This window comes from Electrona antarctica, assembly GCF_951216825.1.
Source record: "Electrona antarctica genome assembly, chromosome: 21".
Classification (NCBI taxonomy): Eukaryota; Metazoa; Chordata; class Actinopteri; order Myctophiformes; family Myctophidae; genus Electrona; species Electrona antarctica.
The window spans coordinates 29,636,690-29,708,778 of record NC_136802.1 but is presented as its reverse complement, the minus strand read 5'-3'; the positions used below and the strand labels follow the sequence as shown (position 1 = coordinate 29,708,778).

General features: G+C 43.8%; 3 protein-coding genes across 4 annotated transcripts in view; all 3 read left to right on the top strand.

Moving 5' to 3' along the window:
- The window catches only part of paip2b (poly(A) binding protein interacting protein 2B), a 14,812-nt gene extending 5,548 nt beyond the window's left edge, over nt 1-9,264 (top strand). For both annotated transcript variants that reach the window (XM_079490995.1, XM_079490994.1), the window contains exons 2-4: nt 2,854-3,020; nt 4,373-4,555; nt 7,033-9,264. In XM_079490995.1, the coding sequence (XP_079347121.1) occupies nt 2,865-3,020; nt 4,373-4,555; nt 7,033-7,089 (396 nt within the window). In that variant the 5' untranslated portion in view covers nt 2,854-2,864 and the 3' untranslated portion in view covers nt 7,090-9,264. The remainder of the gene's footprint in view (nt 1-2,853; nt 3,021-4,372; nt 4,556-7,032) is intronic.
- An 11,827-nt stretch (nt 9,265-21,091) lies between these two features.
- Nucleotides 21,092-45,906, top strand: LOC306914629 (RING finger protein 17-like). Its single transcript, XM_079491761.1, has 38 exons — nt 21,092-21,312; nt 21,496-21,620; nt 21,947-22,044; nt 23,065-23,146; nt 23,310-23,399; nt 24,592-24,695; nt 24,885-25,050; nt 25,662-25,738; nt 25,933-25,995; nt 26,543-26,865; nt 27,279-27,314; nt 27,457-27,567; nt 27,673-27,831; nt 28,161-28,332; nt 28,448-28,592; nt 29,235-29,422; nt 30,214-30,346; nt 30,549-30,708; nt 31,816-31,937; nt 33,690-33,807; nt 34,625-34,742; nt 35,087-35,356; nt 35,644-35,791; nt 36,270-36,382; nt 37,012-37,102; nt 37,345-37,466; nt 38,012-38,660; nt 39,316-39,427; nt 40,358-40,521; nt 40,722-40,841; nt 40,968-41,048; nt 42,516-42,638; nt 42,856-42,918; nt 43,834-43,944; nt 44,205-44,322; nt 44,456-44,591; nt 44,753-44,939; nt 45,189-45,906. Exons 1-38 carry the CDS (start codon nt 21,252-21,254, stop codon nt 45,285-45,287), a joined length of 5,358 nt encoding a protein of 1,785 aa, XP_079347887.1. The 5' UTR covers nt 21,092-21,251; the 3' UTR covers nt 45,288-45,906.
- Nucleotides 45,907-52,403: 6,497 nt separating this feature from the next.
- On the top strand, nt 52,404-66,637 carry LOC306914323 (RING finger protein 17-like; the record flags this gene model as incomplete). The annotated part of the gene is made up of 20 exons (XM_079491320.1): nt 52,404-52,415; nt 52,469-52,572; nt 54,027-54,302; nt 54,680-54,970; nt 55,701-56,006; nt 57,048-57,195; nt 58,105-58,217; nt 58,901-58,991; nt 59,657-59,857; nt 60,130-60,241; nt 60,600-60,763; nt 61,213-61,332; nt 61,467-61,547; nt 62,895-63,017; nt 63,909-63,980; nt 64,311-64,418; nt 64,564-64,681; nt 64,803-64,938; nt 65,349-65,535; nt 65,744-66,637. 20 exons carry the CDS (start codon nt 52,404-52,406, stop codon nt 65,882-65,884), a joined length of 2,904 nt encoding a protein of 967 aa, XP_079347446.1. The 3' UTR covers nt 65,885-66,637.
- Between the last annotated feature and the right edge of the window lie 5,452 nt (nt 66,638-72,089).

The window sequence follows — 72,089 nt, the reverse complement described above, 5'->3', positions numbered from 1 at the left end:
TGACTCCAGCTCAGATGCAGCTCTGGCTTGTCACGGTCAATGTATTGGGTTTTTGAAACTTGGATCAACATGCGACTCCATAACCAAGCAGGTCAAGCATCAGTGGTGAGATCCTGATGCTTGGCAGAGGTAAAAGTTAATGGTTGGATTAATTGCTTTTGTGTGTTAAGTTATTTCAGTGGAAGATGTGACTTTAAAGTACAGGCTTTCCATAATTAGGCATATTACAGTACTTTAGGACATACTTAACGTTACAAATGTGTCCTGTAGCCACTTTCAACCTTGTGTCGACTCTTTATCGGACATCTTTATTATAGACGAAAGTACGAAACATGTCAAACAATGTCAACAATAGTGAAATAGTGAAAATATCTACAAGCTCAGTATATAGTGCTTAAAGTGGAATGAAACCCTAGTCAGATTTGTGTAGGTTCTTCCAATTCAGGTTAAAACATGGCAGGCTTGTAAGAAATTGCAGCTGAGAAAATTAAAGGGTGTGTTAAATTTAGATGTGCCCATGGGTGTGCATGTACAAGGAAAGCATACAGTACAGTATTTACATGCCTAAATCTATCACACCCATTTAGTATTAATTTGATTGGCTGCAGCTGTGTTACTTGCATTCACGGCGTACTATAAGGTCGGCCGTATGCAGCCTGCCATGTTTTACCCTGCTGTAGTTTTTAATGTGAAGTGGAAAACGGGCTACAAAATCAGCCTAAGGTTTCATCCCCTGGCGTTACCCCTTTAGACCTGTTATACCTTTCTATATCAGGGACAGCATCTGACATTTTTGATGTTGCTATAAATGCAATGATGGCGACAAAATGCCTCGCTGTCTGCTATCGGGACCTGAGAAATGGCCATTTCCTTGTCCAAACATGTCGAATGTGGAACCTAACGTGTTGGTGATATGGTGATGAGTTTCTGCTGAGATAGTTCAAGCTGTGTTTGAGCCTTGTGCAATGCAAGTCTTTTTTTTTCTTCCAGCTGAAGGGGAATGTAGTTGGCCTCTTATTCTACACAAGTGTCTCTTGTACTTTTTAATATAAAGAATATTGATACATTTTTGTCTATTTAGTTTATTTGAAACACTGATTAAATTAGATTTTATTCCTACCGTATTTCTTATTAACAGAATACTAATGTCCTAATGAATCAACTCCATATCTGAATACCAGTGGCAATATTTTATTTGAGATAAATGCCTACTTTATTTGAGATAAAAGCACTGCAGCTCATCTGTTATCTATGGTCATGTTCTCTTTCAATGGCTTACATTCAAGCGCTTCCCTCAGGGCTTGTACTATGTGAGCTCCACCGTGTGGTCTATTGGGAAGTATCCTATTATGTTTTGAACACAAGTGCAGCTAGGCTATAAATTATCACTGCTTGCCACTGCATTCGGAATACAGCCATGGAATGGCCTTGTTGGACAGTCGAAATGTGTCCTTCTAGACAGCAGGGGCTTTCAACCTTTTTGCCTGGGGACCCCTGGAAATGGGTTGGCCATGTCTCGCGACTCGATGAATCCGACACACTGTCTGCAATGATGATTGATTGCTATGAACACATACTGACCTCGGTCTCTGCAGAAGCATCTTCCATAAAATCTCCCCCGTCTCTGATATTTCAAAAGCAAAGATTAAAGCTTCAATCTGTGATTTCTTCAACTGGTTTGTGCATGTAGAACGGCAAGAACATGGGTCTAGAATTATAATACATCTACATATTGAGTTAATTGTTTACCGTGCGGAGGATTCCTTAAACACGGTTTCACAAATCATAGACTGGGACGGCCAAAGAAACGCTTTCTTTATTTTCATAGAAAAATAATGTTGTTGACGTTATTTTGATTATTATCTTATGGTGAGTTTTTGGTATCGGTAAATCTCTAGTGAGAGCTAGTCTGTGGAAGCTGTACGTAACCATGAGAGCATGGCATGCACCTATAGAACTATACATGTACTATAAAGGCAGATTGTGGTGAAAAAGTATCGCTCTGAATCAGCTTTGTCACATGATTCACATCGCAGGTTTACAGAAGTAAAAGTGGGCGAAAACGGAAAGTTTTGAAGAAAAGATGGGGGAGGGGCAAGGGGGAAGAGAGATCGATGAAGGAAACAAAATGTCTATACATTTGTCACTGCAGCATGTATATGTCCAGGCCTGAGGGAAGATGTAGGTGTGTGAGCATAGCAGCATGTACGTGCTATACTATGGGTGTAACGAAGACTCACTTCTATTCTTGGATATTTAGTCTCCATATATGGGGATATTCGACTAGGACGTCGGGCTATATGACATACCCGACTAGCACGTTGGGTTATATGACATGTGTCGATGTGGTAGAACCCATATATGGCTAGATCTTATTGGCTCAGTCATCCTGACAAAGTATAATCGGATAATATATAAAAGAGCTCTGCTCAAGGGAGAAGTATAAGCATCCTGGTTTAAGTTCTAGTTGGACACCACTGCGGCGCCGCGGGTTCTAACCTAAGCAACCAGCATCAGAGCTATGAGCTATTTTATAATGGGCATTATTTATCCACAAGGTAAACCAACACTGGTATAAACAACGGATACGTCCATGAGGTAGAGCAAAAACATAAATAAAACTGCATATGATTATGTGGGTAAGCGGCGTGACGTCATTTCTCAACAATGCATTGTTCCCCAAGTCAGCCACAGGTCTACTAGTCACCTAAAACTAAAGAGTATGAATAGGCCTTTAGAAGGCCTTTTTTCAAATGTAAAATGTTTCTGTTGAGTTAGTAGCTAATGGAGGTAAAATTCCTTTGTGGTGACCTTTTTATCTAATTGTGACATTCATGTAATTGTTTCTGTCAGAGCCGGCTGAGATGAGCGGTCCCGAGGTGGCCAAGACACCGGGAGGCGGAGCACCGGGTAAGGAGGGAAAGGAGCCTGTGGCCAATGGACACGCAGGAGAGGGTGGAGAGGCCAACCCATTTGCCGATTACATGTGGATGGAGAACGAGGAAGAGTACAACAGACAGGTGCGTGAGTATGTTTAGAAGGATAATAATGCATGCCGTCAGGTACGCAATAGGCACACCTGTTTATGCACTCTGAATCACGCTAATGTACATGGACGCAGAAACTCATTGCATGCATGCAATACATACATCACTCGTGTATACAAATTGGCAAAGAGATGGAGCACACACTCTAGGGTGGCTTTCAGGTGTGGAATTTGTATTTTGATTCATGGTTTGCGGAATTGTCTTCGTTTTTGAACGTGAATGCTTCTCAGTTTAACCCAAAGATAGTTAAGCATCATTCCGGCTTATTTGTGAGTGATTGTGGTGTCCGTGGCTACTAGTCTATTAAATGGCACTGCCCTTGCTAATCCATATGGGGAAAACTAAAATAAACGTAGGTAATTTTTGTTTTGTTTTTTTTCCACCACAGTTTTGTCTCATCAATGCGGATCCTCCTGGGTTATTTTTTTAAATTCCAAAACGGTTTTGTCATCAATCCGGATACTCCTACTTCCTGAAGTGCTCATGGTTCTTTATTGTCCTGCATCTGTAAAGCATAAATCAGGCTGAAGGTTTGTAATGTGCTGACTGCCTTCAGCGTAAAATATCTTCCCTAACATAAACGCCAGTATGCGATGGCCTTCACTGGCGCACCAGTCCATTCAGCCAAATTGAACCATGGCTTTCCTATTTGGATATCGCGCAATAAATACATTGATTTCCTGAAAAACACAACCATTTTGTGGAATCAAAATGTTTTTTTTCCCCCACATGCATTTTTGGAAGGTAACTTAAATGTTTTGTGATCATCCTATGCATGTTCACAAATTGCCCATCTCTTCTGCGGCATTTAAAACTACAAAAAGTGCCCCTATGGGCACATGTCTCCACTAGGATAGGAGCATTTTTGGGGAAATGTCAAGTGGCATTCCTTCCGCCGCCTAGTGGGAATATGCGTGCACAGTTTCACCGCAATCGGAAACTTTAAAAGCCAATCTTGGCCAATCAGAATGGAATATGAGAGATCAAACAGACCCGTCTTGTTCACATGGCTATAGTGATGGTGTATACGTGCGTGGTGTATGGATAAAGTGTGAGTAAAATCCACAACGGCCCGTTGCTATACTATATACAGGTACTTTGATAATTGTTGCATCCAGCCTTGCCTCCATCTCTCCGGTATTACTAATTTTCCTCTCTTGAGGTCTACCATTACGATGATAATGGCATATGTGAATAGTTTCAAAGCTATTTTAATTAATGCCTCTCCTCAAGAGGAGTGGTCCTCTTGCCTTCCTTTTCCTCCGTCTATGCCATCTCTCCGGTCTCTGTCCTGTCTATAAATATATTTTGTCTGTCTCTCTCAGGTGGAGGAGGAGCTGTTGGAGCAGGAGTTCTTGGAGCGTTGCTTCCAGGAGATGCTCGAGGAGGAGGACCAGGATTGGTTCATCCCGTCCCGTGACCTCAACAACCAGGGGGTGGGCCAACTCCAGCAACAGCTCAACGGCCTGTCTGTCAATGATCACCACGGCAACCTGGAGGAAGTGGCGGTGAGGACACGCGCACACTCTTTTTGACTAGGGATGCTCCGATCAGATTTCTTTGGGGACCGATCACCGATTATTTTTCTCATGATTGGCCGATACCAATCTTGTTGCGTAATGGGAAAATTTGAATATTTCCAAAATTATCATATGTCAAAACCCACGTCAAAACTGTTCCTGTGTGGGGTGCCCGCTGGCCTTGTGGTCCAGGCACATGCCACATATAGGCTCCGGGCCTGACAGTGAGTTGCGTGTACGAGTCCCGTTCATGACGACCTTTGCTGCATATCGCCCCTCATCTCTCTCTCCCTCTTTCCTGTCAATCTCCACTTGTATCTATCAATAAGCAGAAAAGCCATAAACTAATCTTTAAAAAAACAAAACTGTTCCCGTGTGTGTGGGGAGGAAGGGGAGAATGTTTAGGCCTGTCACAAAGATGCAAAATGATACTATATATCTGATTGACTTTTATACCACTTAAATTGTATAAGATCAGTTTCTCCAGATAGGGTAAATTTCCGATCACAGAGAGAAAATAAGCAAGTCATTTGGAGTGAGTCATTTGGAGAGCATCTCTACTTTTGACCACTTTCAACCTGGCGTCACTACTTTGGGCATTTAGGTTCAAATCCCCTAAATGTGATGCAACGCGTTGTGAACTTGTAGATTGGCTATTTTTTTTTATTATGTCCTAACTAATGCTGTCAATAATAACGCGTTAACGGCGTTAATTAATTGCGTTAATTAATTGCGTTAAAATATTTAACGCAATTAACGCATGCGCAGTGTTCCCCCTAACCTTAGAGTATAAGCCCCTAACGTGCGCCCGTGTGCGCGGCTCAGGAACGTCCAGTGCATAACAAATCTGTCACTGTGTAGCGCACAGTCATGATTGAACAACACTAGAGAGATACACTGTAGCTTGTGTATTGTTGTTGGGTTCAATGGGTTGCCAAGTGGTTTGATTCTGTAACTCTGTTGCGTTACTTTGTCTGCCTACAGTGCCTAGCAAAGCCCCTTTGGATCATCATTAGGCTACACACAGTCTCACACACACACACACACACACACACACACACACACACACCTCCTCCAGTCTTCTTCCTCCGCACGCATGCACACACGCACACTACTAGTGCTGTGTACTGTGTGTAGCTATCAGGCTCAGACGCAGCGCGCTGCAAGAATCCCTCACAACATTTTATAGTACCGTCGGGTCCGTCGCAACTTGTGGACAGTTTGAAAATGCGGGTCCTACGTGCATTAAGCCATTAACGTTGGTCCGCCTGGTTTCGTTTGTCCAATGCGATTACGTGAATCAGCATGGCTGCGCCTGCAGTATAGGCTATTACCAAAACAAACACATGGTACTTTTGTGTCGCGCATGGAAAGCAACTGAAAACGACCATGGATATAAAGACAGTTCTCCTGTGCTACTGTGCACAGCGCAGATAATGCACAACTCCAGGTACGAACCAAAACACTGACTGAAGCTGATCATTCACAACTAACTCCAGAGTCCTGCAGTCCCGCAATGTAAGAGAGACAATTAAATCTCGTCTCTCACTATAGTCCACTTCTCTACAATGCCATTCTAGCCTTAAAACCTACATTTATATGTTATTCAATATTTTACTTTAGCGCAAAATATAGGCTTTTCTAAATCAAGCCCTGTTTCAAAAATGGTTATGTGCCATGTTATTGTATTTTGTGAATTAACTATAGTCTACAGTTTAACCCATTGATTCTCAGCCATTTTAATTTCAAGGACCCCCAAATTAAATTGATAGAAAGTAGCCTAGGCCATTTCATTATGATTTTTATCTCTGGACTGGGACCCCAGTCTCCATCCATCCATCTTCAACCGCTTATCCGTGGTCGGGTCGCGGGGCAACAGCTCCACCAGAGTGTTCCAGACTTCCCTCTCCAGAGCAACATTAGTGACTTCCTCATGGGGGACCCCAGTCTACATGGCCAAAAGCCAGTGTTAATTTAACTCAAAGTGTAGGCTAGGCCTACAAATGCTCACATCATATATAAATGCATTAGAAAACAAAAAACATTAAAAAACTAATTTATATCCGCTTTCTGTCATTTATATTAACATTTCCACAACAATATACAGGAAAATATGGCATATTTTGGACATAGTTCGAATGGTGATTAATCATGATTAAATTAATTTTGAAGCTGTGATTAATCTGATTAAAATTTTTAATCATTTGACAGCCCTAGTCCTAACCTGTTTTGCCATAGTATTTTATTCATTTTGATCATTGTACCGGTCATTGTCTGCTATTTCCGTAATAGGCTTTGTAATCTGCCATGTTCAAGTTTTGTTTTCAAGGGCAAACAGAAATGTCCTTTTTTATTTATACTGTATGTTCAATTTAATCATTCATCAACATCTTTTGTATGAAAATTACCGTAATCGTGATCGTGACAGTCCTACTCACTGTCTCTTGTTTTTTCTTCTTTCACAGAGGAAGAGCATTTTGAATCCTGAAGCGAAGGAGTTTGTCCCGGGAAAGAAATACTAGGAGACCCCCTCACCCCCATCGGAGCCTCCACACACATCTACATGCGCACGCACACACAGCAACTGCAGTTCTCAGAGACTCTGCGGCCTCAACCGCATATACACTTTACACATGCAACACACACACACACGTGTTAAGCCAATGTCGTGCTGGCGGGCCCAGTTGGGGGGTGGGGGGATTTCTTTATTTTCTGTCTGTCTCTCTCTCTCTTTGGTTCTTTTTGCTTTTTATTTCCTGGTTGTTTCTTGTAAACTGAAGGGGGAGGCGGGAGGGCAGGTTGGTCATAGTACAGGGGTGGTAGGGTGGGTAAGCCTGCTTTACACTTTGCCGTGCGACTGTGCTGTCTGCCGAAAATGACGAGAATCCGTTATTTTTTTGCAAGCGCCGCGGCCGTGCGGCGGCGTGTAAATAAGCCTAAACTCAGCAATTCATTTCACGTCACACTGACGTCCACAGAGTACGGCGGCGCACAAACCGACGTCCCCTCGAACACAGGCAGCTACAAAGGAGCGATGCCGAGACACGTTTCTATCCTATTTTTGGTCTAAAAAAAGAAATAAGCTAAGATGTTTTATTTGTGCAGCACTTCATTGCAGAGTGACGTCAAATAGAATTCAACTCTCATTGGAGGATACTTTATAAAATGACAGTGACGTTGGAAAGTGGCTCATTTGTATTTTATTTTTTTTGTCCCCAAGGGGACTGTTTGTGCCGCTGATACTCTGTAGAAGTCACCGTGCTTCTCTGCTCAGTCAGACCTGTTTAGCGTTTCCTCCCATGAGGTCATAATTAAGTTCTGTGACATCGGAAATATCACCTTATTCATTTTCTGTGTATCGAGACACGCAGGTTCTTATTTTGTACATAGCGTGGCCTGATTCCAATCCAAATAGAAGCTCTCCACAAGTTATTGATTTGCGTAGTGATCTTGAAAAGATCTGGACACATTATTACCATGGGTATTAAGTGGTTATTCCTAATTGATGAGGAAATTCCATGGTTTGTATTTTGTTGTTCAGCTTGTAACAGGATGTGCATGATATTTAGATTCTCAGACTCGGGACAAAGTGTAGTGTGGGTATGGGGAAATCATGGAATGGTTTTAACTAAGATAGTGTAAATGAAATAAGGCTTTTTTTTCCCTAATTCCAGTCTTAGAATCTGACTTTTTATTTCACAACATATTCCCCCATTTCCACTGGGATTTATGGGGCGAATGAATGAGTGTGGCAACAGAGTATTTGGTTTGGAACAGACCCATCTTGTCTCTTTCTGTCATAGTGACATTGTCCTGCATCAGATCATGTGTCCCTATCCAAATCAGGTTCTCCAATAGCCTCTTCTGTTTTTTGTTTTGTTTTTTTTGCTTTCTTTATCTTTCTTCTGAATTGCTTTTTTTGTTTTTTTGAGAGGACGATGTGTTTTGTGTCTCTACTGGGTTGCCATAGCCTGTGGTGTCCATTCAGTCCAGTACAGTCATGGTCGATAACACACAACCATGACAGTATTGCCTCCAAAAGGTTTCTTCTTTGTCCAGAAGCCGTAGATTGATCTTTTTTAGAAAATTCACTGAAATCTCTTCTGAAGTGACTTTGCCTCAAGCAAATCATCTCTGTCCCATTCTGAACCAATGGGACAAAGGATGTGTTGGTGTACTGTTGCTTTTTGGGACATTTTCAGCTCGCAACGGTGTCTCATTCTGAAAACTGCAGACCTACAGTACAAAGCTCACAACATGTCGAATCCGTGACACGTTGTCATCTCGTAGGTCTGCAATTTTCAACACGCGATACTGTCGTGCGACAGTATGAATCAGACTTCAGGCTTAAAGAAGCAGCCATTTTCACCATTCAGGCTTCACCTCTGTATTAAAGTGTTCGCTTTAGCACTAGAGAAGCTTGAGATTCAGATCTGCTTTCTGTGTATGAAGGGGACACATTAATGTGGGGGCTGGGCGTTTGGACCACAGCTGATGAAAGGCACCCTGGTTAAGCCAATAGGAATGTCCGCCAGGTGGATTGTGCAACATGAAATCATTTTTGGTGATTTTTGCTTGAGTTAGATGACGACGGTCATTTAAAAAAAGAGGTCCAGAAGACACAAAAATATCAAATTTCCATTCAAAGAAAAATGGATGAAAAAAAAGATGAATAAAGATATTAAAGGCAAAAAGAATTGTATTGCATTCTGTTTTACATATCGGGCATCACTGAAGTATTAAATTACAGCATTGCTGTTTCTGATAACTGATGATTTTACTTGTTGCTTAGCCCTGAGACAAATGTTTGAGAAATGCTGCCCTAGGTTCTGTCCATACTGCCATCCATAGAAGCCTTTATGATTCATGTCTATGTACCTTCACTCTCCAGCCAACCTCTTTTCAATACAAATTAGTGCTGGGAATTTCTTCCTTAGAACTGTTTCAATGATCTCATCTGGACCAGGTCTCTCCACTCTGGGTAAAACTCCCTATAACTTGCCAACGGTTAGACAGATGTTTGAGGTGCTTACAGTAGTACATTAATCTGCACTTATGGAAAGGCCCTCTGGTGTGTTTGGCCATCTGGAGTTGAGGGAGACGAAGAAGAAGACAATTCAAAGGGACTGAATATGGTTATGGTGCTGTATTTTTATTGCTCATGTCCTATCCAAATTGGCTTAAGAGGTCAATAATGATGGACTCCATGCATACCTGCCAAAACACAACAATGGATACATTTCTTTCAGGCATGGTTGGACAATTCTAAGACTACTCGTAAGGGATTTCACTTCAGAACCTTGACTATGATGTTTGACAGTGAGACCAGGGAACAGGTTGAATAGTCTGGAAAGGTGGAGGCAGGCTTGCTTGCTTGAAAATTGTATTCTCGGTTTGTAGAGTGGGTACAGTTCAAAAGAAAGTACAGGTCAATACAGAGACTGCTACTGAGGATATAACCAAGGACAGTATAAGAAGGATGAGACGCGAAGACCGTACGGGCGACGCCATGTTGCTTTGGAAGGAAAGAAACATGCGCAGTTGTGCATGTCCAACTTCCTGGTCTCAACTGCGCATGTTTCTTTCCTTCCAAAGCAACATGGCGTCGCCCGTACGGTCTTCGCGTCTCATCCTTCTTAGACTGTCCTTGGATATAACCAGGAAACGTGCTAAGACTTGTTTACATCAGGGTCCTCCATTTTCAATTCATCAGAACATTTCAAGATGTACAAATGTACACTTCTATGAAAAATAGGAAATCATGTATGCACTAAAGAGAAGAGTTAGTCAGGAATAAGAATGTGTGGCTGAAAGAGAGGACAGTAGAACAATGGGATACAAGGAGTAGGGGAGAGTTGAAGGTGCTCATATACATTGGGTGAACTATCCAACGTAATGGGGACTGGGGAAGATAGTTGAACAAGAGAGTGAAGGCAAGGAGGAACAGATGAAGGAAAGTGTCAGGAGTGATTTGTGACAAGTAGGCCTACCAGCAAGAGTGAGAGGGAAGATGAGACTAGTGAGACCAGCCACGTGTGGCACTGATGAAAAGACAGGAGGGTAGCTGGAGGTGGCAGAATTGAGGATGCTACCATTCCCAATAGGAGTGACGAGGAATGACAAGATACAAATATAATACATTATTTAGTGATTCAGCCCAAGATCATTTGGGGATACAACAAGAGAGGTGGTTTGGAGGACATTGCAGAGATGGAATGGGCCATGCCGGGGTACATTGGGAGAAGGATGCTGAAGATGGAGCTGCCACTGCCAGAGAAGAGGAAGGCCAAATAGGTTTATGGATGCAGCGGTGACTGTGAAAGAAAACATGCAGGTGGCTGATCTGCATAATGACATATCGTATTTATCTCAATTTGCATTTACACTTCAATTTGTGTTTTGTGTTTTTATCAAATAGGCCTATATAAAAGTACCGGTATGTGACTATGTGTAGGACATTTTAAAAGAAGGGAAGAACCACAATGGTAACACTTCACTGAAATCAAATGTTTCTTATGGCCACGAGAGGGCGCGGTTTGACCAAATAAGTTCTGAACCGTCAACTTGCCACATCACCAGCTAAACACACATGTAAGAGGGGAGCAGAGATAAATATATACATTCACAATGCTACAGTCAGGCTCGTTGGTCTAGCGGTATGATTCTCGCTTAGGGTGCGAGAGGTCCCGGGTTCAACTCCCGGACGAGCCCTACTTTTAATAAATTGCCCACATAAATGCTCCTTAGTCCTTATAAAGGAAACGTTATAAATAGCTCTGAGAAAATGTTACTTGACAGGCACTAAGCAGAGGCACAAACGCTCCCAATCCCTGAAATATTTTGAGTTTGAACAGATTTTACAGATTAAATTGTTTGCATTAGCCTGCCCGGCTGCCCTATTCCATTTCCTTCTTTAGACAGCAAAGAAGATGAAATTAAACCATATAAGAATTAAGCAAAAATGTTTTTAATAAAGATTTTTGCCTGTTCCAACAAATTTCAGTTTCAGGCCCACAGAACATTCATCAAGCCTGAGGCCTTTACTCGTAGGATATTGCTATGATTTTCGTATTTACTACTATACCATGATGGAAGTTAGTTAAGCATTCAAATATTTGCTTTTCAATACATTAACATGTGACCACTAGGCCTAGGGAATACTGTTTGATGCTTAGAGTATATAGGTTTGATGAGATCAGATCAAGTCTGCAGCCAACCACAATCATCTGAATATGGACAACAGTTGCGTGCACAGACATTTAGAGGGACAGGTGCTCAAGTGAAAATAAAGGGCACCTTGTGCAGCACGCGGAACGGGCCGGTTGCCTTAAAGGACCACTTCACCACTTTTCAACCTACCTTCATATAATAGGTCTTCACTAATAATCATGATAAAATGGCACAATCTTTTCCACTCAGTCTGTGAACCCATCCACCAGTGACAGGCAGATTTATTTTTTAAACAAGATTTCTTCACACAAATGGTCAGATGTTACTTCTCAGGAAACAGGGGGAGAGATCGAGCGCCCCTCCCGATGGTCCTCCAGCACCTTGATGACATGGGACTTGAACCTGCCAACTGTCTGTAGCAGAGGCAACTGATCAAGCGCACCACACCATTGAACCAAGGAACCTTTGGGCACTCAGCAGATTTCTCCTGGTGCTTTTGAGTTTGGTTTTTTTCAAGCCTTGAAAAGTACTCCGGCATTGCTATATAGGAGCAATGGGACTTGAACATGGAATGTACGTAGGCCTACATAGAGTCTGATCATTAGACCATTGCACCATCAGTCAGACACACTCAGACAAAGTCTCCTGGTAATTTTGTGTGTTAGCCTTCAGTTAGTAAAGTTGAAACTCCAGCATTAAACTATAGGAGAACAGGGATTTGAACATGTAGAGCTGTATTAACTGAAGGCTATTGTAGCAGTGGCTCACAGCCCCAGCCTGATGACCTCAAAAGTCTCATATATCTCAGATTCTTTGGCTTAGTGGTTAAGTTGTTGGCCTTCCGTGTGGGAGACCTCGGTTTGATTCCCGGTTGTTACACTAACATACAAAACAACTCTTGAACAGCTCTCAAAGCATTTAATGAATGTGAATCTGTGTTCAAATCCCAATTCAAGGCTTGATTCTTTCAACTTTACTAACTGAAGGCTAACATACAAAAGATCGCTTCAACAGTACGAAGAGGCAGTTGTTACTGAGTCATGGTGTAGTAGGGGTTATATTAAAGTCTACTCGTGAATCAATTCACTATGGGTTATGTCCATTCTTGGACGTAAGAAATCTATACACTCACGTTCTAATGATATTAGAACGGGCTTTTACCATAGAGTATATATATAAGGCTTTTACGTCATGACGCAGCGCAAGTCCCTCCCCCGAGGACATAAATACCTGCGCTGTCGTCTAGGCGTCATTCGTTTCTTCTTCTGCGTAAGACAACAAGCTAAACCACTGCTACTGAAGCCAACTTTCTTTACATATCTCATCAGGACGAGTGACACAGTTGCTCGGTACCACGAGGTGGAAATTGGAATCCTTAGTAAGTGCAAAGCTACACTCACAAAAGAAAATAAACTTTTGCTGTTTTGTTACCGTGTTGGCCTCAGACGCTCCGGTTTGAAAGAACAACTCAGCTCTAGAGATACAGGTGGCGGAGCTAAGAGCAGCTTACCTGATAGCTAAACGCTAGCGTGTTCGCAACAAGCTAACGGTTAGCTCCCCTGTCGAGGCGTCAGAGGCCCACAGAAAACACCTTGCCGTGAACTAGGAGTTCCGCAAGCAGAGAATGGAAGGGAAGACAGCGAGGTCCAAGGCGATGGCCCGTCGAGCCCGGAGTGGAGCAGTTTCCCTGCCGCAAAAGTACTGCCGCGTGGCGGACTGTGGCAATAAGATGTCGGGGATGGACCCGCATCTCACATGCGTCTACTGCCTGGGGTTAAAGCACGCCGAAGAGGCCCTGACCGCGCCAAACCAGTGCCTGAAGTGTGCCGCCATACATCGATTCATGCTGTTCAGACGCCAGAGGCGGGCTCGGAAATTCTTCCTTTCCCCAGTCAACGAACCTTTCGACGAAGGTGACGAAGATGAGGATGAAGAATCCGAGGTGCGCGAACCTAGCGACGGTCTCCCGCCACAACAGGAATGGCCGAGCCACATGGTGGATGAAGACGCCGTCCGCCCGAATGCTTCGGACAGCCGGGACGTTTATGCACGCCTGGGTGCTAGGCCTCGTGCTAAGCAGGCCCCAAGCCGGGGAGCCTCGGCGAGCGCGACGGCTGCCTCCTCGGTGCCAGCAGTCACCTTCTCAGGACCGGCGGCGGCGCTGGAGGAACTGCCCTGGCCTCCAGCCCCCTCCGCCACGGAGGAGCGTGCCTGGGGAGGGCTGATGGATCGTGCTAACCAGGCCCCAAGCCGGGGAGCCTCGGCGAGCGTGACGGCTGCCTCCTCGGTGCCAGCAGTCACCTTCTCAGGACCGGCGGCGGCGCTGGAGGAACTGCCCTGGCCTCCAGCCCCCTCCGCCACGGAGGAGCGTGCCTGGGGAGGGCTGATGGATGAGGAGGGAGAACCCCCCTACACCCAGCAACCTCGCTACGAGGACGGAGGAGTGAGAAATTCTGATTACGAGGAGGAAGAGGATCTCTTCGATTTTGGCCTCAACGACCAGCATTACAGAGAGGAGGAGCAGGCTCCAGAAGCCCCCCATCTGGACGATGAAGCCGTAGCTGTGCTAATAATGGAGATCTCCTCCTTAAGACTCCCACTCGCTCAGGCGGCTCCAATGGCGGTGGCTGGTGCTCCGCCAGCGATAGCGCCCGTCGGAGTACCCCCCGTTGCCGCCGCTCCGCCCGCTCTGCTTCCCCAAGACGAACCGGAGCTATACTACATGATGGTGGCGCTCAGGTGCCCCCCAGAGGGCTCCTCGTGGAAGAGGCGCTTTCCGCGGACGGGGACGCGGGCGCGCTAGATGGCCTGAGTGGACTTATCCCGTGCCCAAGGGTTCGAGCCCGGTCCCGACCGTAGAGGCCACGGGCCCCACGTCGGAACCAGTGGCGAAGAGGAAGAGATTCGTGCACCCCGCAGAGAGCGGGAAAGTGACATTGAACATTCCTCCAAATGTTGTTGTGCTACATGCTACTGTGTTGAATTACCGCACGCAAAATGTTTTTTACAAATGCAAATATTTGTCTAATAAAGTGCTTGATTACATCAATGCCTCATACTTTAAAAAAACAAAACACAATAAAAAGACAACATCGAACCCGTATGGGCATTATGAGCCCACCGCAGAAAGAGCCGCTAGGCCTCTCGACAGCGGTGGGACAGTACTTCAGCCCTGTGGCGAAGAAAAAGCTCGCCACAGGCTGGGCTCCTCACGGTCGCAATTCCTCCCCGCCGGCTCGATTAGGCCGGGGGGAGCTCCTAACACAGGAGCACCGCGACCGTTACGTCCCCAGGCCACTAGAGAGTGCTATCGCTCCACTAGTAATGAAGCCCATGCTAGAGAATCCTCTGGCACGGTGCTTTCAACAGTGGGAGCTATGTGGCGCGTCCCCGTGGGTTTTACGCACGGTAAAGACGGGGTACAAACTACAATTTGCACGACCACCACCCACGTTCGGGAAGATAATTCTCTCTCAAGTGGGGGGGCAGGCAGCGGAAGTACTTCGGGCAGAAATCCTCGAATTACTAGCCAAGAGAGCTGTCAGAGAGGTGCCTTTAGACCAACAAAACAACGGTTTCTACAGCCGCTATTTTCTGGTCCAAAAGAAGGGGGGGGGGGGGGGGGGGGGGGGCTACGACCGATCCTAGATCTGAGGGCTCTCAACAAATACCTCAAAAATTTCAAATTCAAAATGCTGACAGCAACGACTCTACTGCGTTCTCTGCGCCAGGGCGACTGGTACACCAGTATCGATCTCAAGGACGCCTATTTCCATGTCCCGATCTATCCGCCGCACAGGAAATTCCTGCGCTTTGGATTCGAAGGGAAGATATACGAATATATGGTTCTCCCCTTCGGGATGTCATCCCCCAGGGTATTCGTGAAATGCACTCAGGCGGCGCTGGCTCCCTTGTGTCACCAAGGGACCCGCATTATGTCCTACATAGACGATCTCCTGCTGTGCGCGAGCTCGCCAGCAGAGGCGCAGTTTCACACAAAACTTGTAGTAGATCAGTTGAACGCCCTGGGTTTTACTATAAATCATGCAAAGAGCACGATGACGCCCACCCAGTCGATAGACTACATAGGCATAACGTTGAACTCCCTCTCGTTCTCGGCCAGACTGAGCCAGGAGAGAGCGGAATCGTTTCTCAAATGTGTGACACTTTTCAAAATGGGGCACAAGGTGCCGTTCAGTGTGTGTCTACGAATGGCAGGGCTCATGGCGTCTGCCATTTCGCTGGTACGCCTAGGCAGGCTACATATGAGACCGTTTCAAGAATGGATGCGGTCTCTACGTATTCCTACCAGCCGCCGACATCAGAAAGTCAGAGTGACGGTGGGGTGTGTGCAGGCGCTCAAATGGTGGGAAAACAGAGCCACACTTACGGAGGGCGTCCCTATGGGGATTGTCACCTCCAGGAAGGTGGTTACCACGGATGCCAGTATGTCGGGGTGGGGGGCCACTCTCGACGGCATGGCGACCAGGGGGGTGTGGGGCGATGCTCTGAGGCACGCCCACATCAACTATCTAGAACTGATGGCAGTATTTTTAGCACTGCACCAGTTCGAACCGTTTATTCGTGGCCGCCACGTCCTAGTGAGGACGGACAACACCACTACGATGTGTTACATCAACAAACAGGGCGGACTCAAGTCCAGGACTCTACATCTACTAGCCCACAGGTTGATCACGTGGTGCGACATGCACCTCCTTTCGGTCAGAGCCTGTCACGTCCCGGGGCTCCTGAATGCAGGAGCAGACCTGCTATCCAGGGGCCAGCTCCGCTATGCGGATTGGTCTCTCCACCCGGAGGTGGCCACGCAGTTATGGGACAGGTTTGGCATGGCCAAAGTGGACCTGTTTGCATCAGAGGAGAACACGAAGTGCCACCTGTTCTTCTCCATCAAGGGGAGCTCGTCACTGGGACTGGATGCTCTAGCTCACGAATGGCCACGGGGTGTCTGCTTTATGCCTTCCCTCCGCTGTCATTGATACGACCCACCTTGGACAGAGTGAGGACTCAAGGCCTAGAGGTGGTCCTCATAGCTCCGGCCTGGGGGTCATGGAGGTCAGAGATAGCCTCCCTCCTGTACGACCAGGCGTGGCAGCTCCCGTTGCGGAAGGACCTGCTCACGCAAGCAGGTTACGAGATTTTCCACCCTTGCCCTCAGACCCTGGATCTATGGGCCTGGCCCGTCAAAGGATCAATTTGAGTGCTGAGGGCTTACCCCCGAACGTGATAGCCACTATTCAGGGGGCTAGGGCTCAGTCCACTAGGAGGCAGTACGACGTTGCATGGAAAGTTTTTGAGCGATGGTGTGCGGATAGGCCAGGCCAGGAATTACCATTCCAGGCCTTAGTGAGAACGGTTCTGACGTTCCTGCAGGGCATGCTGGATGACGGGAAGTCACAATCATCTATCAAAGTCAATCTGGCTGCTATATCAGCGTGTCATATTGGCATGGGGGATAAGGCTCTGAGTGAACACCCACTCATACGACAATACATGAGGGGGGTTCGGAAGGCCCGCCCAGTTACTCGGTCCCTGGTTCCTCCTTGGGACCTATCTTTAGTACTGGACGCCCTGACAAAGGCTCCATTTGAGCCACTGGAATCAGTGGAATGGAAATTCTTAACATTAAAAACCGTCCTCCTATTAGCTCTCACTACGGGCGGCTAAAAGAGTTAGCGATCTACAAGCGCTCTCAGTAAGTCCTGATTGCACTGTCTTTAGTGAGGATAGAATGCGGGTCACGGTAAAACCAAACCCGGCCTTCATACCCAAGAATTCCAACCTGGCCAGTGTTCCAGTGGACCTGCGGTCGTTCCATCCGCCCCCATTTAGGATGGAGGAGGACGGGAGGTTGCATTGTCTATGCCCGGTACGAGCCCTGCGTGTGTACATGGACAGGGTGGCTCTCTTCAGGAAGGGCAACCAGCTGTTTGTGGCCTGGGGCGCTAGCGCAAAGGGAAAACCGGTCACCAAAGTGCAGTTGTCCCAATGGATTGTGGAGGCCATACAGTTGGCCTATTCCACGGCTGGGGTGGTGCCTCCAGTGGGGTTGAGGGCACACTCCACTAGAGGTATCTCGGCATCCTGGGCACTCTACAAGGGTATCTCGATACAGGATGTCTGCACGGCAGCGAGTTGGTCCTCGCCGTCGACCTTTGCCAGGTTCTATAACCTGGACGTTACTGGACCAACTGTGGCACATGCGGTTCTGCAGGTGGCCTCCCGCTGAGGTATGCCCCTTAAGGATGTTTATGTATGAGTAAAGGTGGTGAGCATATAGTATATGTGGACATATAGATATGTGCATTTTGGATGCATGTATGAATAAACAGTCAACCTGACTCTATATACCGGGAAAGCCGTACGTATATTGATGGCTAGGATGGGACTTGGGCCGACACTCACAGGACGATAGGGACTGTTAGTGGCTAGGCCTCGGGGCACATAAGGTGACATGGTTCTTCAGCTCCTTATATAGGAACAGGGACCATTTTGACCGGAGGTCTTTTTGGTCCCGCCTCTTATAAGTCACTAGGTCGGTGACCTTTTGACCTCAAAATTAATGTCTCGTAGGGGTTGTGCCCGTCACGCCTGTGACGTCACAGCTTGGAGGGGCAAGTGAGGACGGGTGCGTTCTTCAGTGATTTGAAGGGAGTTTATTAGGTCTCCCATAGTGAATTGATTCACGAGTAGACTTTAATATAACTGGAGGTTATGCAATAACCATGGTTATATAAAGGATATGAGTGAATCAATTCACCAAAATACCCTTCTAGCTTGTTAACGGCAGAAGGAGAAAGTATTACCGAATGACGCCTAGACGACAGCGCAGGTATTTATGTCCTCGGGGGAGGGACTTGCGCTGCGCCATGACGTAAAAGCCCGTTCTAATATCATTAGAACGTGAGTGTATAGATTTCTTCTGTCTTACGTCCAAAAATGGACATAACCCATAGTGAATTGATTCACTCATATCCTTTATATAACCATGGTTATTGCATAACCTCCAGATAATGATCAGACAGACTCTCAGCACAGAGAGTTCATGTTCAAATCCCAGTCTCCCTAAAGTTTAATGCTAGAGTTATTCAGCTTTATTAACTGAAGGCTATTCTAGCAGTGGCTCACAGCCACAGCCTGACGACTTCCAAACTCTAATATCTCCCCTGAGTCATAGGCAATTGCCTTTGGCCTGTCTTAGTGGTTAAGATGTTGGCTTTCCATGTAGGGGACCAGGGTGCGATTCCCAGCTGTTACACTCACATACAAAAGAAGACCTCAACAGATCTAAGAAACATCTGATTAATATGTTTCTGTGTTATTTTAACTTTACTAACTGAAGGCAAACAAACAAAAGATAACTTCAAAATTACCAGGAGACTGTGGCTGAGAGTGTCTGACTGATGGTGCAGTGGTCAAATGTTCAGGCTTTCAGTACAGACATTCTGTCTTCAAGTCCCATTCCCCCTACAGCTCAATGGTGCAGTAATTTAAAATTTTCAAGGCTTGAATAAAAAATAAAAACTCAAAAGCACCAGGAGAAATCTGCTGAATGCCCAAAGGTGCCTTGGCTCAATGGTGTGGTGCGCTTGATCGGTTGCCTCTGCTACAGACAGTTGTCAGGTACAAGTCCCATGTCATCAAGGTGCTGGAGGACCATCGGGAGGGGCGCTCCAGCATTTCCTGAGAAGTAACGGTTGGGGCTTATGTCTGAAAGAACCCTGTCCAGCTAAACTTTTACCATGAAAATGTCCAATTTAACATACCACCTCTCAACTATGAACTATATAGTATGTAGTTTTTTAATCATTTTCACGTTTGTTTTTGAAATCGTCACAAAAAATGCATTCATAGTTTTTGCGACAATAAAAAAAATCACACCCGTGTGAACTGAGGGGTGCAACTCCCCCTGCCCCCCCCCCCCCCCCCCCCCCTCTCTCTGTCATTAGCAGGCAACAGTGCAGCACTATCTCTCTCTCTGTTTCTGACACAACAGCGCCACTTTTGCCCCTACTGGTACTCATAGTCACATAGGTGAACCAACACATATGCCAACACATAGGTTAACACGGACATTGCTGTTCCTTGGAGTGGTTACACCACTCAAAAATATGAAAATTATGAAAAAACTACACACTAGTAACATACTATGAGATAGTATGCCATTGTCGACAATTATAATCAGGACATAGTATGCCATTGTCGACAATTATAATCAGGGCCCAGTATGCAAATACACAGACTATTCTGTCAGATGATGGGCCAAAATCCATTGCTATTTTTTTTAAACGTTTGACCTAATTCTTATCTGTAAAATGAAATGATAGGTGGACAGGGTTCTTTCAGACATAAGCCCCAACTGTTACTTTTCAGGAAACAGGGGGAGAGCACCCCTCCCGATGGTCCTCCAGCACCTTGATGACATGGGACTTGAACCTGCCAACTGTCTGTAGCAGAGGCAACCGATCAAGCACACCACACCATTGCACCAGGATTAGCGCCTGCTCCCGTGCTTGCGGTTATGGTTAGGTTAGGGGTTAGGGGTATCGGATCAATGAATCGTCGGACCAAACACATGTACCCGGACAGTGGATTGTAAGCTTTACACTAGACTCCACGTTTGGGGCCCTGAGGAGCCCTGAATTTTGCTTTCTGGTTTGCAGTTGTATCACAAGAATCTCTTTGACCTCTATAGGGGTTATGCAGTGTCAGAGCCAGAGGAGATCGACATACAAGGACACACAGATAGTGTGGGGGGAGAAAGGTATGTCCTTTGTGTCTTATCCCTCACTAGAACAAAACAATCCAAAATATCTTGACATAGCCTATTCTTGGAAAATGTTTGAATATGTTTTATGTGGGTCCACGGCCAAATAATACACATTAATTTAGGGGTACCGTCCTTGTCATGAAAAGGTTTGTGAAACACTGCTCTAAAGTCCATCCACGCACGCACGCACGCACGCACGCACGCACGCACGCACACACACACACACACACACACACACACACACACACACACACACACACACACACACACACACACACACACACACATTTTGTTTGCTGTGCTTGCTGTTGTTTTGAATGTTACTATGCTATCTGCTGCATTGTTTGAAGGAAGCCAAACAAAAATAAGTTTTGCTCTTATGTACACGGCTTAGAGTATAAATATATAGTATAATATATTTATACTAGTCTAAGCTGTACACAAGATGTAACAATAACACACACACACACACACACACACACACACACACACACACACACACAGCTAGGATTGTGTCCAACACAGAAATTGCACAACAGCGCCCCCTGGAATAGCAGGCAGCAGCTAGCTCCAGCAGCAAGCTCTTGATCTCCGGGCAGAAGAACACCTGTGCGAGTCAGTCGTCAGACGTTCGTGAAGTGACTCGTCGTCGTTAATAACTTTTTTTGTCTCATTTGAAATTCAAATTCCACCAATTTCATCTCAGCAACGAGCAACACAGAGAGGATGGACGACACACCGAACTCCTTGAATTGCAAATCATGTGGAAGTCCCTACATTTTACCTGGTAAACCTCTACTTTTCCTAAGTTTAGTTCACCACGTGTGTTTTCCGCTAGGTTTCGCTAAACCAAGAAAGCGAATGTGTTCTCCGTTAAGATGTAGTTATCTCTAAGTTTGAAGCGGTTTAACACTTTGTTGATTCAGTTGTTTGTGTGTTTTTTTGTATTTTGGTTGTTGTTTACTTGTAGAAGAGGTCGAGGATGATGCTCAGGCCAATTTCCCCCAGGTGTTGTTGTGTGGACACATCTTCTGCACAGCATGTCTCAACACCATGGTGGAGGCGGAAAACTGCATCGTGTGTCCAGATTGTAAGGTACGTGTTGTGTAAAACCCACATAACGTACAGTATGAGGCTATGCGCCACAGCTACATAATCATTTATTAAAATCAAAGTATGGAGATCCCAATTCAGGCCTAAAGGGCTAAAATCCAAAATGGCTAAAATGGCAGATCTACAAGCTCACAGTGTTTACTTGTGAGTAAACACAGTACTTTACTTGAAGCACTGTGAGCTGGTAGATCTGCTATTTTCTCTGAATGTGTTCACCTCAGGGTAGGGATGACGATGGTTAATGTTACCTTACCATACATTGACTTGGTGTGAAGTGATTCTACCCTTCTTTTCTTTTTCTTGTACAGGTTGAATCAGACCTTCCTGTTGAAGGAGTGGGTGGGTTAGCAGTAGACCCCAGAGTGGTTGGCCTCATCTATACCACCAAAATGAACAAGAAGAAAAGGTATCATTTAACATAAAACCCATTGAATGCGGTGATGGATTGGGTTCAGATAAGTAGGCCTACTTTCACATGGGACACACCCACAAAACTAGCTGTGTTGCTCATCCCACAAATGCATGTTTACAACAAATACAAACGGTACATCGGTTTAACCACATGAATCCCATCGTCCTTATAGCGTGTGAAAACGTGTACGTCACCAAGAGGAGGGCGGCGTCTGAAAAGCTAGGGACGGCCCTCTCGTGGGCATTCAATTCTAGCCCACATCACTCAGAATAGAGCGACGGTGGTATGTTTTTTGTAAATATTGAGCTCGTTCTTGGCGACAACATAGTGAACCAACACCAGGATGGATAGAAAGAACGTCAGGCCCAAATACATTACAAGGACAAGGAAAATGTTGTGAACAACCACGGCTGTGCTTAGATACTTTGTTGAACGTTAATCTGGGTTCCTTGGTGCTGTCTCCATGCTGGAAAGCTGAAAATCTAATTCCGTCTTCTGGCTCATTCCCTTGACGTGACCTGCTGTGGCACTTATTTACTGAGCAAGTCTGCACCATTGTGAGGTCAGTTTAAAAAAAGAACGTATACAAGCACACTGGATAGTCGCTCATTGTAAACAAACCAGACAAGCCAACAAGTATGGCGGCCGCTACCACGTGACACATGTTGACGCCCCCTCCAGGAGATTTTGGTACACACTATACCGAGGAAAAATGGTAGAGGGGGGGTTAGACTTAGTTTTTACTGGGGCCAGTTCTGAATTGCAGCCACGGTGAGCCACCTGTAGTTGTTCTTTTAGAGCAGTTTTGAGATCATGTTCTAATCTCAGTATATAACATTCTTGTTGAATTTACAAACAAAATGTGATATGCCATTATGTATAAAACTGAGGTTTTATATAATGTCTCAGACAGTTGCATTTCAATTCTTGAGTGTACATTTTGGATAATACTGTAAGTGTATTTCCATTGTGACTTAAGGCCTTATTAGTTTTGTTATGTGTTGTAATCTACAGTAGTGGACGTGGAAGCAGACCCCTCCGATACATCGCGCCCCCTCCAGAGAAGGTCATTGCAGAGGAGCCAGATGAACAACAGGTACATAAAATCAAATGGTCATACACACATTTGTGGACAGTAACGATAATTAGTTGTGGTGTAGACTCCATCCAGAGAGATGTTTTATAGAACAACATATTTAGTGTTTGGTGCGCACAGCCCATTGGTCTTGTTTAAGTATATTTTTGTGCGTTTCATTTAGTCATTTGACGTGGACAAGATAGAGAAGGCCGTGGATGAAGCACTGGCCCAGGCTGCAGAGAAAATGTTCCAGCTGGAGCGCATCCACCAGGTGAGAGAGCGAGACGGCACTAGGTCTGGGCCATAAGGACAAAATCAAACATTATGTTTGACCAAATACCCCTATCGATATTGTGAGATGAAAAACACTGTGGCAGTTAAAATAGATCAACTGAATTAGAACCTTTCATAATTTATTGGGTATAGTTCCCGGTCCAGATAAGACGGCTGGTGTCTGGACTGCAGTCCGCCTATTAGTGACTTCTGCTTTATAGGGCCTTTGTGTTCTGTTAATTGTGGGTACAGCTAAGGGGGCCAAATAAAAAAATAACTACTACAGATATCTGCATAATATGGATTAAAAACATGATTACTCGACCTATTTAGAAAACCTATTGTTCATCCTAAGAGCCAAATTTGGCTCTTGTGTTTTTATCAGATTATGGCATATATGTCTGGTGCCGATCTGGTATGTAAGAAGGCGGCCGGGAATTCCGTTTCCCTGAATTGTGAATCTATAACCTTCCAGTGGAGAGAAGTTGACTCGGTTGCATGAAGATAACCAATACCAACGATTCGTCAGTGGTGCTACTTCCGTGTTGCATAACAGTGACATCCATTGGTACTGTCGAATCCTTGGTATCATTTATTGTCATGATCGGATGCGTCACAACAAGCTGTCCTGTTTTGTCATGTTCACGCTAATGAAACACTAAACGGGATTATTATTTCATGTCAAGTACTGTACAACTATCAGAATATGTAACCCAGGTAAAGTAACTTTGCAAGTTTAAAGGACAACTTTAGTTTTTTTTCTCCAACCAAGGTTCATGTTTTAGGTTGTTAGAGAAAAAAAATAACACTCAACTTTTACTTTCTCTAATAACAACCTAAAACATGAACCTTGGTTGAAAAAAAACTAAATTTGTCATTTTAACTAAAGTTTTCCACCTGTCCAAAGTCATTTCTGATACAGACACAACCTTTTTTAATCACTCTATCCTTGTTAATATAATGCCATTTAGGTCAATGATATAATTCATTGTAGTGATATAACAATATTCAAATAGCAGCCAGTCAACTTCTGGTACAATTGATGCATGACACCCCCATGCCGGTCTGCACATTTTTTTGTCAGCCGGTCCGTGGTAACAGAAAGGTCATGATCCCTGGCCTGGTCTACCCTACACGATAGCAATTTGTTCTGTTGAATCATTGTTCTTTTGTATTTGCCCTTTCTTTAGACTCTGCTAACTGGCCGGAAGGCACAGGTGACCAGGGAGAAATCACGGCTGCTGATGGAGATCGATGAAGTTATCGAGAAGGCCAAACATGTCATCTCAAAGAGGTACAGTACAATATAATGGGACATTTTTAACATGAGTTCTGCCTCTGTTTCGAATGTGTGACTGAGGCCGTCGCCACAGACACACACACACACAGGCGACCTGTCATTCCGGTCTAGCGGCGATAAAAATGGGTCTGGAGCTCGATGTAGATGTGAAGGTATCAGTGCGTGTAATTCCTCTGCCAACAGGAAGGATGCGCTGGTGTCGGAGGTGGCCAACATAGAAGCTTATTTCGTCTCTAGCAACACGGTGTGCCTGGTAGAGAAAATGATGAAGGACCTGGAGCTTGCCATGCAGAAAGCCAGACAGGTGCGACGCTGCCCTGCTCTGGAGAGCTACTGCAACCTGGAAACGGTATGCATGGATTAAAGTCTCAGTCACCACAACTGATTTCAGTCATTTGGATTCCATAGAAGTCTTCTGTAAAAGCATGCTGCACACCGAAAATGGCAGATCTACAAGCTCACAACACGTCGTCGCAGGCTCGCAGCGCGACGTGTTGTGAGCTTGTAGATTGGCGGTTTTCGGTCATTAGATATTTTAAGATGAAAGACTATTTGAAGTGATCAAACTAGCAATAGAAACAATACAAGTTTAGAAGCATCTTCCAGAAACATGAATGGTCTCAGAAATATCATGATTTCTTCAGCTTGTCGGCCTAATCATCTTTACATTTTCAGTCTTGAGAATAGTATTTTGCTTTATTCCATTTATTCCAAATGAATTAGACATGGTATGCACAATCAATATAGTAATAGAACTTTAACCAAGCAAAATTAATAGAACAACCTTTTTGGCAGGTAACCAATGTAATGTATCTCTCCAGGTTATTTGTCAGTTTGACTGGTAGGAAATAAGACTTTTTTGGGAGATGGTGGCCTGTAAACAAAATGGGTCTGCACACATGCTGTACTTTCACTACTCTTGTCTAGTTCCTGATTGATTTGTGCATCTGTCTCTCTCAGGTGTTGGAGATTTTGCAGACACCCGTGGATGTCCAGTCTGTTGATATGACCTGTATTACTATGGACTGTGGGCTCAGGTGAGTCATTAGAGAGCATGAGAATTGTTAAAAAACTGGGTTTACATGGAGCCAAATCCAAAACATGGATTCAAAGTTTTACAATGGGATTCATGCGTTTCTTATAGTTATAGTTACAATTCCGGTTCTAAAATGTTTGTGTGCGCATGCGCACAGACAGTCAGACAGTGTTCATAAGTGTGCTTGTGTTCCAGCTGTGTACTCCAAGCTGACAAACTGACCAAGTGTGTGAAGATCCATGAAGGCGAAACCAAGCTGTGAGTTCCCAAACACACATTAGCATAATAGAGGGTATGCACATGACATCATCATCATTATACCCGGAAGTTATGCGGGAACGCTTACTAACTGGGCTGCAAAAACAACTTTCTGGCCCCATACATCCAAACAGAAAAGTCCTATCTGATTGTATTGAACAACATAAAATTACCGTATTGTCCCGAATATAAGATTACTCTGATTATAAGACGACCCCCATATTTCCATTGGAAAAAAAAGTCTTATATTCAGGCCAAGAGGGTACGTTAAACTCAATTTGCCACTCGATTTATGCATGCGCATACCCTCTATTTGTGGTCCATCACATAATAGCTGGTGTGTCAATAGAACTGTGTTGTGAGAAAATCGTTGCCTGTGCAAACATATGCAAAAACACTGCTGCTCTATGCTATTTGTGAATTAATTCCTCATTCAGGTTTGTCAGTTTTGTTACAATCATTAGACATGACCTTAATGAATTATTCTACATTCAATAAATCACGTCCTATATTTTTTTAATGACGTCCTCCCACTGTTCCTTGTCAGTTTGTCAGAAGAGCAACCTCCCAGGAAGCAGGAGGCCTCCAGCAAAAAGCCCCCATTGCACAACCTACCCCATCCCCGCTACAGAGAACTCTCGGCCCCCCAGCAGAAGGGAGACCACCCCAGGCGGAGGACTGGGAGAGAGGGTCACGGTTCCACCCAAAGCCCAACACCTCGCCCCAAGCTCAGTCTCGCTCCGCAGCATGGTCCTGCTGATGCTGACACTGGGCCAGACAAATTCGCCACAGCTAACAAATCATCAGTCTGGCCATGCCAGGCTGGGCCAGATGTGATTGTGGAGCTTATTTTGGAGGAGGACGATGGAGGTAAAAAAGAAAGAAGAGGGAGTGTGTTTTTTTAGTTTTACTTTAAATTTATTTTTAAAGTGGGTTTGGCTAGTTGTTATATATTTAAGGCTATATTTAAGGCTTACCGGTAGTTTTAGTTTTTTGCCCTCCTGCTGGACCAGTCATCCAAGGCAGGGACAGTATGGTCAGTAGTTGGTGGTTTGTGAAATAGTTTGCTGGTGTTTTCACTACATTTGGAAGCTTTCAGCTATCTGGACGGCACTGGTAAAGAGTACATTGCAGTAGGAGAAGGATATTGCAAGGTGCATGGTTTCCTTGTGTGATGTTTACAAATGTTTTGCATATTTGCATCACATTTATGTAATGGAGCTGGTGTGCAATGGCCTTAAGGATGCTATATGAGCTCAAAATATGTTTTTAATTTCCTCCAGAATTGCCTCGTTTGGCTGGTCATGAAGATGTGAAAGGTGAGAGCAAGAACTCTGATCTGATATGGACATATGACCTAACCGTAGAATCAAAATGACAAAGAAAGGGAATAACTATAATTCACTGTTCAAAGCTGATTCCTACTGTGTCAGACGTGGATCCTTCTGTTTCTTATTGCAGTTTCCCCAACCACTCCCCCACTCACTGGTCCTGAGATGGCCAGTAACGAATGGAAAACAAAGGGGAAAAAGAAAGCGGACATAACGCCTACACCTGTCAAGTATCTGCCAGGTATGGCGGAAATTAGAGTGTGTTCGCGAGTGTGTTCTGATTAATTCAGATTCCTCATTCCATACATCATTCATGTACTGTTTGTCTTTCCTTCCGTTCTTCCAGAGCACCGATTGGTGCAGGTCGTCCATGTGGTCAACCCGAACCATTTCTACGTCCAGTACTGTGCTGAGAAGAAGCAGACCAGCCAGCTGTTTGGGAAGATCTTCGACAACTGTTGTGGAAACAGGGGGCTTTTTTCTCCTAGTGATACAATTAAGACTGGTGTGTGTTTGTGTGTGGGGGGGGGGTCTGGGGCGGCTATCATTGTGAAGATGAATGTCCCCTGACAGTGGTTCCTGTCCAGGTGTGCCTTGGGATATTTTGACTATAAAACATACGTTTTTATTTAATATACTATATCAGTGCTTTGTGCGCACTCATTTCTCAAGGCCAATTCTATATGCCCACACACACACACACACGTTCAGTCAAACAAATGTGTTTATGTAAGGACAGAAACTGAATGAATGTACAGGTTCAGGTTCATTTATTTGTTTGTCCCCGTGGGGCGATTTGGTTTACAGCAAGGCATAACACATGCATGTTTCCAGGTGGTGTGGTGTTTGTGAAAGCCAAGGACTGCTCTTGGTGTCGAGCTACGATATCGGAGATGATCGAGAGAAGTACTCGGGCGACGGTGGCCTCATGTCCTGTCACACAGCTCTTCAGCATCAGAATCTTCCTCATGGACTTTGGCGTTGTGAAGCGCATGCCATTAGCAATGTACGCACGCACACACTGTACAAAACACATGCACAAGACCGTAATATACCTTGTGCAAGTCTCTTAACATCTCAACTTTTTCTTAACTGCTTCATCCCCACCTCTATCACTTAAGTGAGGAGGGCATGTCTGATGAGTCCGCACTGAGGGTTGTTAATGAGCACTTCAGGAAGGTGGAAGATTGGCTGCATGCGGAGCTGAGACATTGGGCTCCACAAGCCATCAGATGCTCTCTCAAGGACCTTATCCCTGCTGATCTGGTAGGAACACTGACATAACAACAGGGTGCAACAGTTAATCAATTCACTTGACTTGCCCTCGCCTCGACGACGTTGCAGGTGCATGCAAAGGCTAAAATGTGTAATTTTTGATGGCATATTATGTAGCCATGGCATTCTATAGTAATATCTCAAACTTGTATATCGCAGCTCGATGCATTCATTGTTGCATTACACTACCGTTGTACCAATGTTTTTTGGAAGGATTTGTTACGATATTTATAAGATAAATATAAACAAGCCTCAAGATTATACAAAAATGTATTGCAATCAATATAAATTCTGTCTCTATTTATGTAAAAAAATAACCTGTCTGGTTATGATGCAGTGTATTTTGGCGAGGCAATTTGTGGCGCACACAAAGCCCCACCGGTGGAGTTTGATTGATTGAAGTATTTATTAACACTATGCAGAATAGGTACATTTCAAGCACAACTCAATACAAAAACTGTTAACTGTGGACGACACCATAAAGCATTACACTTGTTTACAATGGGGTCCACCATTTTCAATTCATCAGAACATTTAGAGACGTATAAATATACACAAAAGTAGGACACATGTTACTTTGTTGACCATTTGTTGTGGTGTGTGTGTGGTGTGTGTGTGTGTGTGTGTTCCCAGACTAGAGGCTGGAGTAAGGAGACTTGCGTGGAGTTGCGGCATGTGTTACGCAATGCGATGGTGGAGATGAAGCTGTTGGGAAATGAACGAGACTCTCTGCTCGTTGACCTCATGAAGGCTCCCATGGACAGAGCCAGCGACATGCCCATCTCTGTTAGAGACCACCTGATCTTAATTGGATTGGCCAGGTAATGGCTTTTCTCTTTTTGTTGAGAATTATATTTATTTTATGAGATGCTGTTGCAAAGGCATTCTAGGAGCAGTATACATCAATGGCTTCATGTGTTCAACTTGTCATTGTTGCTGGTTTGTACTTTATTTAGCAGACCATTTTAGTTAGTGTGCTTACATTGTATTGCCAGCCGTGTTCAGAAACTTCCTCTTGAAAAGGAAAGAGGAGATCCGCACGCCGTTTGAACCTATTCTAGGCGGGACCGCCTTTTGGTGTTAAGCATTATGTCATACTTTAGCTATTGAAAAATAGCACATCTACAAGCACAGAGTGCCACGCTATGAGCTTGTAGAGTGCCGCACTACGAGCTTGTAGGTCTGCTATTTTTGAAAAATCGTGAAAATGTGACGCAAATCTTTGAATATATTCTTTCAGAGCGAACATTTTTAACTCAAATCTTTGCATCTGGAGGGTCCCTGGAACTACATACTTTCAGATGGGGGTCGGCGGCCAATTTCATATAATTCTTGACATGGAATATTGAGAACCACTGACATAGAAACGTAGGTTTTTCAGAAAACTGTCAGGATTTAGAAGACATTTTGTAGAATCATCCTCGGGTCTAAATGGGTTTGAAAAGCTCCCAAAACAGAGTGGAAAAACGATACCTTTCGGCCTCAGGGGCCTTCGTCAGGTATACGGAGCTCCTCTTTCCTTTCTTGGTTATTATTTTTGGTTCCTGCACCCGTTGAAAGGTGTGGATGTGCGTGCACCTCTTGACCATTGCAGAACCTCCCTCTTCCCTAGGTACTACACTCCAGTACCGTCCTCTACTAGGCATCCTCTGCTGTACTACCCTTGCAACCACCCAAAGGTCGGCACAGAATACAACGCAATGGTCCCTCATGTTAACAGCCCGTCACACTTCTACATACAACTGGTACTACACACTGTTGGTCACATATATTACATATATCGCATATTTTATTTTGATGCCTCAGATTTTACTTTACTCTGCTTTCTAGTGGTTTTGGGCGAAAACAAGCCACCATCAACTGCCCATAATATGGAATGGATTATCACGGCTGTTTGGTTGTCTTTATGTCTCTCTCTCTCTCTCTCTCTCTCTCTCTCCTTCCTAGGGTGATAGCATGGAGTTCTTGTTGCTGTCAAATAAGCTGGAAGAGTTCTATTCCAGCTTGCCTGAAGGTGAAGATGAGCTGCAGCTCTACTGCCCCGTCCTCCACCAGGCCTGTGTGGCACGATACAACGACAACAACTGGTACAGAGCCATGGTCGTAGGTAAGGGCACGTGTGTGTGTTTGCGTTGGCCCCATCTTTGACCTCACCCATTACTGTAGCTCAGGACTCTTGTCACATAGGGCGGCTGTGGCTCAGGAGGTAGAGCAGGTCGTCCAATGATCCCTGGGTCGGCGGTTCAAATCCCGGCTCCTCCTGTCCACATGTCGAAGTGTCCTTGGGCAAGACACTGAACCATACCCCCTTTTTGAAACTAGCTCCTCGCCACTCGTCCTACACACTTCCACTCGGTTTGAGCATACATATATAAATAATAGAGACGGCACCGGAATTCTCCTCCCATCCACTTGCATTGCATTGCGTCTCTATTATTTATATATCTATGCTCAAACTGAGTGGAAGTGTGTAGGGCGAGTGGTGAGGAGCTCGTTTCAAAAATGGCCCTACATTGCCTCCAATGAGTCGGTCGGTGTGAGCTCGCCACCATTGGTGTGTGAACATGGGGGAAGTGAGGACGCTGGGGTCGACTGTTCCCCGCTTCACCTCCCAATGTATGAATGAATGAACCATTGTAAAGCGCTTTGAGCACTATAAAAATGTGATTCATTATTATTATTATTCATTATTACATAGCGTTGCCATTCAGCCCAGAATGCTGGGCAAAGTCAGCTATTTCTTTGACCTATTTTCCAACCTAATCTTGAATGTAAGGGTATTGACATCGTCCTGCAGATGTCTGTGGTTAAAAACGGGTTAATAAAATGATACTCCACTGTGAAACGGCAGTTTCTGATCACGTCTTTTAACAGCCTATGTAGAATTTCACACAAAAGCACACCGATGAGCATCAGTGTCGAGGCAGCAAGGAAGAGTGTGCCTTTTCTTTTCTTTCTTTTTCAGAAATCGCACAGGCTGTCAAATGAACTGATTTAAATGATTTCACAGCAGTATATCATTTTAGATTTGACCAACCTGTTTGACTACACCTATAAGCCTGGCACCATCAGTCTTGGATGGCAATACTATGAGAAAGATTTACTTAAATGTATTTTGCACATCAGTAGTAGACAGTTGGATTTCACAAATGGTCCTTACAAATACAGTAGCCCAGTCATTATATACTGTGTGTGTGCGTGTGTGTGTGTGCAGGTCATCCCAGGGGCAGACCTGCAAAGGTAGAAGTGATGTTTGTGGATTTTGGCAACAAAGACATCGTTTCTGTCAGCGACCTGAGGAAGATCAAGGATGAGTTCTTCGCCGTCCCTATCATGGTCAGATAAAAGTGATTTTTTTTCAACAAAAATAAACACACCTAGAGTCAGGGCTTGAGATTAACAACGTCTCAGGGCCTATAAAAAGGTTTCAGGACTAGAGGAGTTTCTGTACTGAAAATGCGCAAGTCCCTCACATCTGTGTGTAAATTGCATTCTACATTAATTAAAACTGAACTCTGTTATTGCCCTGAGTCTAATGATCATTATAACAACGTGAAGGGAAAAGTTTATATTTGTGGACAATCAAAATAGGTTGGAATTTTTCACGTGGTGTCATTAAAATGAATTAATGTTGATATGGCACACTGACATGTTACAATAAAAACATGGCACTTCATGTTACGTGCAAACAAAATGATTTAACCCGCCCTCCCGAGTTTTAAAATCACAATCGATTTAATAGTTACGTAGGTCAGTTGAGTAAATGTAAACGTACAATGTTTGTCGCTGACAATTTAAGACGTGACAAGTTGCGCAGACATCCTCAGTCCGCTCCTTCAACCTCTACAGTCTACACCAGGGGTCTGCAACCTTTTTAAATTAAGTGCCATGTTTTTATTTTCTAGATCGTCAGTGTGCCATATCAACATGAATTAATTTTAATGACTCCACGTGAAAAAATCCAACATATTTTGCTTGTCCACAAAGTTTTTCCTTTTTTAAATATTTTCTTTCACGTTGTTATAATGATCATTAGACTCGGGGCGATAGCAGAGTTCAGTTTTAATGAATGCAGGATGTAATTTACACACAAATGTGAGGGACTTCATTAATTTGACTGCATTTTTTTAAAATAGTTTATTTAAAACCAAAAATACTCTCTCACACACTTGCCAGTGTGCCAGTGATCACCCTCCTTGTGCCAATGTTAGCACTGGTGCCTAAGGTTGCCTACCCCTGGTCTACACAGTGCAATCATTCTTAAATGGTATTCAAATGATTCGCATACGGCTATTTTCTCTTATTTCTAGCTGTAGAAAGCTACTCCGTGATACAACAGTGAATGAGTATTATTTTTTAATTGTATTTTAAGCACATACTGGTAAAGCCAACATGCAGGCTAAATGAGTATACTGTAGGCTAATGATTATAGGCTAGTATGACCAAAACATTCTTTCATCTCACACATCATGAAAACTTTTCATCTGGGAGCATTTTTTCTAAATCAGTGTATTTTCTCTATCTACAGAAGAAATATGAAGCCAAACAAATACTATACTGCATTTATTGTATAACGGGGTTACCCTATTTAAAAAAATAATATAAAATAAATGACACCCATGTGAAGTGAGTGGCGCTCTTATCGTACATAATTTGCTCAGACACAGGACGTAAATTCTCCATTCAGTGTCAACAGGAATTTAATCTTGTGTAGGACAAAAATATCCGATTTGCTCGTATATATGCATTCTCCATTCATTTAGTTCAGTTTGGGTTATGACACAAATCTACACTACAGCTGAATATAGGAGGGGCTAGTGCCCCTCAAAAATACAGTTATTAATTTGGTAATCTCAGTGGTGCTTTCCTTTTTTTTCCCGGGACTGTATACATTCACTTTGGGACGGTTCAAATAGTGTTCTGGGACGGTTCCGGGACGTTGGTGAACAAAGTTAGCCTGGAGCCCTGCCTAGAGTTGTGCAGAGAGTTTGGTGTGTTTGGTGGGTCACATTTCGATGACGGTACCCCTGTAATCCTGTGAGCGGAGCCCAGGTCTAATGCATCGCTGTGTCTCCCTGTGCCCTGCAGGCTATCGAGTGTGGTCTGTCTAATGTTCTTCCTCCTGATGGAGACACCTGGAATGAAACCACTATTAAAAGATTTGTCAGTCTCACTTTCCAGAAACACGTCACTGTGGTGGCCACAGGTACTGTGTGTGTATCTATTTCCATGTCCGTCATTTCTAGTCTCTTCCGTACATGGCACCAAGTGTGTGATTTCAGAAAAAGAAGAATAAACCTTCACCCCTTGACATTTTACCCCAAGCCTGCTCCTCACCTTTCACCCCTTATTAGACCCCTTACAGTGACATCATAATTTATTGAATGATGACGTTTCGAGCCATGGGTATTTTTTTGAGTGGTGTAAACCACTCCTACAACTGGCTTTGTTAGTCTGTCTGTCTGTCTGTGCAAAACAAATGAGAATGGTTAATGCTGATTGGTTGATGCTGATTTCATTACGTCAGACATTACGTCAGAACACAGCTGATCAGGCTATATAATACCTTACACCACTCAGTTCACACAGGTGTGCGGGTTTATTCTCCTTTTTCTGATATGCGTATTCTATTTGTTATTGTACCAAGTGTGTGATTTCAATATTGTGTTACTGTCGAGCATAAACCTTGTACCTCCGTATTTCAACGTTGTGTATGCATTTGCAAATGAATGTGCCATTGTGCTGTGCAAAATTAGCCCATGTACAAGCCCACAGCATGTTGTGATGAGACTAGTTGAGCTTGTAGATGGCCTTTTTTTGTTATATTGAAAACGTTTTGAAAGTGTTTAAGTGTGTCTGGGTTTTATAAATATTTAACTAATAAACGGCTCGTGACTAAATGACTACATTGGATCAATTTATTTTTTTCCCAATTTCCTGAAAAGTAACAGTTTAAGACTTAAGAGGTTTCCACTCGACCGCAACGATGTGTAACTTCTTTTCACTCACTGTCCCCTGTGTAGCCAAGGTTTCCAGATACCAGCCATTGCTAGTCACACTGTATGAGAGTTCCCTCGATGGACCGCAGACCAACCTAAACGAATTGCTGATCACTGAGGAGCTGGCCTGCTTCAGCAAGAGGTAAGACGCTCATTTGTATGTCCTGCACTTTGTTTTCCATGCCAGGGGCCTTTGGGGGTCCAGGGGGTCCCCAGGTAAAGGAGTTAATATAGCATCTAAATCATTTTGATCACTTTTACCCTATTTTATACATTGGCTCTTTGTAAATGGCCAACCTACAAGATCAACCCGATGCAATGTGAAAACAACATATTTTCAGTTGGGGGTCCGGCGGCCAAATACATATAATATTTGGGGTTCTTGACAGGACCGGGTCTTAACCATATCTCTCCATTCCACCCACCACCTTTTCTGCGCTGCCTTTCCTCTCTTTCCTGCCTACACTCTCCCTGTCCTACCTGCAGAGTCGGAGCCAAAGACCCAGAGAGTTGCCGTGCCGAGGAACCAGTGTGGGACCCTCCACTGGAGGGCTTCATAGCCTCTGAGCAGGAGTCTCTGTCCGGCAGCGCCTCAGACCAAGGAAGCCTCAGAGACCAGGCTCTGGATACTGTGGATTTCCAGCCCAACCTAGAGCTCCCTGCCTGCCTCGACAAGCTGAAAGTCAGAGTCACTCACGTCAACTCTCCTGGGAGCTTCTACGTCCAGCTCACCCAGAACAATATGCAACTCAAAAGGTGAGCGGTATGGAAGGTCTCGAATATACTGTGTAATAGGACTGGGCCAAACAAGTTGGAGGAATTGTACCCGTTTTTTAATTTTGGCAACAATTTAAATTCGGTCTCAAAACGTATATGTCGGATAGTTAAAATCAATAACTTTTCTTATTTTAAATTATCCAAAATCTAAACAAAATAGAGACAGATCCCAGTAAATAAAAGTAAAATAATATGTACGCAGTGATATTAGTCTGGGCCATGCCAGGTTATCTCTGTGGGCGATAACACTGTTTTATTCTAACCAGGTTGAACGAGCTGTTGAAGCAGGAGTATGGTTCTATGGAGCCCCAGGATGTCCAGTGGGAGGCAGACATGTACTGTGCTGTTCTGATCAATGGACTCTGGGAGAGAGGACAGATCTGCAACACTGTTGCATCCACCAACACGGCTGAGGTATCCCTGCTCTTGGCCACGTCTCTCTAGATAGAACACTGTCAGCTATAGAGCTTCCATTCCGACTGGTTTTCTGCTTGTATAATTACATTTCAAAACGTAAAGGCCAGGGATAGTTAATTCTTTATATTTGGGTTTATTACACATCCTGAGGATGTGTAATAAACTTCCAATGGAAGTGGCGTTGTGAAGCACCCGGAAGAACGCTCTACTTCCGCATTTGCCAACCAAATTTTGGTTGGCAAATGCAAAAGTGCAAACAAGCACTCCATTTTAAACCCCAGCTGCACAGGGTTTAAATGCACGGGCCTGCCTGCAGTTTCAGCATTAACCAGTAGGCTTGACGGCTTCAACGTTGCCCAGCAATTCTGGGGGCTTGGATACATTCTACTGTTAGAATAAACTCATCAAAATTAAAACGGAAAGGAATCGATGCGTAGTTGTTACTAATGTCTGTCTCTCTGGTGGTTGTTTGTAGGTGAGACGATGTGACTTTGGCAACAGAGTCTTTGTGCATATGAGCAGCCTGAGGCCTCTACAGGATTCCCTTGTTGGTTCCCTTGCATTAGAGTGTACTCTGAGTGACATCAGGTCAGTGGAGACAGACTTTACATGTATAATATCACGGATGTGCTTTATAGGAGTCACATAAAACATTGCATACATATATTGCCCTTTCTGTAACCATGGAGGGGCATTGGGGAAATGCATTGGGTTAAGAATGTAATTACATAAAACCTCTGTTGAATGCAAATGCGTGAGTTGCGTTGTTTTGAGGATGTCACTGCAAGGGGTCTAATAAGGGGTGAAAGGTGAGGAGCAGGCTTGGGGGTAAAAGGTCAAGGGGTGAAGCTGTGATGGAGTCCAATCATATACAATGGTAGTCTTTTTCCTGGTGTTTGGCCCAAGCGGACACGGTTTTGAGGTTAGGTTTAGGCATCATTTCTGTGAGGTTAGGGTTAGGCCTAGTGTTTGTAAGGTTAGGTTTAGGCATCATGTCTGTCTGCACCAACCCGCCCCGCAAAACAATATTTGAATCGACGACCCACTCGTCCCACGGCCCGCAAAAACGAAAAGTAGGCATAGTTTTGGTGAAGTTAAATGTTACAGTGCAGACGCAATCAAGGTGAAAAGCCAATGAAAGGGCAGATACACAGTATGCCCTTCTCCATTGACGCTTTAATTGTCACAATGACATTTCTATCTTCTCCATTCCTTAGGCCAGCTGGAGGTCGCTCCACCTGGACCGCCACCGCCTGTGACTTCATCTCCTATTACGTGACTGGAGCTATGGCCACCATGACCATAAAGGTCTGTCTCTCTCCCTACAGTACATCTCTTTCTACCACTGGTTTTCAACCCTTTTCATGTCAAGGTCCATCATTTAGCCACGGACCACCGTTTGATGACATTTAGCCTCTCAGACCCAAGAGGGCTGATTCTGGTCTATCATGTTAAGACTTTGGACCAAATATTTGAAGCGATAAAATGTTGTGTGCATTCTGTATTGTTAATGTTTTCATGTTTGCTTTATTTATTGTATTGTTGTGTAGGAGCTGACAGAGCAGCGTCCAGTTCCCGTCTCTCTGTCCTGCTCCAGCAAGACGGGACAATATGTCAGCATCGCAGACTTCCTGGTCCATGAGGGCCTCGCACTGAAGGAGAGGAAACAAAGGTGTGTGTGTGTGGTGTACATGGGGCTGAAACGTTGGTCTCCCAAATTTGTAGAACTGTTATTTCTTTTATTTTTATTTTATCTAGCATCTACTGTTGAATTTGAGATTTATTTATTTTTGGCTTTTGCCTTTATTTTATATATTTTTATGGAGGGACAGACAGTAGGCTGACAGGAAATGGGGAGAGAGATGGGGGAGTCCGTCGGGATAGGGAGTCGAACCCGTGGCACACTGCCAGACTGGATTATCAAGGTGCCTGGAACGCTGAGCCACGGCCCAGGCCGAATTTGAGATTTTAACTAAAGTCTCCAGTTTGTGTTTACCATGATACCAAGGGTTGTAGCGCTACTTTGTGATGTGCGAAGGTTTAGATCTTTATACCTTTGTCTGGTTACCTTGGACAGACAACCTGATGGTCTACAAAAGGTCTCCGTTGCACCTGTCATTCTGTTTGTGTGCAGCCATTTTGATAGTTTAGTGGCTACATTAGCAACATATAGTGTATAATGGGCTGTGTGGCCCCCCATCTCATGTATACTTCCAGAGAGATTTCCACGGTGAAGGTGGAGGACGGTGTCTCGGGGCCCCAAGATGGTGGGACTCAAAAGGACGTGCCTGCTGTTGATGACAACATCACTCCTTCACCTCCATCAACCCCTGCTTCCCCTCCTCCACCATCACCTACATCAATGCCTGCTTCCCTATCTCCTCCATCACCTCCATCAATGCCTGCTTCCCTATCTCCTCCATCACCTCCATCAATGCCTGCTTCCCTATCTCCTCCATCAAGGCCTGCTTCCCCTACTCCACCATCACCTCCATCAACCCCTGCTTCCCCTTCTCCACCATCACCTCAATCGACCCCTGCTTCCCCTCCTCCACCATCACCTCCATCGACCCCTGCTTCCCCTCCTCCACCATCACCTCCATCAACCCCTGCTTCCCCTTCTCCACCATCACCTCAATCGACCCCTGCTTCCCCTCCTCCACCATCACCTCCATCAACCCCTGCTTCCCTATCTCCTCCACCACCACTTCCATCAATCCCTTCTTCCCCTCCATCTCCATCAATCCCCGTTTCCCCTCCGCTTCCTCCTCCACTACCCTCTCCAGCCCCCTCCAGCCCCACCCTGCCTGTTGTTCCCAAACCTGCCCCCAAGCCTGCCCCCCGCACTAGTTTGGCTGCTGAGAAGGTGAGCATCCAATGACACACTGGATATCCATTCGATCGGAAGTCTGTGGCCACAATAACAGATTTATCAAACTTAGATTTTTGCGCTGCTATGCGGCTCTCGCATATAGTGTTCGGGCCGCTGTGCGCACCTCACGCCTAAGTTGCACTGCCGATATGAACAATATGCCCATATATAGTCATATCGGGGCTCCGGGCACATTTATGTTCTATCCTGTAGCCAGGTCATGAGGAGAACTCACAGGCATGCGTTGCTTTGAGTAGCCACAACATACTATTCTGGTTTGATGTATATATTTGAAGACAAGAAATGATACAAGACCAAAAGAGACAGCGTGTGTGGCAAGATAAAAAAATGCCCATGAAAACATAGCCTTGTTGTTCCCAGCATTCAATGAATGATTTGTGTGTGAGAGGTAAATGGGGAGTTAACATAATTCTCTGTCCCACTCGATTGTGCGCTCTACCTCATGCTCTCTTCATAACTAGTATTAGTATTATCTATTAGTATTAGTACAATCCTAACTAATCCTAACTAGATTTGGGTTTTCTGTCAATCAAGGGAACCCAAGTTGCTCAAAAATGATAACGGTAAACAAACAATGTGTAGGAGAACTGCCCTTCAGCATGTCTGTGTGTTCCTGCACCTTGAACAGGTGAAGACAACATTGTACCAGCCTCCTGAGCTGCCGAGTGACGGTCCCATCAGGATCAGCATCACCGCTGTGGGGGACGATGGTGTCATCTATGCCAGGACGAAGCAGGCTGGTACACATCAATTATTTTATAGTCCCTGTGCTCTTGGCACAATGTGTAAAACGGGTCTTTAACCCATTCTGGGCGGGAACCCTTTTTGGTGTTAGCATTATGTTATGCTTTAGCTATTGAAAAATAGCAGATGGCGCGCTACGAGCTTGTAGGTCTGCTATTTTTGAAAAATCGAAGAACCACTGACATAGAAACAGCTTTTTCAGAAAACTGTCAGGATTTAGAAGAGTTTTTTAGAATCTGATCTCTGGTCAAAATGGGTTAAATGTCTCATATCTTATGGACTTTTTAAAATCTTTTATCTAGTCCAATCCACTTTATATATATATATATATAGCACACTTTTAAAACATTGTTGAACCAAAGTGCTGTAAACTTACATCAATTGAACAGTTGTTTGTCTACTATATAGTTGTTTGCTACTGGGCTATAATTTATACCAAACTAGAAGCATTGGGTTATATTGCATATATGACCAACAATAGAAATGGTACTTCTACCAGGATGGTATCATGACAGTAGCATACTGTAACTACCGGTAGACTACTGAAAGGTATTATCATGTATCCTAGTGATATGGTACAGTAGGTTGCTGGGGACAATAATATGCCCTCTATTTCAGTATCATTCAGGATCATTGGGTTTGTTCACATGCCGTTCACGTCCTCGTTTACGGCCCGACGAAACTGTCTCTTTTCTCTAAATCTACGGCGCTCTCCATGGTTTTGATCAAAACCATGGCAATGTTCTGTCCTCATTTCTGACCTAACCAAGCATCTCGTTTGGAATATAAACACTCCTAAAGAGAGATTACATGTGACAGTGCAAGTTAATAACGGAAGGATTATGCCTGCTGGTTTGGGGGGTAATGGAAGGTGGGGCTTTTCAGAGTGAACACCCTGTGTATTCCTGTGTGTTTATGTGTGTCAGCGTATCAGCTGGATCTGCTGAGATACAGGATCAAGCAGCATATGAAGACACTGCCCAGACAGAAACCGTACACTTGGAAGTGCGTGCAGGGCTGCTCTGTCATGGGACCAGACATGCATTGGTACCGAGGACAGGTGCTGGAGATCATCAGCGGACACGTCAGGGTCAGGCTTGCATATAAACGATCACCTTCACTTAGCCTCTTGCCAAATTCCAATTCTTACTCTTAACTTCTACACTTGCTCACTCCACTGGTGTCTTGGTCCTTCCTCCTTGAGGATTAGATGTGAATCCGGAGGAATAGAATATTTTCTTTAATGGAGACAAATCAAAGATTATAGTGATTCTCTCTCTCTCTCTCCAGGTGCGTTATGTGGACAGTGGTCATGTAGAGGACATTCCAGTGGTTCATGTGTATCCTATGTTGCTGTGTGAGGAAGTCCCTCAGCTCTGTATCCCCTGCCAGCTATATGGACTCATCCCTGTAAGTGTGTCTGTCTGTGTGCGTGCGTGCACATTCACACACAGCACCATTTAAATGTAGTCATCACAGACATGAGTGTTAGAACACCATTGAGCGCTGTGTGTGTGTGTGTTTCTCTCTTTCTAGGTGGGCAGGAAGTGGCAGGTTGATGCAGTTGCTCTGCTCAGGAACCTGCTGGTGGGTCGTGTTCTGGACGTGCAGGTCATGGTAAGATCCCACCAAGACCACAACACTCAGACACACAGTATAGAGAAGTCATGGTAAGATCCCACCAAGACCACAACACTCAGACACACAGTATAGAGAAGTCATGGTAAGATCCCACCAAGACCACAACACTCAGACACACAGTATAGAGAAGTCATGGTAAGATCCCACCAAGACCACAACTCTCAGACACACAATATAGAGAAGTCATGTTAAGGTTCTACCATGACCACAACACTCAGACACACAGTATAGAGAAGTCATGGTAAGATCCCACCAAGACCACAACACTCAGACACACAATATAGAGAAGTCATGTTAAGGTTCTACCATGACCACAACACTCAGACACACAGTATAGAGAAGTCATGGTAAGATCCCACCAAGACCACAACACTCAGACACACAATATAGAGAAGTCATGTTAAGGTTCTACCATGACCACAACACTCAGACACACAGTATAGAGAAGTCATGGTAAGATCCCATCAAGACCACAACTCTCAGACACACAATATAGAGAAGTCATGTTAAGGTTCTACCATGACCACAACACTCAGACACACAGTATAGAGAAGTCATGGTAAGATCCCACCAAGACCACAACAATGGAGTTGTTACACAAACGGATCAGCAGAGAAAAGCAAGCACTTCTTGGAATGAACTTGTAGTTATAGTATGTGTCAAAGTTGTATAAAAACTAGGGGATGGATGCCCCTGCCCCCACATATTCATTTCAATAAAGGTTGCTCAACCAGTGTACAAACCCTCCCGTGCACTCGGATCAGCCAACGCAGGGAAGCTGGAAGTACCTTCACTAAAAACGCCGGGACAACGCTCCACACGTCCCAAACTCTTCTCCCTTCTGGCTCCAAAACTATGGAATGCACTTCCCATTACCAGAACTGCAGCCTCACTCCCAATCTTCCGCCTTAGTCTGAAAACCCACCTTTTCAGACTCCATTATGGCCCGTAGCACTTGCCCCCTAGCCCCTTAGATAGCACTTTATGTAGACTTGGATAGCATTTTATACAGACTTATAGCATGTTACGTAGACAGCACTAGAATTGCATTTTATGTAGTCATAGCACTTTATAGTATATATGAATAGTATGTATAGTTTATATGTCGTTTCATTATATAGATATTCCACTGTTACGTTCTTAGCTTACGCATGTTTCATGATAACTACTTTTTATGTATGTGATGTATTGCCATGCTTTTTGTTCTTGCTTAAATGTAAATTGCTCTGGATTAAGAGCGTCTGCTAAATGCCTAAATTGTAGTGCATGCTCCCTCAGAAGTACACACTGCTTCCAGGATTTGAACGTTGATGCCATATGGTTTTAGGTTATAGAAGCATTCACAGTAGTGTTCTTTTATTGCAACACCAGAATTGGTCACTAGTTCAGGCTTGTTTCAATAATCCTCTGCTGTCCTCTGGGGGCTTGGTGTGTGTGCTCTAGGAGCTGCCTTTGGAATCGCGGGGCAGTGTGACAGTCCAGATCTTCCTGGATGGACAGAATCTGAGGCGGATCATGTGCCACCATCAACATGCCTCTGTGGACACGACTGTTGCATTACAGGAGGTGTGTAATGTTGTTGTTTTATACATTATGTGGATTGACTTTACAAAGGAAATTCAAACTTCCAGTGATGTTTAATCAACATTGACTCGGTCAATTATTTTGACCAAAGCAATACCAGTAATACAATGCATTTATAGGAGAGCTTGCGGTCAATACAATTCAGAGTTGAACAAGTGCATCCAATAGTTGACAGAGGATTATGTGTCTCTTTGTGTAGGACAAGTTCAAGTTCTTCAAATCCACTGACCTCTCCCTGGATAAGTGGGATCTAAACACTGAGGTACTGTACTTGTGTTGTTTGACAAATGTTCATGGCACTTATTTTGACGTTGCACTTTGCAGTACAGCAGAGTTTCATATAAACAGACTTCCAGTCCTGCAGTCCAGTGGTGTGTGTGCTAGGTTTTTTTTCTGAGGCTACACCATAAATGTTCCCTCCCACGCCACGTGCGCAAGTATAGACCAGCGCGTGGTCATCGAATGAAATAACCGCTCTATTGTTGAGTTATGTGAGTTACTTAAAATCTCCAATGACCGTGGTGCCTAGTGGTCCAGGCGCATGCCACATATAGGCTCTGGCCTGACAGCGCGTTGCGTGTTCGAGTCCCGTTCATGACGACCTTTGCTGCATGTCTCTCCCCTTCTCTCTCTCTCTCCCTCTTTCCTGTCCGTCTTCACTGTAACTATCAATAAAGGCACAAAAGCAAAAAAAATCCATTGACCAGCAGTCATTATCACCTTAAGATAATAGCCACACATCACCTCGGACGCCACATTATCACATGAAAAAGGATATTTGGACTGAAGTCTCCACTTTTGCTGCCCCCAGCCCCCCCTCCTGCGTATCAGATACATTTCCTCGTATGGTTACTGGACTGTATAAGATTTTATTTTTACTACACATATATATATATATATATATATATATATATATTACTGTGTGTATATTAACTGTAGAACACAATGCTGCTGCAGCCCAGAGCCATAGAGTAAGACAGAGTTACGACAACTCTGTTCACTTCATGGGGCCAGTCTCTTCTACATAGACTTCTATTGAATGGGGACAATGCATTGCCCCCTCAATGTCGCAACTCTGTCTTACTCTATGGCTCTGCTGCAAGCCTACACTGTCACCTTTCATTTCGTATTGAATGTGGTGAAAAGTGAAGGGATAGTGATGCTGTTGAATATACAGGGTCTGGAGGTGGCAAATGAACCAGTGCTGGGTCCCTTCTCCTACCCCAGTCTGCCCGAGGAGGGAGAGCACTTCAGGGTCAGGGTCAAACACCTCTGCACCCCCAACGAGGTACTGTAGCAGACAGCATTGTTTTTCAATGTAACATTATTACGTTTACTTCCAAGGACAACAGACATGTATCACAACCCTGTGTGTTGCCCCGGCATGCACAGTGATCAACAATCCTGTAGTTTGTGACGCACCATTATTTTCTTAAATCATGTATGATTTTAAAACATATGTAATGTGAGCCCAGAATTAGTCTTTCACAACAATGGGACAAAAGGACAGATAAAACGAATAGCGTCTATATAACGTGCACTCTGCAGGTGTTCCTGGTGCCTGTGGAAGAGCCTGTGTTGGTGAATGGAGAGACTCTGGAGAAAGCAATGGCCAGAGTTAATGCAGATATAGACGGTCTACCATGCCTTACCAACTACCCCTTGGGTAAAAAAACAAAACCTTGTTATACTTATCCATGGTCTGTTGTGTAGTGCAGTGTCTACATGTCCTGTCAAGTGTGCATGTGTGCCAATATTCAGGTTCATTGACGAGGCGTTTAATGTGTGTGTGCATCCAGGAGGTGTGTGTCTGGCAGAGTACGGCGATGGGAGGTATTACAGGGCCAGGATGATGGAGTTTGTCGGCGTGAATCCACCAGCATTGTTGGTGCAACATGTAGACTTTGGATCGGACGACACCGTGCCCACCAGCAAGTAAGATTCACATGAAGCCATGCCGTTATTGGATCCCGTCCTGTTCAAATATATGAAGTGTCGGTGACGTTTAGTTCCTCTTTAGCGGTCAATAGTGTTGAAATGTGGATTATGAGGGTTTTCATGTTTACTATGCATTTGATGTGTCCAACCACCCCCAGGCTGCGTAAGATGCCTGCTGAGCTGCAGAAGTTTCCTGCCAGTGCTCTGAAGGTGCGTCTGTGTGGTTTCAAGCCTCCGAGGGTCAACCTGGAGCTGGAGATGCTACCCTACAGTCCTGAGTGGAGCGTCAAGGCCGCACAGCTCATGATCGACCTGTTGCACGGAAAGATCACTGCTTCAGTCATGGTGCGTGCACACAAAATGTTTCATTGATGTACACATTCCACTGCACACACTGGTAGCAACATGTGCAAACTACACTACGGTAAATGGTTCAGACTGACTTGTCTGCTTCTGAAAGGGCTTTAGTGATTGGACATTTTAAACGGCATCTAGAAACTCAACATTTATTAAAATGCATTTACTACATTTTACATTTACTACTATGAGTTTACTACATGTCTCTGTCCCTTCTTTCTTCCCATACATCTCCAGGCCAGAGAGCCAGAACTCGCAGTGCTGTTATATAATGAGAATGGAGAGCTGGTTCACTTACCTCTGGTGAACAGACGCCTGGCTGATCATGAATCATGACTCGACCGAACAGCAGAGGATACGCCCCACACAATCTGGTGCGTTTGGTTTACGTGGAAGACATATTATTCTCCCTAGAAAGAGACAGAAGCCACACATACTGTTATTATTCACTTTGTATAAAACTCTTTGAGCCCCATAGATCACTTGTATTACCACTTATTGTATAAAGTTAGTAGTGAACTGTTGTACACAGACGTGTGATTTACAAGTTAATCTAGTTTGACCTTCAAACTGATGTTTTTCAGTTGGTTTAAATATAATGGGCAATGTGCTTGTGCACATTTTATTTTGTTTGCTTATTTTCATCCATCAGTGGAATTTGTGCCCTTCATTTCTTTATTCTTATTTTTGGCAGATTCATACTACCTGTTTGTTCAAATAGTTTGTTAAATATAACCAATATTTCTCTCTCTGTAAGATTGTCTACAGATTATTTATCCTTTTTCTTACTTTCTATCTGCCTTGTTTTTTGTGTTCTCTGTAAGACATCTACAGATTTAAATTTGTTTTATTTGTGGCTTGGATAAACGTTCCAAATGTTTTATTTTTGAATTGGCTAAACATTGTTCCAAATGTTTTGTTTTCTGTTAAATACAGATTAAAACTGTTGCTTTTGTTCATGTTTTGTTCATGTTTTCTTTTTCAGAGCTTCTCCTTGATCAAAACATTCAGCAATCATTCAATTAACTCTGCTACTGAAGTGCCCTGGTACAAAGAAACAGTGTTTAGGGAGCAAGAAGCCTGATTTATACTTAATCCTACAACAGTGTCGTGAGCTTGTACATCTGCTATTTCCGATGTGCGACACAGTTGTACGATGGAGGATAAATTAGGCACTGGCATCACTCATCGACTTGGAACTATTAGTGATAGAATGGCTCTTGCCTCCAAAGAAAATAAAGTCACTTGATTCTACAACCAAATATAGATAAAATAACTACGCAATTACGCACTGTGCTAACCCCCACAAATGCATTTTCACACAACATAAACATCTGAAATGGTCTGCTTCCTCTGTGCTGCCCATACAAGGCTGTGATTTTCTCTGGAGTGGAGACCTGAACAAGGTCACAATGGCATGGTATTTTCAAAACGACAATCTGTGGCATTTCTGTTTTTTTATTTCCTACTACTAAACCAAAAAGGTAAACTACGGTAATTTCAGGTTTGGAATACAAAAATCCTGGCATGGCTGAAAAACAAAACATACTTCCAGAGTTGTGTTTATAGTATTGATCACAGTTTAATGTTTGTTGACCATGTCCCAGTTAAATTTTCAGTAGCACCGAAGAGCCGACTTTAGCACGGTACCTGTCCCCCCGAACCTCAAATGACGTCACATTGTAGGCTCTACAGAGCCGAACCGACTTTTATTCGGCTCTAAAATAAGAGTATGAATCGCATCTTAGTGTAGGCCTATTTGATTCTGATTTGTCCTGTGAGGTTTTAAAATGGTGAAAATAGCCAATATACATCAACACGTTGTGAACTTGTAGATCGGCTATTGGAACTACTACTAAATATTTTTCAAAATGGCTAAAATGTTTAGGCATGAGGGTTAAGGATGCTGCCTTAACCCTCAAGGTTGGATCCTGTCTCCTATATTGAGCTGTGTGGACAACCTTATGCTCGGTATTGAACCGGAGCTCCTTGGTGTCATCTGTTCAAAACAAATATTTTTTTCCCCTTGCAAACAAGTCTTACTCAAATAAAGAGGGAGCGGTGAGTAGATGGACATACTCACTTAAGCACAAAACTGTAAAATTACATATTGCAATCTGAGCTTGTTGCATCTTTGGTTTAGGAAGGCTTCCAAAGAAACTGCTAAAATTGCCAAAAACTGCCAAATTGTTCATGTAAGACCAGTTGTGTTTCATGTCCGAACGATCACTGCTGTCAGTAGAGGGTAGTAGTATATGTAGCATTAATGCTGCATAGTCTTTGATGACTGCAATCATAGTTATCATACTAATGTTGCTGCTTTTCACACCACAATCAGAATCAGTCACACATGTTTTGTCGTGGATGACATGCCCAAAATAGGGACTTTGTCTCTCTTGTGCCTCCCTCTAGTGGCTGCAGATGTCGCTCGATCGTGTCAAGTGGGCTCTCATCTCAACATCATATGGAACGTAGAAGGGAGTAAATGGACATGATGAAATGAGTGGTGGTGTGTCACTGTCAACCTAGTTAAACTAAAGTTTGAGTTACCAACTACAGATCAAAGGATAATTTGGTTAAGTTAGGTTGTGTCGTGACGACACAAACCAAACGAGGCAGCTGCAGTGATGGAGGAGGATGAACAGTCCTGGTTCACATTGTTCAACCCTGACAACATAGGAAGCCCGCTGAGAAAGCCGAAGACCACAGCGCCTCAGAGAGGTATGTCTGTCAACCACGTTATAATTGGTGGTAGCCGCGATTTAGACTCTTGTAGATGTATTTTATCGATTGTTCAGAATCGATAAAATACATCTACGAGAGTCCAAATCTTAGGCTGGTCCACTCCGTGGTCGCTCGACCAAAAACAAAACAAAAAGTGTTTTCACACAGTTAAATGGGTGGTAATTTTGTCGACGCCCCAAGACGCCCCCTCGTTAAGAGTCATTATTTGCGATGCGCCATCAATATTCAATATGACTGTCGCGTGGCACGTTTGTTAGCAAAATAGATTTGCCATTTTTCACTTTTTCAGCGGGCGACGTCGATCGGTATGGATGGAGTGACCGGGCTTCACAGTTAACCACTTCGATTTTTTTTAGTCAACTTCCATGTCCGTGACGTTCATGGCACAATGGCTGCCCCCCTCACCTGCCTGTAGCACAAATACAGCGTGGCCGGCTAAAATACAAATTTTCCAAGTTTTCATCGTATGGGATCATTGGGCTGCCAACTTTGACGGAGGTCTCGAGTTATATTCAAGTTTACGATTGGATTCACCGTTAACTAGATAATGTGTAAGTGAAGTGTTCATTTTACAGCATGCTCTCTAATGATTGAATGGCCAGATCGGTACGACTTTTTTACTGTGAATGTTAAAAGGATAACGCAAACAGTCAATGTCGGTCTGCTGAAACCATGTCCAGATATACCGACATAACAGCTAGACGTCGTCATAACTGTCTGACGTCATGGACAGACAGAGACGACACGCAAATTTGGAGCAGCAAGCTAGCAACATGTTTTTGTTAAACATACAGTTACAGTACACCTGCTGTTGGTCTGCCACTGTAAAGCTTCGACGTGTGATTCATATGTGATAATAGGGGAGCGTACCTATGTTCCCCAGGTTCTATGTTCCCCACCATGCAAAAAAGTTTCTTTGTTCCCCACTTAGAATATTATCTTCTTTACAAACATAGCAACAACTCTGGTTAACAAACTGCCCTCCCACTCTGGGCTCTTTGGTGTAGAGCACATTACAACCTTCTACAGAAACCTAGGTGTTTGTAAAGACGATTTTAAACTAGTTATGGTAACAACTGATGAGGTAATTAAGAAACTGAGTGCCCTCCAACCCCACAAGGCCACAGGCCATGACAACATTCCCTCCAAATTTCTCAGAGACTCAGCCATCTCTATAGCTCCAATCATCACCCACATAGTAAACCTCTCCATCAAACAGGGACAGGTCCCCCAAGATTTCAAACTGGCCAAAGTAACCCCCTTGCACAAGAAAGGGAGTAAATTAGACCCCGGCAACTACCGCCCTATTTCTATTCTTAGTTCCATCTCGAAAGTGATGGAAAAAATAGTCTATGAACAGGTTGAAAAGTATCTTGCCACTAATAAATTATTGTACGAGTTCCAATCTGGCTTCAGAACATCCCACTCCACTGACACATGCCTTCTCTATTTGAGCGACCACATCAAACAAGAGGTGGACGCTGGCAAATACTGCGGCATGGTCATGCTGGACCTCTAAAAGGCTTTTGACACCGTGAACCACTCCATACTGGTTAACAAGCTAAAAGCAATTGGTTTCGATAGCACATCAGTGAGCTGGATGCAATCCTACCTGGAGGGGAGAGAACAGATGGTGGAAGTGAACGGAACACTGTCCCCCCCCCCCCCCCCTCCCAGTGAGCTGTGGTGTTCCACAAGGAAGCATACTAGGGCCTCTACTGTTCCTAATATATGTAAACGACATGACTTCAGCTTGTGACTGCAACTTGTTCCTGTTCGCAGATGACTCAGCACTGCTGGTCTCGAACAGGGACAAACTGCAGGTTGAAAATGCCCTCAGCTCTGAACTCGGTAGAATCTGCACCTGGCTCGCTGATAACAAACTATCTTTACACCTGGGAAAAACTGAATCCATTCTCTTTGGCTCTATTAGTAATCTCAGCAAGGCAAATGGCTTCTTGGTTAGAGTGGGTGACAATGTTATCACACGTAAAGATGAAATTACCTACCTAGGTTCCATCCTGGAGGCTAATCTTTCCGGTGATAAAATGGCCACCAATGTAATCAAAAAAGTCAACCATAGAACAAGATTCCTCTACAGGATCTCCTCACTGGTCAACAAAAACACCTTGAAGACCTTAACAGGTGCCCTTGTACAGGGTTTCTTTGACTATGCATGCACCTCCTGGTACCACAGCACCTCAAAGGCCCTTAAAACCAGGCTCCAGACTTCCCAAAACAAACTGGTCAGGCTCCTACTTGACCTAGCCCCCCGAACCCACCTCACCCCTGCCCACTTCGACAGGCTGGAATGGCTTAGGGTCGACGACAGAGTACAGCATCTTGCAATGGGTCTGGTCCACAAGATTCGATACACCACCAAGATACCCATGTACCTGTCTAGATACTTCCTTAATGTTAACGAAGTCCACACCCACAACACCAGAGGGAGTGCAATGAACCATGTACAACCCAGATTCGGCACAAACAAGGGACTAAATTATTTTCGCTCCTATGCCACCAAAATGTGGAACGCCCTACCAACTGTCATTAAGACATGCGAATCCCTTGACTCCTTCAAAACCGCTCTCAAAGGGCACCTACGGATGGCTGCAATTCGAAACTGGCCCCCGTAAAATCTGAATCCCCCCCACCGCCCCCCCCTTTTCCCCCTCACTGTATATGTTTCTTTTCCCTTTTTACCTCCTTTATGATGAATTCCTGTTCTGTCTATAGAAGTGTCTATTTGTACGTCTCTAAATGTTTTGATGATTTGAACATGGTGGACCCTATTGGAAACAAGTGTAATGCTTAATTGGGTCGTCCACTCACAGTTAACAGCCTTTGTATTGAGTTTGTGCTTGAAATGTACTGTAATTCTGCAAACTGTTAATAAATTCTTCAATCAATCAATCAAAACCTAAACCAGAAACCTAACCTAGTAATTCTAGTAATACTAAAAGTATTTTAGCAACAAGTGATTTAAGCTCAGTATTTGAACAATCCATTGAACTTACAGCCTGCCTAGGCTACTTAAACTATCTAGTCTTAGCCAACAAAAAATTAACACTGGCATAAAATAAACTAAAACATAATTGCTCAGACTTTTCAACAAAGATGGCAAAAACAAACATTCTTTGTTCTGTACTTGTACATACAATTGTATAGTACAAAACACTGAAGTCCTTAAACCAGAAACCTAACCCTAAACCCTAAGTGGGGAACATAGAACCTGGGGAACATAGGGATGACCCCGGTCTGCCACTGTAAAGCCTCAACTTGTGATTCATATGTGATAAATAGCCTACATGACGTTTACTCAGTGAATTGTCTGTCAGACATTGCATGAACAGTGCACATTATTGCATATTAAATTCATATCCAATATGTGCATGTATTAAGGCTTTAATCATTGTTGAGTGTTATTCTTGTGCGGCCTGTGTATTTTCACCTATAGTTATGGGTCTTAAGCAAAAGATGTCGCCCTGCTTTCAGATACTAGAAGATGGATGAGGCCCAAAGCCCAAGAAAGCACATGCTATACATACTATAGCAGCAATGCTTCATCCAAAGGATATGATGTGGATGTGGATGTCCTGGTAAGGTCATCTAAGCTGTCAGCCAGCGCTCCTGAGTTTGTACCATCTGGTTTGTCAGCCAGCGCTCCTGAGTTTGTCCCATCTCGTTTTCGAGGTTATGAGGTAAATGACCAGCACTGAAGTACACAACCTGATTTTTTCTTGACCATACATGTGGTCAGTGCTATTGAACACCCTTTACGTCTGTGTGTTGGTTAAACAAATATTGAACCAATGAAAAGTAGTAAAAAGCACAGAGATATACTACTTTCCTGATGGAGATTAGAACCCACTGCTTTTTCAGAGAACCGTGACTGTTTGTTTTGCATACCCACCATTACATTCTTCCTTGCAGTCAACTGACATTTACCACGGTGCCAGCCGTGGTAACAAGTCTCATCCAGTTCCCTTCAGCCCACCAAGTGCTAACGTTCATCAGAACAGGTGAGCTTCCCGTCAACTCTCACATTTCTAGTCCTTTAGAACGGAGAGGTGGACAAACCAGTTCAACCACTTGCACGCTGTCGACCGGGGTCCCCCTTTTTTTCTTTTACACCAATTATTTGCAGAAAATAGCATATCTACAAGCTCACAACTCGCCGCAATGTGATCTTGTACTAGGCTTGGGCAATATACCGATATTACCGTTTACCGCGATATTTTAAATCAATACCGGTAATATCGCAGAGTATATAAATAATACCGAATACCGGTAATATCGCGGAGTATATAAAACACCACTCAATAATACCGAATACCGTCATAATACTAATATCGTGGGGAAATTTTGAGAGGAGAGGAGAGGAGAGGGGAGGGGAAATTTTGACTGGAGAGGAGAGGGGAGTGGAGGGGAGGGGACATTTTGACTGGAGAGGAGAGGAGAGGGGAAATTCAGCCCGTCAGTGTGATATATTAATGTTTTATTAATAAAACCGATAATACCGATTATCGCGATATTATTCACGTTATCAATATCTATATCAAAAAATCAATATCGCCCAAGCCTATCTTGTACATTAACTTCTAACCACATCTCGATTCCACCCACCACCGTTTCTCCTCGGCCTTTCCTCTCTTTCCTGCCTGCTACACACTCTCTCTCTGCCCTACTACAGTGTCGGAGCCCAATATGCTGAGGCTTGTGCTGAAGAACCAGTTTGGGACGCTCTACTGGAGTGCTTCATCGCCTCTCAGCAGGAGTCTTTGACCAGCAGCGGTAGCACCTCAGACCACCAGGCTCTGAAAGTCAGGGTCACTCACGTCAACTCTCCTGGGAGCTTCAACTTCCAGCTCAAAAGGTGAGTGGTATGGAAGGTCTCCGCTACTATTTTCAGCTATTTTGCCTATGGCCCAGTCCTATTGGAGCTTCTCCAAACAACTATTGACACAATTAGCTCTTCGCTAAGTCCCACCCAAGCCCGTTCTTGGCCAATGCCACGTTAGCGACGGTTACTATGTTAGGATCCTGGTCACGCTTTCAATGCTGGTCAAAATGTTTAAGCAGTGTCAATAAATATATTTGCTGTACAGCATGTGTGGACCTCATAGGCTCTCATTGACTTCCATTGTAACGGGGAAACAGCTCTCAAAGTCACTCTTTTAGAACACTAAGCTGATTCTGACCGTTTATGACATCAGGAAAACTCATGCGGTTATATTTTTAATAAAAAATGTCAAGGTTGTCTTGTTTTTGTTTTGACTTCAGTGTTGCCACATTGTGTGAGAGAAATAAGCCAACCCACCTCCAAAAACAAGCCAACTCTTAAAGCCAAATCAAGAAAAACAAGCCAAAACAAACACAATAATATGACCATATATAATCATAATAAAAAGATTGTATGCATTTATCATTATAAATACTATGTAGGCATATGTCTATGATAATTCATGTTTTGGTAATGTATTACATACACTAATTATTAGCCTTAAGCCAAAAGTAGCGGGAAATAAGCAGACCTGGCAACCCTGACAAGTTTGTGTGGTAAGAAGTTCCGGTTTGCCTACAAAACGATCTGATTGGTCCAAATCTGTACACCCACTTCTGAAGTAGCCTCGGTCTCAGGCCGTTGGATGTAAACATTAAACAAATGTATTTGATCTCGTCCACTTGTCGCAAACACCATACACAATTTTGGACGTGTTTGAGGGAGACACGTTAGGAGAAATGTCTGGGACTGCAGCTGGGTGCATCTCAAACAGCATGGCGACTTGTTTACAAACGAGAGTTGGGAACACCAGAACCGCTTCACACCAAAATAGTTACTTTATAAATCTATCAAAAGACGAAAATAAAACGAGTTTTCCTGATGTCATAAACTGATTCATGGAATGGACTAGTTTGCTCATAACAAGGTAAGAAAACAAACCATCTTTCTGAGGTCCACACATGCTGTACAGCAAATATATTTATTGACACTGCTGAAACATTTTGACCAGCATTGAAAGCGTGACCAGGATCCTAACATAGTAACCGTCGCTAACGTGGTATTGGCCAAGAACGGGCTTGGGTGGGACTTAGCGAAGAGTGAATTGCGGAAAATAGCAGATCCGCAAGCTCACAACTCATCAATACGTGAGGGACTGTGAGCTTGGATTGGCTGTTTTCACTGTCTGGGCATTGTAAACGGCAACTGGTTGGGTGAGGCATACAACCATGTTGGTATTTCTATGTTTTATTTGACCACAACTCTCTATCCCACCCACCACCTTTCTCTCTCTTTCCTGCCTGCTACACTCCCTGTCCTACCTGCAGTGTCGGGGATGAAGACACAGAGCCTTCTTGTGCTGAGGAAGTGTGGGACCCTCCACTGGAGGTGCTCAAAACCTCTGAGCAGGAGTCTTTGACCAGCAGCGGTAGCGCCTCAGACCAAGAAAGCCTCAGGGACCACCAGGATCTGGATACTGTGGATTTCCAGCCCAACCTAGAGCTCCCTGCCTGCCTCGACAAGCTGAAAGTCAATGTCACCCACGTCAACTCTCCTCGGATCTTCCATGTCCAGCACACCCAGAACAATATGCAGCTCAAAAGGTGAGTGTTATGGAAGGTCTCACCTTGTTTCAGTACAGTCATAGACCTTTATCAGGTTAATGCTTTTGGCCATAATTCATGAATGCATATGCTAATAATCACATTTCACACAAATGTCTATCAGATGAAATGTTGAATTGATGGTCTCCGGATGGTTTCGCTAGATTTATACATGTCACTTCCTTAGTTCCTTCAATGTCTTCTCTACATACTGTATTCATTATTAGAGTCTGGACAGACATGCATGTAAACGGCAACTGGTTGGGGGAGGCATACAACTGTGTTGTGGTTTATTTGACCACATCTCTCCATCCCACCCACCACCTTTTCAGAACTGCCTTTACTCTCTTACCACACTCTCCCTGTCCTACCTACAGTGTTGGGGCCGAAGACACAGAGCCTTGTACTGAGGACCCTCCAGAGTGGGAGTTGGAATGGGAACCAGAATGGGAGGACTTCATACCCTCTGAGCAGGAGTCTTTGACCAGCAGTGGCAGCGCCTCAGACCAAGAAAGCCTCAGAGACCACCAGGCTCTGGATACTGTGGATTTCCAGCCCAACCTAGAGCTCCCTGCCTGCATCAACAAGCTGAAAGTCAATGTCACTCACGTCAACTCTCCTCAGAGCTTCCATGTCCAGCACACCCAGAACAATATCCAACTCAAAAGGTGAGTGTTATGGAAGGTCTCCAATAGGGCGGCAGTGGCTCAAGAGTAGAGTGGCCACTTGGGAACCGGAAGGTTGCCAGTTCAATCCCGGGCTCCCCCAGAGTTAGTGTCGAAGTGTCCTTGAGCAAGACGCAGAACCCCTGTCCCGATGAGCAGGTTGATGCCTTGCATGGTTTCCTCCGCCTGCTGTGAGTTGAATTTATTTCATTCATCACTAGCAGTGTGGTGTTCTACTTGTGGGCACCACCAGCCTTGGTGCATTTGCTGTATATTTGTTTGAATAACGGAGCAGAAAGTTTGCACACCTACACCTACGTCTGAGAAGAGCATGGGCCAACTAATGTAGAAGAAAGCACTCCCATACACTGGCCTTTTCACTTTCAATTATAGAATATTTATTGGGAACAGAAACAATGTTTCAGTACATAGACCTTTATCAGGTTAATGTTTTTTGGCCATAATTCATGAATGAATATGCTAATAATAATTTCACACAAAAGTCTATCGGATGAAATGTTGAATTGAAGGTCTCCGGAAAGTTCCTGCCCACCTCTGTGGAGAAATGTTTCACTAGATTTATACATGTCACTTTGTTATTAGAGTCTGGACAGACATGCATGTAAACTGCAACTGGTTGGGGGAGGCATATAACCGTGTTGTCCCATCCCACCCACCACCTTTTCTTCCCTACCTTTACTCTCTTACCACACACTCCCTGTCCTACCTACAGTGTCGGGGCCGAAGACACAGAGCCTTGTACTGAGGACCCACCACTACCAGTGTGGGAGTGGGACCCACCAGAGTGGGAGTGGAGTCCACTGGAGGTCCTCGTACCCTCTGAGCAGGAGTCTTTGTCCGGCAGTGGTAGCGCCTCAGACCAAGGAAGCCTCAGAGACCAGGCTCCGGATACTGTGGATTTCCAGCCCAAGCTAGAGCTCCCTGCCTGCCTCGACAAGCTGAAAGTCAGGGTCACTCACGTCAACTCTCCCGGGAGCTTCTACGTCCAGCTCACCCAGAACAATTTCCAGCTTAAAAGGTAAGTGGTATGGAAGGTCTACAATAGGAGTGGGTCATATTGACAAACGCAAATGTTTATTTGTTTATTTTTTACTAAATACCTCTTATCTTTAACCGTTTCCGTCCATAGGACGTAGCCACACGTCCTAGGGAATCCAATCGAGGGATGCATTAGACGTGTGTACACGTCCTAGCGCATCCTCAATGATAGGCGAGGGGAGAATATTCAGATTTTTTTCCTTTTTTCTTTTTTTTTAGTCGGACACTCGACCACCGTCCTTCGCTTTTCAGTCATATTAGCTTACCGTTCCTCCTAACCGTTCCTCCTAATCCAGGGCGCTCTCCGTGGTTTTGATCTGATGGATATACTAAGCGCTTCATTTCTGACTTCAACATGCCTCTCGTTCAAAATATGCACGCTTTTTGGATCATGTATCGTATAACTCATTATAGAAGATCTTTCTGTTATTTTTTGTTATAATCAATAATTTGGACATTTTAATCCAAGTTGCCAAATCGTTAAGTAAACATTTCAAAATACTTACACGTACAGTGTAGTACGTACAGTGCATACAAATTTTGACCGATCCCCAGTAAAACAGTGGAATACCATTTTACTATGTCATTAATATACATTAGAGTTGTTGTGTGGGAATAATACATTTAAAAAAGTCCCCCCATTCTGTGTAACATGAAGTACATCTTTGTGATGTCACGGAGATGTACTTCATAATGTTACTGATTTTTTCAGACCTCCAGTCACAACTCTAATTTATATTAATGACATAGTAAAATGTTGAAAATGAGTGGTATTCCTCTTTAAATGCATAAGGGCTCTCATGGACTTAATTTGCATTTTCACAGCAGTAAGAAACTGTTCACAATGTACACAACATTGATAGTCAAACTCACCAGTCTTGAGTTTCACAGTGTTCTGACAATAGCCTAATAAAACTTGTAAAGCAGCCAGCTGCTCTGCCCGGCAGTTAATGTCCAGTGCCAACTAATAAACAGTGTACGTGATGTGCCATGGTTGTTGTGTGTTCCACTCTCTGTGCAGATTACAGGAGCTGTTGAAGCAGGAGTATGGTTCTACGGAGCCCCAGGATGTCCAGTGGGAGGCAGACATGTACTGCGCTGTTCTGATCAATGGACTCTGGGAGAGAGGACAGATCTGCAACACTGTTGCATCCACCAACACGGCTGAGGTGACCTTCTGGTCTCTTCTCAGTGTAGACTGTAGAACACCGTCAGCGATAGAGCTTCCATTCACATTTCACACTGGGACCATTTCATATAAGGCTTATCGGGTCATAAAATGGCATAACACTGTCAGCATTTGCCATTTTGATTCCCTGCTTGTCTTGTGGAAGACACTCGTGACTCGGATAAAAACCTTCACTGAGTGTTCATATATGTATTTAATACGGATGATGAATAAATTAATTTATTAAAAAACTATGTATTATATCTCTGCTGTCGGGAAGAAACCACTACATTCTAAAATTTCATTTCAGGAAATGAAAAATATACATTTTTCAGGAAATTTAAGAAAACAAAAAAAGACAAAGCAATAATTCCCCATCAAAGTTGGTGTTGTGACTTTATCAGTTATTTGTCAATTACTTCCATGAGAGGAGAGGTGGTTGAGTTAGTTGCTTTTTGTAGACAGTTTGAGTGTCCAATGGTTAAGAGGTTTTGTCCAAAGCGTTTTTACTACTTTCCATTGGTTCAATATTTTTTAAACAACACACAGACGTAAAGGGTGTTCAATAGCACAAAATGCTAGGCAAAAACCTCAAAAATGCAGTTAGAGGTTTCCTCCCGACATCGACCAACAATATGTTAGTAAATGAGATGACCAAAGGTTCTTATGTCAGGTTTTGTTCATTTGACAAAAGAAAAGACAGATGTTTGATACATATAAATAGTTCTACCACTTGCCCTTGATCTTTCACTGTATAACAATTGTCAGCCAGTCGTGTGCACATGACTCTGAGTTGGATCCTTGCTTTTAAGTTCTTATACTGGTAGTATAAACTCATCTAAATTCAAATGGAAAGGAATTGATGCGTAGTTATTACTAATGTCTGTCTCTCTCTGGTGGTTGTTTGTAGGTGAGACGATGTGACTTTGGCAACAGAGTCTTTGTGCATATGAGCAGCCTGAGGCCTCTACAGGATTCCCTTGTTGGTTCCCTGGCATTAGAGTGTACTCTGAGTGACATCAGGTCAGTGGAGACAGACTTTACATGTAAACCATCATGAACTCAATGTACTTTATAGGAGTCACATAAAAAAATTCCATACACAAATATATTTGTGACTTTGTTGTTTGTGAACATTCCATGCGGGGGAATGACTTTTAGTCGGATTCATGCGCTCCGGGCATCTAATCATGTACAAACTAGATAAAGTTCCCCTCGGGGCACAGGTCTCCACCAGGGCAGGTCAGGTTGTGGCCTCCTGGTGGCGCTATGATAGGCCAATGTGAAAAGGGTGGCATTTGTTCTTACGATTTGAGGCATTTTGTTCCAAAAATGTGAGGCAGGCCGTTCTGAAAAAATTGGGGCAGAGGTTTATCATTGGCATCCAGGGAGTGTGTGTGCAACATTTGGCATCGACCGGGTTAACGGTGCCGGAGATTAGCTGGTAGCAGACAGACACACACACACACACACACACACACACGGACGGAGGGCAAAACATACTCTCTCCCCATGCCTTCGGCCTGGTGGAGACAATTAAGCTGTGAGTAAACCCCTGTTGTATACATTGGTGTTGCCATACGGGATGAAGGGTTATTTTATTTCAACAAATATTGAAACAGGAATTGAAAAGGAAGATACGTTTAAGCCGCTCTCCATCAAAGCTTTAATTGTCACAATGCAAATGTTCTCTCTCCATTCTGCAGGCCTGCTGGAGGTCGCTCCACCTGGACCGCCACCGCCTGTGATTTAATCATGTATTACTTGACTGGAGCTGTGGCCACCATGACCATAAAGGTCTGTCTCTCTCCTTACATCTCTTCATCTCTTTTTTCTATTTTCATATTGTCCAATCATACAGTAGCTACTTGAGGTACACGATCCGATCCACCAGGGGACATCGGCCAGTAAAATCAAAGCCAGCATTGAGGAAAAATCGCCTTAATATCGGTGTAACATTCAGTGATCATCCCTTCAATTGGTGCTATACGATCTGATCAATAATTCTCACAAAGCCAGTAAGGTCTATCAGCGGAATCTTTTAAGACCCCAAAAATGAACATAGAACCATACTCCGATCCTCTAGTCTGTATTTTGAAAATAAAAATAATATGGAATTATGGATCCTCCTGTCCTTCGGGGAATTTTATTTATCACTGCACATTTGCACACATGTAATTTGGCCTCTGGATTTGACCCATTCTAGCTATTTAGGAGCTTTGGGGGCAGTTCCTGGGGAGCAGTTAGGGCTTAAGTGTCTTGCTCAGGGTCACTTTGACACAGACCGGGGTGTAAACCGGGGACCTTCTGTTCTGTTGATTCTACCCATTCAGCTATGGCTTTAGGTGTATCATTTTGACACCATAAGACTTTAAACCAAATCAGAAAGTGATGAATGGCATGCGAAGCGGTGTGTATTGTCGCAACTCTTGTGCTGTTTCGTTTCATGTGTTGTTGCGTAGGAGCCGACGGAGCAGCGTCCCGTCCCCGTCTCTCTGTTCTGCGCCAACCAGAAAGGAAAATACGTCTGCGTTGCAGACTTCCTGGTCGAAGAGGGCCTCGCGCTCAAGGAGAGGAAACAAAGGTCTCCAGCCCCTTCCAGCCCCACCTTGCCTGTTGTTATTCCCAAGCTTGTCCGCTCCACTTCTTTGAATCCTGAGAAGGTGTGAGCAACACACACACACACACACACACACACACACACACCATTCAATGATGATGAATAGTTGTTGTTGCATTTTGAGGGGAGGTCACCAAAATGCTGCATCACATTCTACACAGTCACAGTAAACACCTTGCTCAAGGCCTCCTTTGAGGGAGAAAATCTCTTTAGTCTCTCTTTCAACAGGCAGATTTGAGAATTGAGAACAAACTGCCCTTCAGCGTGCATGTGCGTGTGCGTGTGTGTATGTGAAAAAACTGTGTGTGTGCGCAGGTGGATACAACATTGTACCAGCCTCCTGAGCTTCCGTGTCACGGTCACATGGCGATGAGCATCTCTGCTGTGGGGGACGATGGCGTCATCTATGCCAGGACAAAGCACGCTGGTACACATCCCTTCTACCAAATACATTTCACGTTCTGCTGAGCCCAGTCACAGCTGAAGTGTTGAGTGAAAACACACTAGACACCACAGAGCATGAAGGGTCCAGCAGTTTGGCGAGCTTAACTTCAGACACAAACAGACCCTCTAATGGAGGTCTAGCCTCTACACAAAGAAACAGGGTCGTCGTAGTTGCAATCACCACAGGTGCATGAACACAGTATTGTATGACATGAGCATCAAATACAAATTGTGCTTTAATTAAACGGCAATACATGAAAACTTATTTTTGTAGTGAATGATGGTATGGTACTGTGTGTGCGAGTACAGTATTTGTGTGTGTGTGTTTATTTGTGTGTCAGTGCACCAGCTGGAGCAGCTGAAACACGGGATCCAGCAGCAGATAAAGACACTGCCCAGACAGAAACCGTACACCTGGAAGTGCGTGCAGGGCTGCTCAGTCCTGGGACCAGACATGCATTGGCACCGAGGACAGCTGCTGGAGGTCATCAGCGGACATGTCAGGGTCAGGCTTGCATACAATTACAATACTACACACACACTCACTCACTCACTCACTTTGTGTGTTTATATATTACACGGTACACCTCATCTACAGCGTTCTGACGGTGATATCACGCGAACAACTGTCCTGATATGGAGCGTCAACCGTGCCGTTGCTCAAATAACTAATCAAATAACCAATAAATAGTAGTGTGTAGATCTCAACCAACAAAAGTGTTTGGGGCTGCGAAACCTCACTCAAATAGAGACTGCGAGCGAATATAGGAGGGGTGAGAACTGCCCGTTCCAACGACACTGCATGCTTTCGGTGTGTCAGGACAGTCTCATTGAAAAATATGTATTATAATGACATTTCATCGTTTGCTCGCATCGCTAGCAGTGTAGATGAATACAACAAATGCAATAACTCATTTGTTTATTAATACAAATGGTGTGTGTTTGTCTCATCAGGTGCGTTATGTGGACAGTGGTCATGTAGAGGACATTCCAGTCGTTCATGTGTATCCTATGTTGCTGTGTGAGGAAGTCCCTCAGCTCTGTATCCCCTGCCAGCTATATGGACTCATCCCTGTAAGTGTGCGTGCGTGCACATTCACACACGGCACCATTTAAATGTAGTCATCACAGACATACTGTACATGAGTGTTAGCACCATGTTAACACCATTGAGCGCTGTGTGTGTGTGTGTGTGTTTCTCTCTCTAGGTGGGCAGGAAGTGGCAGGTTGATGCAGTTGCTCTGCTCAGGAACCTGCTGGTGGGTCGTGTTCTGGACATGCAGGTCATGGTAAGATCCCACCAAGACTACAACACTCAGACACCCAGTATAGAGAAGTCATGGTAAGGTTCTACCAAGACCACAACACTCAGACACACAGTATAGAGAAGTCATGGTAAGATCCCACCAAGACCACAACACTCAGACACACCGTATAGAGAAGTCATGGTAAGATCCCACCAAGACCACAACACTCAGACACACAGTATAGAGAAGTCATGGTAAGATCCCACCAAGACCACAACACTCAGACACACCGTATAGAGAAGTCATGGTAAGATCCCACCAAGACCACAACACTCAGACACACAGTATAGAGAAGTCATGGTGTTACAAATCATAAGTCTAGGGGTAAATGAGTGAGTAACATAGGAAGGGGGAGTAGACACCAGGATCGAAATACGAGGATTTATTATAAAAGTATATATAATAAATCAAACAAACGTATATTACAATAATGGCTCAGTTCAATCAAAAGAAACAATAAATAAACAACGCCTTTCCGAAGGGCGTTCGGAACAACACATTTAACAAGGATAACAATAATAAGGAGTTCAACAGTTAGTCGTGGCACATAGCAGTAGCGGATCGGGAGAAGGTCCTAGTGACATTTCCCCCGAGCTGTCAGACACAGACTGACTATGTAGAGTCCAGCACACTCCTGGCCAAGGAGTGCGCGGGACCGGCAGCCAATCAGGAAGTCAGGCGTTGATCAGGCGCCTGGCTAGATCCGGCCCCTCATTGATGTCACTGACAAGGTAAAACATAGTCAATCCAACCTGGAGTGGAGAAGAACACGTATATAATAGAAAGCGCTTTCTATCCCCATATATGGTTCATAACAAGTCTACTGGATGTATAGCTATATATATATATATATATATATATATATATAATAAGAGATATCAAAGATGGGTCTAAACATATATATACAATATAACTATAACAATACCACCAGTTACCTCATATAGATATATACATAATATTAACCAATAAATATATATATCTATACTACATCATAACAAAACTAATCATAACAAATCATAACACACACGTGACCGCAGTCCACGTGACACATGGTAAGATCCCACCAAGACCACAACACTCATGGTAAGGTTCTACCATCTATCAAACACAGCACAGAGACATGCAGGTAAGATCCTTTTGTTCCTGCCTTTTGTTCCTGCCTAATGTAAGTCGCTCTGGATTAAGAGCGTCTGCTAAATGCCTAAATTGTAAATTGTATCCTACCATTTCCCAAAACACTCAAATGGAACAGTTTCTAACCATTATTGCTGTCTGTGTGCATGCGTGCGGTGTGTGCGCGCATGTCTGTGCGCGCATGCCTGTGTGTAGGAGCTGCCTTTGGAATCGCGGGGCTGTGTCACAGTCCAGATCTTCGTCGATGGACTGAATCTGAGCCAGATGATGTGCCACCATCAACATGCCTCTGTGGACCGGACTGTTGCATTACAGGAGGTGTGTGTTAGCACTCATCATATCATAACTGAATTATTATTTTTGTATTAACCTGGGCATTTCCCCAGAGTATCATTTGTCAGGATTCCTTGCTCCTTGTTGTCTCATTCTGAAGGGGTAAAAAAAAGACTATTTTATTTCATTTTTTTACCTTGCATGTCTGCTACATTTGGTAATAAGTACATAAGTAAGGCTGCAAAAAGGCTGAGTTATGTTTTGTTTAGCACACCTAACAAAAGACCATTGATATTAAATATTGATGATAGATGAAATCGTCTAAATGACATATGTATGTGACTTTGTTATAGTCCGAAGCCACATTCTGTCAGTCGAGGAGATGTAGTTGGCCCCATATTTTCTTATATGGCCCCCTTTGAAAAAGGTTTGGACACACCTGGTCTAATGTAATCCTGGGCGCTATACTCCCTCTGCCAACCTGGGGAGAGCAATGGACTTACCCCATGCTTCCTTCTATGCATGCCGCTTCTTTACACCTGACGGGGGAATTTCACCGGTTGGACGTTTTTCAACCAAGTTCCTTTCCCCTCCATCCGGCGCCCCGGCTGGCCAGGGGGAGGCAGTATAGTTGAATTGATTTTCAAGGAGATTATTTGATTCCATTCATTAAAATACATCGTGAAAGTCAAGTTGCAAAGACTTTCAAAGATATGTACAGTAATCCAACACACTAAGTTGCATGTTGTTTTGTGAAAAGGAAATTTAAACTTCTGTGACTTCTTTAAGACGTACTCTTATTACGTTTATGTACAATATATGGCTGAAGCTATTTGAATACAATACACAATGATTGCATATGGTCCTTTAACTTGAAAATTCAAAGTTGATCAAGTGCATCCTATAGTTGACAGAGGATTATGTGTGTCTGTATAGGACATGGAGGAACATGTCAACACATCCACAGAGTCTGACAGCTCCCAGGATAACTGGGATATAGACACTAAGGTACTGTACTGATAGTCTGATACTAATATTATTTGTTCTGTGTTGTTGTTTGCTTGTAAATCGAGTTACTTTGTTTCACATACAGTACTTGCTCTCTTACTCTAATTCCTTGACCACTTAATTCCTTTGATCACTTACCCACCCTGGTGTTTTACAAATGACATGGCTTATTCTGGCCTTGCACTTTGTAAGTCTGTTAATATTAAAGTCTGCTGCACTGCAGACCTGCAGCCATCACAGACACCTTTCATTTGTAAAGAGAACAATAATTGAACGCACTGCTTGTGGTGAAAAGAGAAGGGATGGTGATGCTGTTGAACATACATACAGGGTCTGGAGGTGGCAAATGAACCAGTGCTGGGTCCCTTCTCCTACCCCAGTCTGCCCGAGGAGGGAGACTTCAGGGTCAGGGTCAAACATCTCTACACCCCCAACGAGGTACCGTACGCGACAACACTGTTTTTATGATGTGACATTGTACATTTACTTCAAGGACAATCTTACGCAAAATACCGCTACTGGTGTGAATTCAGCATAGTCTGTCACAACAAAAATATACTGTATCATAACGTCTGTACTACAGGTGTTCCTGGTGCCTGTGGAAGATGTTGTGTTGGTGAATGGAGAGACTCTGGAGGACGCAATTAACAGAGTTAATGCCGATATTGACAGTCTGCCATGCCTCTCCAACTACCCCTTGGGTAAAACACTTTGTTTTAACCTGGTAAAAACCTGGTAATTCACCTCTGGTGTGTGTTTGTGTGTGCGCACTGCACAACATTCAGGTAATTGACAAGTTGTTTATTGTGTGTGTGCATCCAGGGGGTGCTTGTCTTGCAGAGTACGGCGATGGGAGGTATTACAGGGCCAGGATGATGGAGTTTGTCGGCGTGAATCCACCAGCATTGTTGGTGCAACATGTAGACTTTGGATCGGACGACATCATGCTCACCAGCAAGTACGAACCTCCTGTGCACAAACACTGACGGCAAGCAGATGGATGTCAATGAACCACTAGCATGGAACCAATAAAGTAGCATTAGTCTGATGGAACAACTGTTCCAACTGTAACTGATTTAATTTTATACTATCCCAGGATTATGTTAGAGCATGTGTTCATTTTTCCAGGTCAAGCATCATAGTAAAGCTTTGAGTGCCAGAGTTGGCCACTTGTCAACTTCAACCATGGTGAAGCCATGCCGTTGATAGACCCTGTTTTTATGTGTAAAGGAGGTGTGTTCAAGCTACAATGGCATTTCATTGTTTAGTTCCTCTTTATGGTATATTCTTTTTTTTGTACAGTTCACTACCCATTTACTAAAACTGTTTTCTTGTGCATGTCCGTCTACTCTGCACCTTCTTCCCCAGGCTGCGTAAGATGCCTGCTGAGCTGCTGAAGTTTCCTGCCAGTGCTCTGAAGGTGCGTCTGTGTGGGTTCAAGCCTCCGAGGGTCAACCTGGAGACGGAGATGCTGCCCTACAGTCCTGAGTGGAGTGTCAAGGCCGCACAGGTCATGATCAAGCTGCTGCATGGAAAGATCACTGCTTCACTCGTGGTGCGCACACACTCAATGTTTCATTGATGCACACACTGGGTGTCACTAAAGGGTTCAAGCTGACTTTTGTCTGCTTTTTTGCTGAATGATTAGGCATTTTAACCACTTGAATACATTTCGCCGCTTGTACCTGTGTATGTGTACTGAGTATGTTAAATACTCAGCTAGTTAATGACTGTCCTTTCTTTCCTCCAATACAACTCTCTAGGCCAGAGAGCCAGAACCGTCCGTTCAGCTGTATGATGAGAATGGAGAGCTGGTTCACTTACCTCTGGTGGACGGACGCCTGGCTGACTTTGACCTGGTGCCTGACTCGTTTCATGTGAAAGGCGCAAATAATATTCTGTAGATTTGACTTGTTTTATTTTTAAGGGTCAGGACCTACTTGTCAACGTTATTTCAGCATGACTTTTATACTATACAACAGAAGTTGAAGAAACTACTTGAGTGAGGGACACTTATCATCGTACATCATCCATTCATTGTCAATGGGAATTTAATGTTTGCTTAAGACCAAAATCTACACTACAGCTGAATATAGGAGGGGCCAGCGCCCACACACACTCACATGCGCATTGCTTTGTTTCGAGATGAAGAGAACCAGCAACTAAGGAAGCTAACGAAAACATGGAAGTCTCTATTTGTCAGCAATGAAAGTTGACAGTGATAACACGCCCCCTAATACAAATCTATGAAACAAACATCAATATTAATTAGATATGCCTATGTCACGTCTCAGAAATCGAACACATTGAACTAATATTTAATGAGTAGCGCCAAATATTTATTTTCTACCCAGCAACCTGTACATACACAGAAATAGCTACAGAAATGGCAGAAAGCTCTGAAACCAGAAGACGAAGGAAAAGTGTTTTTGGGATGTCCTGACCCTTTAAACAATGTACTGTTTTATTGTGCAATTGATTATCTTTATCAATTGGTTGTCTATTGTTATCCCTTCTAGAAACATGCAATGACATGTTGCTCTTCAAATTGATGCTTTTCAATTAGTTAAAATATAGTGGGGAATATGCAGTGTTCTGATAAAGTGCATATTTTATTGTTTGCCTGTTTTTGCATTTAGTTTTTCTGTGTGAAGGACAGATTCATACTACCAGTTTGTTCAAATATATTGAACCAATATTGATTGAATTACTTTTCTTCACCTTGATGTCGGTCTACTTTCTCTGTATTAAAGTGTACTGAGGTATAGTTTATTTTCAACTATTAAACATTTGACCAATTGTTTCTTTTATATGTTTACAGACAAAACATTTAAAATGTTCTTTGTGGAGTTTGCATGTTCTCCCTGTGTCCCCTGGGGTAGGTACCCTCACAAAAAAACTTGCAGTATCATTTCTAAACTGCCTCCTGTCCTGATGGAGGGGAAAGGAACTGGTTGGACTGGTTCCACGCGCTAAGTCCAACCAGTGAAGCGAGATTTAATGTCATGGCTGGAGTTGATGTCTTCAGTTATTGTTTCAAGTTCAACTGAGCTCTCTTAAGCCCTATTTTATAAATTACTTAAAAAAGCAAGGCTTTTGCACACCTACAAGCGACAGGTGCGTAGGAGAAGGACAACCAAGTGTGCCTGCTGTCATGAAGAACATTTCGGCCTATAACGGCCTTCATCAGGCTAGGCCATCTTTAAATGATATATGGAAAGTGGTTAAACATGATGCTGTCATAAGTTGGTTTGTGTACCTGTAACAAGTTGTACCAGTAATGTATGACTGTGGCCTAACTGCAGTTGTGAAGTTCTCTAAGGTTCCAATCTGTTGCCATTTTCTATGGTCAATATAGATAAGTGTAGTGAGCAATAAAGTAGTTATAGCCAATTTGCAATTACTTTATGTAATATATTTCAAACGAGATATACATGGATACATTTTGATAGAGAATATATATGTATAAACAGTATAATCTAACTTTCTACCTGTCCATTTATGTAATACTGATTCTACAGAGTTTCCATGTGTTGTGGCATCAATGTGATGAGGCTCATATAAATGTGCAGTCCAAGTTCATCTGGACACCACAAAAAACTACAAAGATTTTGCTGTTCGGTTTGTATTAAAGTGCTATTTATTTACAATCATTACATTATATTACAATTTTAAAATGTTGGCATTTAAACACACTGATACAGAGCAACTTAGAAGCAAGGAAATCACATATACAGAGAATGCAATAAACTATCACAAGAAAACCAATCACATATACAGAGAATGAGAAGGAAAACCACAGAGAATGCAAAGACAGTGTCGTGTCAGGATTGGAATCTATCACAGGAAACCCAAGAGTCATATCAACATTATGATTGTTTTGTCTTCAAGTGTTCAGAAAGCTTCAATGAGCTTGACCATGATCCATTTCATGGTAGATAATGACAAACCGTTAGTCCCGGACCCAACCGAACCCGATCCGATGTGGTGTGGTTTGGGCTTTTTCGAGTTTGGTTAGAGGAGCTTCAACATGCTTGGAGACCCCCAACGCGTCCATGATGTCCAAACTCCAAACCATCATACTCGTCGTCCTCCTGGCAGTTGGTAAGGTTAAGGAACACTCCAAGTTCTGCATCAAGGAACTCGCTCAAGAGCGCCTCAATTTCAGTTGGGTTCCTCCTTGGACCTGGACTTGCAGGGCAGGCTAGTGTCTCCCCTGGAGTAGATGATGATGAGGTCCTCCCAGCATCAAGGCCGGAGAACGGTGAGATCCTCCCGGAGCCCGGTGGGATGATGTCCAGGAGGTTCAGCCTCTTCAGCATCACCACAGCTTTGAGAAGCGGAACATGCTGCTTCGGCTGCTGCTTCTGCTGGCAGTCGACCGTTTTACCACCTTTGCGGCCCCGCAGTTGGACACCGTCCCGATGGCGGAACGGGCAGTCCCTCCGAAGACAGGCCGTTTGCGTTTCATAATCACAAGGAATCTGCTTTTCACCTACTACTACACGCCTCGCCCTGCTGCAACGTTTTTGTTTTCCCATACTGCCTGATGTTGTAGAAAAAAAACTCTGCCAACCGGAGATTTGAATTCTGAATATCGTTCAGGAAAGGAATGGTGAGTACGTTAGGATGAAAAACTCTGTCAACCGGAGATTTGAATTCTGAATATCGTTAAGGAAAGGAATGGTGAGTACGTTAGGATGAAAAAACTCTGCCAACCGGAGATTTGAATTCTGAATGTCGTTCAGGAAAGGAATGGTGAGTACGTTGGGATGATCTGGTTTAAATAACCGGCGCCTTGCCACCATGGCGTGACGTAGGCTACGACTCAGCTAATCACAGGTGAGCTCGCTACGTCACGACGTCGCGTAACCTTGACAACCGAGGGTTTTTTTGTTGACTGCTTGAAGTTGAGCTAACAAGATATGTACGTGCGTACGTAATTAATATATTTTGTATTTATTTCATCATATGAATATGGCAATTTGTGTTGTTGACAAAAACACATTTTGTCAACAATGACTAGTGACAACAATAAACCTGACTCCGCCGGATGGAATGTATATATTTCTTTTCCCTTTTTACCTCCTATGATGATGTATATTCGTACGTCTCTAAATGTTTTGATGAATTGAAAATGGTGGGCCCTATTGTAAACAAGTGTAATGCTTTATGGTGTCGTCCACTCACTGTTAACAGTTTTTGTATTGAGTTGTACTTGAAATGTACTGTAATTCTGCAAACTGTTAATAAATCAAAAAGAGTTCACAAGTTTAATACCGCCCCCATCTGGCAGAGTCCGGTTATGACAACAACACAGAGTTTATATATATCTATGAATATTGTAGTCTCTCAAGACAGACTGTTACCGGAACAACAGGGGTCGCTGTTTTCCCGAATATTTGACGATGGGATTCTCAGATTGGCGCTTACAGTATGTTATTCTGTCTACTTTAGTACTTGAGATAGATTGCCAATGCTGCCATATTAATAATTAGCATTAGCATTAGCCATGTCGATTTTAAATGCTTTATTATAGAACGTTTTGAAGCATTCTATGAACCTGAAGACTAAATGTACTTTGTAGAAATTATTATTATAACACCTGAATAAAATTAATCAATCAATCCGATTCCGGTGGTGTTGCATATTCAACCAGGCAGCCATATCAAACACACTATGTCAGCTGTTGTATTAAAACAGCTAAAAGGTAGTATGTTGAATGTTTTTGGTATCTGATTGGATCTTGTAAAATGTAAACAGTCATTCCAACTGCACAGATGAGGCATTTTATTTTTAAAGTTGTTACCAGTGGTTACAGGTAGTCATGTTGATGCTAAAGAAAGACACAACTCCTAGGGACTTTTAGCCTGCAAATTACAAACATGGATGTTTCTTCCCCTATTAGCCTACTATTATTATTATTATGAATCTATGATCCAAAATAACCTGTGTTTTGACAGTCACTGCAGAATTCTTTTTACACAAATCTCTTCTGGGGGTCCATCCATCCATCTTCAACCGCTTATCCGTAGTCGGGTCGCGGGGGCAACAGCTCCACCAGAGTGCTCCAGACTTCCCTCTCCAGAGCAACATTAGTGACTTCCTCCTGGGGGATCCCGAGACGTTCCAAGGCCAGTGAGTCGATGTGTTTCCTCCAACTGCGCCTTGGTCTGCCCCGGGGTCTCATCCCAGTGGGACGTGCGTCGAGGACCTCCCGAGGTCCCTGGCACAAACTCAAAATGCATACATCAGTTTAGCATGAAAAGGTCTGAGAACCTACTGTTCTATGTTGCAGGTCACAGATGCTGAAGAGAGCAGGAATGGACCACACTGACTGACAGCTAGTTCAGAGTCAAGCTCATTGACTTTGGATCTGCATGTGCGGCCTCTGAAGCAAAGTGTGGTGCCCCATAGAAGATGTACATGTGAGTGAAGGTCATTTTATTGTTTATCACCTTTTGAGGGGCGCTAGCCCCTCCTATGTCCAGCTTTGAGCAACTGCAAACACAAACATTGAATGCCTTGGACAATGAATGGCCAGCTTTGAGTGTTTGTGTAAACACAAACATTGAAGACGAAGTTGAGGACTCAAATTGTGATTGGCCGGAATGAGATGATGTATGATGATAAGAGCGCTCCTCACTTCACACAGGTGTGATTCTTAAACTCTGACCAATAGTATACACAGTAGGCTACATGAAGCTTATTATTAACCCTAGCATCCATTTTATAGGTAAACATTAATTGAAATAGCCTACTAGCTATATCTACTAGCTCATGTGTCGCTTACAGAATGAGGGGAGGGAGGGCTTATAGAACGGATGATATAGTTAGAGTTACATAAGCAAAGCTCGAAGTAACAGAGGCTAAAATGTTGAGGTTCTCTGGGAGTGACAAGGAGGGACATCAGAGGGACAGTGCATGTAAGCCGTTGTGGAGAGACTGAGATGTTTTGGACATGTATACAGAGGAGGGATAGTATATGATCGGTAGACGGATGCTGAGGTTGGAACTGCCAGGCAGGAGGACCTAGACTTGAGGAATACCACAGGGAGGAGATTTATGTAGTAAAAGAGGACATGAAGTTAGTTTGCGTGAGAGAAGAGGAGGTAGAGGATAGGGTGAGATGGAGGCAGATGATTCGCTGTGGCGACCTCTGAAAGAAACAGTTGAAAGGAGGCTAAGATAGTTATTAATATACAGTTGACCCTGATGAAGGCCCATGCAGGCCAAAACGCGTTGGTCGTTGTTTTAAATCCCTTGTTTTAAAAATCTAATGAAGTAAAGGATATTTCTACCTCAACTGTACAGAGCTGCCTTGGACCCTCTTTAAAGTTCGCCACCTTAATTCTTACCTTCCACGTTGATCTTTACTCAAAGGTATAGAACGTATAAAGAACTTCTGTGCTGTATTATTGAAACCCTCTCCAAAGAGAAGCTGTCTGCAGTTTTCTACGTAAAGGACCCACGAAGCGCTTCTTCTTTTCTTTTTGCTGATAGTTATTTATTTGTTTATTAAGTGGTTGATAACATAAGAATCGTTGGCAGACCTGAAATAAGACTTTTCATGTAAATGTCAGTAGGTGGTTTTGAACCCAAAAGCAGAGTGACCTTGATAATGCATTGAATGATGGAAAAACAGCTTAACAAAGTCCATGAAAGTAAATCAAAAGTAGAAAATCCCTTGTAATCACAAACACACTTGTAGGCAACTTGGCAAGACAACAGAGAACATGCACAAGATTGGCACAGTGGAATACAGTGTGATTAACAGAATGCTGTGCAGTTATAGACAACACTCTTGATTGCTTGGAATTGAATGAGATGAAGAGTGGGCGCGAAGACACAAAATGACAAGAGATTGACAATTATTGTCTTGCTCAAATACGGTGTCATACGTCAGATACATCTGGACATATGATGTCTGAGGTCCACATTGGAGCCATGCCGTTATTAAACCCCATCTTGTGAGCTTCTCTATCAAAATGTAATGTGAAAGTGAATGGAATAAACATTATGAATGATTTGATATTGGGTTGACAAGCACTAGACTATTTTCTCGTCACTGAAGTGAGACACGCATATATTTCACCAACACGCAACACA

Bases quoted from the DNA above. Each gene is read 5' to 3' on its own strand.
- LOC306914629 (XM_079491761.1), top strand. From the start codon at position 21,252: ATGGACGACACACCGAACTCCTTGAATTGCAAATCATGTGGAAGTCCC. The intron at 22,045-23,064 runs GTATCATTTAAC...TGTAATCTACAG, and splicing joins AAAATGAACAAGAAGAAAAG to TAGTGGACGTGGAAGCAGAC. The intron at 36,383-37,011 runs GTCAGTGGAGAC...TCCATTCCTTAG, and splicing joins TGTACTCTGAGTGACATCAG to GCCAGCTGGAGGTCGCTCCA.